The 72,089-nt window shown below is 45.5% G+C and overlaps 2 protein-coding genes across 2 annotated transcripts; one reads left to right on the plus strand and one right to left on the minus strand.

The window, feature by feature from the left end:
• Nucleotides 1-31,462: 31,462 nt before the first annotated feature.
• LOC136513971 (protein NEN4-like) lies at nucleotides 31,463-33,355 on the plus strand. The gene is made up of 2 exons (XM_066507949.1): nucleotides 31,463-32,132; nucleotides 32,234-33,355. The coding sequence occupies exons 1-2, from the start codon at nucleotides 31,874-31,876 to the stop codon at nucleotides 32,944-32,946; spliced, it is 972 nt and encodes a 323-aa protein (XP_066364046.1). The 5' UTR covers nucleotides 31,463-31,873; the 3' UTR covers nucleotides 32,947-33,355.
• A 516-nt stretch (nucleotides 33,356-33,871) lies between these two features.
• LOC136513573 (uncharacterized) lies at nucleotides 33,872-36,530 on the minus strand. The gene is made up of 4 exons (XM_066507547.1): nucleotides 36,419-36,530; nucleotides 35,538-35,759; nucleotides 34,604-34,664; nucleotides 33,872-34,495 (listed from the first exon to the last, which is right to left on the minus strand). The coding sequence occupies exons 2-4, from the start codon at nucleotides 35,726-35,728 to the stop codon at nucleotides 34,223-34,225; spliced, it is 525 nt and encodes a 174-aa protein (XP_066363644.1). The 5' UTR covers nucleotides 35,729-35,759; nucleotides 36,419-36,530; the 3' UTR covers nucleotides 33,872-34,222.
• Between the last annotated feature and the right edge of the window lie 35,559 nt (nucleotides 36,531-72,089).

Here is a 72,089-nt window from a genome sequence, read left to right on the forward strand (position 1 = left end):
CCCTTGATGATACAATCCTAGGAGCTTCTGGATCCCTGTGACTCTCCTTCCAAATTTTGGTGTAAACACAAGAATAGGGATTGGCAGGCCAGTTAGAGTGGTATACCTCCTTGATGAATTCAGCTGCCAGGAGTTTGGCAACCTCCTCGCCTATGGCCCTGTGCCTCTTGTCGCCAAAGCGATGCAGGCGTTGCTTGGTGGGCTTCAAGCCCAGGACAAGGTGTAATGCGTGCTCGGTGACCTCCTACGGTATGCCCGGCATGTCAGAAGGTTTCCATGCGAAGACATCGCGATTGGCGCATAGAAAGTCAGCAAGCTCGCATTCCTATTTGGCCAAGAGCTAGGTCCTGATCCACACCATCTTAGTTGGGGTACTGGGGTCAATCCCCACCGCCTTAGTTTCCTCAAGTGGGTGGAAGGTAGTCGAGGAGGTTGGCTTGTTGCAGTCTAGGACTGCTGGGGTCGATGACTCTCTCAGCTGAGTTGATCATGGTAGTGGTGAGCTCATAATGCTCATGGTCACACGTGTAGGCATGTGAAAAGGTGCTACCCATATTGATGACGTCGTTCGGTCCCGACATCTTCAACTTCAGGTAGGTGTAGATGGGGATCGCCATGAACTTGGCGTAGCATGGCCACCCCAAGATGGTGTGGTAAGACCCCGGGAAGTCCACCACCTCGAAGGTAAGCACCTTCGAGCGGAAGTTGGCTCAGTCACCAAATGTGATGGGCAGATTGATCTGCCCTAGTGGGTATGCCTGCGTTCCTAGGATCACGCTATGGAAGGGAGAGCTCACTGGGTGGAGCTCCAACCAAGGAATGCGCATGGCATTGAGGGTGTCGATGTAGAGGATGTTGAGGCCACTGCCTCCATCCATCAGCACCTTGGTGAGGCGCTTCTTGGCAGACAATGGGGTCAACGATGAGCGGGTAATGACCTGGTCTAGTGATGTAGGAAGGATGGTCTCTCTGATCAAAGGTGATCGGTGATTTCAACTAGCTAAGGAAGGAGGAGATGGCCATTTCAGCGGCGCATGCCTCTCTGTAGTGCACTTTGTGCCGGCGCTTGGAGTAGATGGCATTGGACCCCTCAAAGATCATGAGGCATTCCTCAGGATCAGGAAAGCCAACCCCATCCTTGCTCGTCGTGCCTCCTTTCTTGGCTACTATCTCCTTGCCCTTTCCCTCTTTCAGCCCACCGGCCTACCTGTAGAAAGCGCTTGAGGAGCTCACAATCCTTGTGGAGGTGCTTGACGGGGTAGGCATAGTTGGTGCATGGGCTCTCCATGAGCTTATCAAAGTGGTTTGGCTAGCCTAGCTGGGGCTGCTTGCCCATGTGATCAGCCGGGGTGACCAACGCAGAGTTGGTCGGTCGATGCTAATCCTTCTTGTTCTTTTTGCCCCTCTGTGTGGAGGGGCCCTCGTCTTGATCCTCGTGCTTGGCCTTGCCCTTGTCCCGGCCTCCGTTAAAGACCGCTCCAACTGCCTCCTCATCAGAGGCATGGTTTGTGGCGATGTCGAGTAGGTCACGGGTGGTCCGGGGCTTTAGACAGCCAAGCTTGTGAATCAAAGACTCACAGGTTGTTCTAGAGAGGAACACGCTGATGACGTCTGCGTCGACGACATCAGGAAGGGAGTTGCATCGTTTTGAGAACCTATGGATGTAATCCCATAGGGACTCATTGGGCTCCTACCGGTAGCTCTTGAGGTCCTAGGAATTCCTAGGACGGACATACGTCCCCTAGAAATTGCCGATGAAGATCATCTTGAGATCCCCCCAATCATGGATGCTATCATGCGGGAGGAATTTGAACCATGCTCGAACGTGTTCCCCCATGCAAATGGGGAGGCATTGAATGATGAAGTGGTCATCATCCACTCCTCTAGCTCGGTAGGCGAGCCAGAAGTCTTTGAGCCATATACTAGGATTCGTCTCCCGATATATTTGGTGATGTTGGTAGGCAGTCGGAAGCGCTGTGGGAACAACGCTCTCTAGATGCATTGGCCGAAGGCAAATGGTCCTAGGCCATCTGGGCTGGGACTCTAGTCATCGAGTCAACGACCATGCTTGGGGTGTGTTTCACCACTCCCCTTGATGGTATGGCTAGGGCCCATGCCCCCTTCTCTCACCACCCCTCGATGGACGTCATCATCATGCCGGGCCTAACGTCAGTTGTTGATGACGCTACGAGCATCTTAGTTTGCGCACAGGTGGTCAGTGTGGAGCGGGCGCCGGGTCAGTCCATGGTGTAGCTGTGGCCTCCTGTTTCGTGCCTGGCGACTGTAGTGGTGAGCGAATGGAGCGATTTGACTAGTGTGGCCCCATTCCCCCGGTGGGGAGAGAGGTCGTGAGTCAGTGTCGTGATGTGGAGCTCTCCGCCTATTGAACGACGATGGTTTCCACCAGCACTCGGAGGTTCTGGTGGATTGCCTACTCCTAGGGGTCGATAGGCTCTGGAAGGCCACGTAAAAGCATCGCTGTAGCGGCGATGTTCTGGCCAGCCCAAGCGAACTATGGGGGATCGTGCCCCCCATCCATGATGTCGTGCTGGACCTAGCGAGCACGACCTCGGGCGCTGCTCGCTAGGTTACACACATGCGACACACCATGCTGCACTGAGGGCACCAGCATAGGTGGCGGCTAGTTCTGCCGCCTTTGTCATAGCTCCTCGCCGTGCTCCTACGCACACGCGAGGGCCTCCACGCGAGGGTCCGAAGGGGTGTCGGTCTGTGGAGACTTCGCTACCACCGGCGGTTGTCCTAGAGCATCCGCCATAGCACACTCCTGGGATAGAGGGTGGCTAGGTGCCATGACAGTCACCGATGCTAGGGCCATCGCTCTCAACCTCGTCATCCATGAGGTCGTGGAAAGAGGTGGGAGCGTAGACCTGCCATCCCCACAAATTCATATGTGAGAGGGGGCGGCATCAGCATATTTTGGAGCCCCCTGTGCATACTGTGTCTAGTGGGGGACATGAGGCCATAGGGGAACCGATCACATGGCGGTCACAGGCAGGGACAACGGGGTCCCTCTAGAGAATCAGCGAAAGATAGTAAATAGTGAATAAATAATAGTATGTACGTTACTCATAGCGGGGTTTGAGCCCGGCAGTAGTCTCGGAGCAAAGTGTAGGCACCTTGTTGTTGAAGTTACTAGGTGTCCCTAGAGCCGATGGAGGGCGCTCCTCCTCCAACGGGCAGCTAGGACAAGTGCCTCCTTGCTGAGGTGAAGCACGTCGAGCCGATCGGTGACGAAGTCTAGGCTTCTAAAGAGGAAGGCCTGAGATGGCTTGAAGATAGGAGAAACCCACATCCCAATAGGTGGGAGCGTGGGAAACTCCAGCGAGCCAAAGCGAGTCAGTATCGCTTGAGCCTGCCATGCCGAAGATGGCGGAAAGGTGGGCCGTCCAATGACCAAAAGCGTGAACATACGGCATTCTCCCTACGGATGGCACCAACTGTCGATGTGAAAAGTGACCAACTAGTAAATATTTGTTGTTTTGTCGTATGTTGTGATCGGATGTGGCCTAGCACTCAATGACATAGGGTTTATACTGGTTCAGGCAATGTGCCCTACGTCCAGTTTGAGTTGATTGGTGACTTTATTCCTGAGCCTAGGTGCTCGAAGTTTGTTGTGGGGTTACAAACGAGTGGGAATAAGATGGGGGTATTAGAGGTCCGATCAGACCCTGGACCAAAGGGCCAAGAGTGACTGGGAGATCCTACATGCACTAAGTATTGGAACGTATGCTCTATGTAGCTTTAGAGTGTCTAAAGCTAGCAGAGAGTTAGTTGGAATGATCCATATGTTGTCTGTTGTTCGTCCAATCGATCCTCTCTTTGGGAGAGGGCACATCCCCTTTTATAGATGAAGGGGATGACCTTACAAGTGAGAGAGAGGGAGTGTGTGCTACCTAGTCTTGTTGCCCACTGCCAGTCGGGTACAAGACGGTTTGTTGGCGCCTACAATACTATTGACACCCTTGATGCATATGGTTGGTTCCATCGTGTTCTTCTAGTATGGCAAATGTTGGTGCCTACCATACTATAGGATGAATATTGGTGCCCACAACACTGTTTGTATCCTGACATGTCTAGAAGGTTGCAAAGTACCCCTCTGACATGGCCTAACAATATTATCTTGTGGGTGTGTAGGGTACGGTCCTCGGTATTGCGGTTGACTTGTGCGCCTTACCTTATCTGCTTCGCCTGATTTCTTGGGTCCTCACCGAGCGGGCGTCCCTATTCGATCGTTCCTAATCAGCTCTGACCGGGTCAGATCAGAGAAGAGTCATAGGTAGAGGTTTGGTGTGTTCCTGGTCAGAGAGGCGGGTCAGAGTCAGAAGCGAGCGTCGCCCCTCCTTGGCTAGGCCTTCCGGTCGGAGAGGTGGGTCGGAGTCGGAAGCAAGCATTGCCCTCCTTGGCCAGGCCCTCCTAGTCTGAGACACGGGTCAGAGTCGGAGGCCCTCCGATCAGAGACTGGATCACTCTTATGGCCTATCGTTAGGTATCTAGGCCGGCCCAAGAGTTGCGCAGTCGTTCGCAACTGTTGTCTGATGGGCCGAGCTTTTTGCTAGGAAGCATGCCCATTATGGACCCTAGGGTTTATGAACCCGACACCAAGTGTTTTGGGGGTGCCGATATTCAATTCCATGTGGGGAGGAAGAATGAGTATGTCCACTATACACTGGTTGATTCTGTAAAGAACTAGATGGATGAGTGGTTTTATGTAGGGAACATGTGGCCTCCTCTAGAGGTGCATAGCAACACCGCACCTATACCCAACAACCAGTTGGGATAAAGAGACGCTGAATACAATGGAACTTGAAGGGATTCATCCTTTCCTCAAGCAAATCTGAGCCATGAAGGACCAAGGCCTTAGTGGAGTTAGAGTGGTTGCAAAGCTTCATTAGGCGTCGAGTACAGCCTCTACAGGAGAGGCTACACTATGAGTTCGAGTACACTGGGCCAGAGGACCCTAACCGAGTAACCACTGATGTACTAACGAAGGACGAAGTTCTCGAAAGAATTCAGAATGTGCTTGGGTTGGTACAAGTGATACCATACCAGTATCTAGAGCGTGATCATCAAAATTCGCCAGCCTGCTATAAATATATTGACATTGTGATCTATAAATATCCTTAATACTATGAAAAACTGACTCCTGTGTGCTGATGCTAGAGTAGGGGAAAAATTTCAATGATTTGCCCATCCGTCCTTCACGTCTCGACTCTAGAGGAGTTGGCGAAACGAGAGTGGACTTTCCGGCAGAGCTGATGGAGGGAGCGCTGCCTCCGCCATCCTTATGGAGCAAAAGGGTGATAGCGACTCGAGGGAACCCTGAACGATTTCATAGTCTAGGTTAATCTGAGTGCAAGGAAGGCAGCTGCTAGCAGGGAAGCGGTCACTAGAGGTCGATGTCGCCATTAGCATGAGTGGGTCAGTACCAAAGAGGCCCCATCGATCTTGTACACTGAGACCAGGTAAGAGATGTCTTAACTACCTCTATGTAGTCTAATTTTTACCTTGTGCTAAATACAATTCTTGAACAACTACTGCACATGACTGCTGTGGAGGAACAGTCGGAAGAGGAGGAAGACACCTCAGTATTCTATCAAATAGTAAGTATTCTTTTTGAGTAAAATTCTGTTATTGAATTCTGACACAAATATACTTGTTGACGTTGAATTGCTCTTGGCAGGATGCCGCCACCAGACCTATTGAGCACCCGAGTGCCAACTCAGGGTGATGAGATTGCACTTGGACTAGGATGCTTGCACTATGAGTCATCAGGAGGATTTAGTACTGTCAGCATCAGTATCAAGCCTAGAGCTAGGTCGATCATTTAGTGGTATATCACTAGGAAAGCCCACCCTGAAGAAGAGATCCAGTGCCAAGTAAGTGTCGAAGTTTCCTCTGTATGTTACTTCATTCCTAGGACATCACTTGACTGCTACTCATTCTAGGGTACAAAAGACACTGAGTACCTAGGCGTAGAGTGAAGAGCCTAGGGTTGAAGAGAACTCATGTACTGATGGTGACCGGGTGGAAAAAGGCTAGGCAAGCGGGCCTATGTCTCCACCTAGGTCCACTGAAACGCCATGGGCGCAGGGTCCGACGTCCACTGATGGTGAAGCAGAGTAGCCTGCATAGCTGGGTACTACAGAGGGTGTGGAGGTGCCATGGCCACAGGTAGCGGTGCCTGTTGATGATGAAGCGCACTAGCCACCAGGGCCAAAGCCTGTGGAGGCTATTACTGATGAAGATGTGCGAAGCGCAAGGGCTGACCCAAGCGCCGCTACACCGAGTGCTCCTGCCCCAGATGTGCTGATGATAGGTGCCCAACAAGCAGAGGAGGATGACATAGTCCCAGTTACTAGACCGGGTACCCAGCTCCAGGCATATAGTTCGGAGTTCGCCGGGTTGATGAGGTCATGGTCCAGGTTGCTAAACCAAGCTTTTGTCTTCGACGGCTAGTTGAGGGTAAGTAAATGCATTTTGTCATTTCCTGCTATAAATATCTTCCAAGTTCTCATTCTAGAAATAGTTGTATGCTCAGGGTACGGAGCTGAAGGCCTCTGTCAAGGTCCCAAAAAATCCAAACAGAGCTTGCCAAGCTAAAGGAGGAGTAGGCCAAGAAGGAGGCTGAGTGGGAATCTGTGTAGAAGCACCATGAAGAGACCCTCTATATCCTCTATTCTCATATTAGTGAAGCCAAGCGTAAGAAAGTGGCTACTGAGAAGAGGAAGAGCGAGGCCTATGAATCTTTATTGAAGATGACAGAGAAGGCCGAGCTCTGTGACACCAAGTTGAAAGGTAAGAGAACTATATGGCTTCCCTATAACTCTTGAATGTAGTACTCGATGATCATGATAATGATCATAAGTGTTCCTCTTTGCAGATGAGTAGGTCAAAACCCAGTGATTGGAGGGCAAGGTGAAGGATTTTAATGAAGCCCTAAGGACTCAGCACAATCAGCATGAAGAGGTAATAGAATTAGCGAGTGAAGAACTCGCTCGAGCTAAGCTGATAAAGCGAGGAGCTGATCATGATCTAATGCACGCTCTGAAGTCGGTGACCAACATGAAGGCCCAGCTAGAGAGGGCATAGTCGGAGTGGAACACGCACTAGGAAGCTGTGAAGCCACTCACCCTCCCCTTCCATAGGGCAGAAGATGGTGAAAAAAGGTGGGTGGACATAGTGAAAGAAATCCCCAACTGCTTTGAGAGCTATGTTCATGGAGCCGCCAAGGTCTACGTCTGGAATGTACTCGGTACGCTTCGAGTGCTATACCCAACTGTGGATCTCCATCAGGTAGCCACAGACTATGATGATGAAGGTTGTTGGTATATTTAACGCTATATACATAAATCCACAAGCAGCATGGATACCACTATAGCTTTCACCCTAGAGGTATTTCAAGTATTGTATCCATAGGGAAACGTGTGAGACTAACTATGGTCTAACTTAACTAAGGGTAGCAACAAGGTTAGGAATAAATAGGAGCATAGAGAGGATAACTAAAGTTCTCTAATTCTAACTTGGATAAGCTTATGTCTTCTACTATTTAACTAGGGACACTACTAGGGAAAGACCCCAGTAGAGGATGCTTTCCTTCGCAACCGCATCCTACGTGCGCATATAGATGGGAGGTGGACTACAAAGGATCAATGAAGCTGTATAGTATAGGCTATATAGAACTTATGTCACTCACGTGATCTACCACCTTCTGGAATGCAGGGTGCATCCACTGATTAACAGTAAGTCTAAGCATGACGCTTTACACTTATGATTAATACTCTACTCCCCTAGGAAGAGAATAAAGCACTCAAAAGAGAGTCGTGAACCTGAAGAACAATATAAACAAGATGCTTACTTGAATCAGAAGTTGATTACCAGAGAAATCTTAGATGCAAGCTCAGATAGAACTTGAATCCGCCAAGGTACAAGCCGTAGAGAGAGCACCAATAGGCTGGCACCTCCTCCAAACTCTTCCCTCACTCTTTATCTCACTATTATTTATAAGACAAGATCCTATGGAGGACTAATATTCTCTTGATAGCTGGCTCTAATCCTCATGATATGAATTAGGGTTTCAGAATGGCTCTAGGGAGGGTGGCAGGGGCTTGGTATATCTAGGCTAGAGCATCCAACATGAGCCCTTGGATCAAACCAACTTAAAGGATTATGTAGATGCAACCTAGGAAGCAGTGGAGAAATGACATAATAATGGGAGGCTCACATGGGAGGCCCACAGGTCGGGCGGCCCCTATGTGGGTCCGGTCGGCGCCACATGTCAGAGACATGGGCCCTGCTTTGGTGATTCATCTTCTAGAGTCTTCTAGAGTCTTCCCGCATTGACTACGTAGAGGAAATCTATAATTTCCTTTGATGAATAGGTCCCCCTTGACGGTTTTCTAGATAAACCCTGCTAAAAACATAAATTCACCAAAACTCATAGAATTTATTAGTTTAAACCCCTATACCAATGTTTAGTGATAGAATCAAGTATAAATACAGGTTATATTGATGGTTTATAGTTGATGTTAGTGACCATCAACAAAGGCCATCTTGCTGCCATGGAAAGAGCTGAGGAGGAACTCGATGGACTCACAACCACCATAACAAATGAATTAGACCTTAGGATGGAGAAGCCTGATGAATAGGATGTGTAAGTTTGAAAAAAACTTGTTAAGCATATATGTCGGGTAGGCACGTTGTAAGAAACAATGTTCTTTTGCTTGCATAGACTATTAGTTGAATGAAAAACTTAGCCTGTAAGTTTCAAAAGTAATGCTGTCTTGTTGGGGTACTTAAATGCCGAAGACGGTTTATTCTAGCTAACTTGTTTGTGCAAAGTTAGCACCTTTTAGACTTGGTAATCTTTTGAGTAATATTGTAGTCTACTTAGGCTGTAAGTTTGTCTGGTGGAGTACTTTAGAAAGGCACATAAGAGTGAGTAGTCGAGTAAAAAGTGATCAACGTAGTCGCTATGATTTGAATCATGTTAGACCCTTCCATCGACGTTAAGTGCTCGAAGTCACTTGTTCAAGGAACCCTTATAATGATTGTTTGTTGTTAGGATCCCATCCCATAGCCAACAAATTAGGTTACTTGCTTCTAGGAATTGCCCAACCTAGGATGACATGCAATAGTTAAACTAAATGTCGATAATTAGGCTCCCGGCCAAGGAGATGTAAGCCATCCAAGTAGGAGGCGTATCTCGTATAATATAGCCCAGTACTTGGTATATAAAATAAGAACTATGAGTCAAGTAAATTTATCATATTGAGAGATGTGTAGCCCCAGTAATTAGTCAGTCGTATATCTCGTATATGATTAAACAAAGGCTACAACAAAGAGAGGCAACTAGAAAGTTGTGTATCTTGCACAAAAGTAAAAAGATAGATTCATCTAGCGAAGAACATTGACTCTATATTTAACAAAGAATCTTAAGTACAGACGCTAGAACACTGAATTTACTTAAACAGGAAAACTACTTAACAATATTAAGCACAAAATTTCTGTGGCTAATTGATGTTTTAGGAGTTAGGCACTGAGATCGCCGTCCTCAGTGATTAACTCAAAGGAGCCTAGCCGAGTAACTTTGGAGATGATGAAGGGGCCTTCCTAGGGGCTGGGTAGCTTGTGTCATCCTAAGGTATTCTAGTTACTGCTTGAGGACTAGATCTCCGACTTGAAAGGTACAGGGGCACACATTCTTATCATAGTGACATCAGTAGGCCTTGTAGGTACCTGGCAGACTAGAAGAGTGCGTTAAGCTTGATTTCTTTGGCAATGTTAATTTCTAGCCACCGGGTTTCATCTATTTCGCCTTCATTGTACTGTTCAACCCTAGGAGAGTTCCATATCAAATCCACTAGCAAGATGGCTTCTGATGCCATAAACCAGGAAAAGGTGAGAGGACCCTATCACTCTGCTTTGCTGAGTGCGCAGTCCCCAAACTACCTTGGATAACTCAGTATATCCACCGCCGCCGTAGTCTTTAAGCTCGTCGAATAGCCTAGGCTTTAGTCTGGCTAGAAGTAGCCCATTAGCCCGCTCTACTTGGTCGTTCGCTTAAGGATGAGCTACAAAAGCATAGTCAATGCTGATGCCATAATCTTGAGCCCAACTTCTGAACTCGATAGCTGTAAAGGGTGAGGCTGAGATCTGTAATGATCCGATTGGGCATACCGAGCCGGTACATAATGTCTTGCATGAACCCGACTGCCTTTGTGGCATTGAACTTGATGAGTGGCTTATATAATATCCACTTAGTGAACTTGTCAATAGCCACATAGATGTACCTAAAACCACCCGATGCTCATTTGAGAGGTCTAACCATGTCGAGTCCCCAGCATGAAAAAGGCCATGATGGAGGGATGCAGATAAGGTTGTGAGCTAGGGATGTGGGCTTGCTTGGCGAAGAACTGACTCTTTTGTGTCTTTCAGTGCTGTAGGCGAATAATACCTGGATCTAAAAGCCTTGCCGACTAAGGTCCTAGAGGTTGCATGATTGCCACAACACCCAAAGTGAATTTCCTCCAAGATTTTCTACCCTTCTTCAGGTGTAATGCAATTGAGGAGAACACTAGATGATGTGCCCCATCGATAGAGCCTATCCCCAACTAAGATCTAATTCTTGCTTCTGCGCGTGATCTGCTCTGCTTCTACCCTATCATCGAGCAACTTATGGTCTCAAATGTAATCAATAAATACTTGCGTCCATGCTGGGTTGACCACTAGTACCTAACATCAGGAGTCAAAGTACTGGTGGATGTGGATGCTTCTTATTTGATTAAAGGGACTTGGAGTTCTTGAACAAACACATCAGGGGGTACCTGGGCTCTATCTGATCCCAATTTGGCCAAAACATCAGCCGCGACGTTGAGATCTCGCATAACATGGAGGATTTCTAGACCTTGAAAGTGTTTCTCAAGTTTGCGGACTTCTACGCAGTAAGCGTCCATGGTCTCCTTGGTGTAGTCCCAATCCTTGTTGACCTAGTTGATGACCACCGAGGAGTCACCATAGATGAGCAAACGCTTGATGCCAAGTGAGACTGCTACTCGGAGGCCATGAAGGAGGGCCTCATACTCGGCTTCATTGTTGGTAGCAGGACAAAGTATATGTAGGACATATTTAAGCTACTTTCCATCTAGAGATATGAAGAGAACGCCAGTGCCTACGCCTCCTAGCTTGAGGGAACCATCAAAATACATCTTCCAATGGTCGAGGATAACTATCGAAGTAGGCTGCTGGGCTTTGGTCCATTCAGTCTATGAAATCAGCCATGACTTGAGATTTGATAGCCTTGCGGGAGACAAACTCAATGTTCTGAGCTCTGAGTTTGACTGACCACTTGTATATGCATCCTGTTGCAGCCCGATTGCATAGGACGTCGCCAAGTGGGAAGTCAGATACCACTGTTACCTTGTGTTCATCAAAGTAGTGGCATAGCTTGCGTGAAGTGATCAAGAGGGCATAGAGGAGCTTTTGCATATGTGGGTACTTGGCCTTGGATTCTGATAGCACCTTGCTAATATAATAGACAGGTCATTGTACCTTATATACGTGCCCTTCTTTAGCCCGCTCCATGACTATTGCCATGCTGACTACCATAGTAGTAGCTACAATGTAGAGTAGGAGTGGTTCGTGCTTCTTAGGTGGAGTAAGTATTGGAGAGGTGGATAGGTACTCTTTGAGCTTCTAGAAGGCTTCGTCAGCTGTAGCTGTCCACTCAAACTTGCCCAACTTTTTCAACAACTTGAAGAAGGGCAAACCTTTCTCCCCGAGTCATGAGATGAAATGATTGAGGGCAGCCATGCACCCTATCAGTTTCTGAACATCTTTGATGCAGTGAGATCAAGTCATCTGAGTGATTGCTTGAATCTATTTTGTGCTAGCTTCGATACTCTGATGGCTCACGAGGAAACCCAATAGCTATCCGAAAGGAACTCAAAACACACACTTTGTTGGGTTAAGCTTCCACTTGTACTCATGAAGACTATCAAAGGTTTGCTTCAAGTCTACTATCAGAGTAGAAGGGTCCTTGGTCTTGATGACAACATCATCCATGTAGGCTTCTACATTATGACCGATCTATTCGCTTAGGCATGCCTGGATAGCCCATTGTTAGGTTGCACCAGTGTTTTTTAACCCAAAGGACATGGTCATGTAGCAGAGGCACCAAACAGAGTGATGAAGGATGTCTTGCTCTGATCTTCTTTATGGAGGGCAATCTAATGGTAACCCGAGTAACAATCAAGGAAGGATAAAAGAGCTGACCTAGCCATAGAGTCTACGATCTGATCAATGCGAGGTAAGCCGAAGGGATCCTTCGGGCAGTGTTTGTTGAGATCTATGTAGTCAATGCACATGCACCACTCTTCTGGATGAGTACAAGATTAGCTAGCTAGTCAGGGTGAAGGATTTCCCAAATGAACCCTGACCGCCAATAGCTTAGAGATTTCCTTCTTGATTGTTGCTTTCTTATCTAGTGAGAACTATCGTAGACATTGCTTGACTGGCTTTGACCTAGGGTTTAAATCCAATTTGTGCTCAGCCAACTCTCTCAGAACACCCGGCATATCAGCTGGCTTCCATGCGAAGATATTCTTGTTTTCCCTGAGAAAGTTGGTGAGCGCGAGTTCCTATTCTTTGAAAAGGTGGGCGCTAATGATAGCCATCTTAGAGGGATCACCAGTACCCTAGATCAATCTCAATGGTATCCATCTTAGAGGGTAGTGCAGTGATTCCCACCTTCTTAGTCAGAATCTCCATGTCTTCTGGCTTAGTCTACTTTGCAATGTTGGCAATCTCCTATGCTTCATAGGCTTGCTGCATTCTGGCTGCAATCTAGATGGCTTTCGTGTTGCAGTCATATGAGCATTTGAGGTCACCTCAAAAGGAGAGTATGCCATTGGGACCCGACATCTTGAGCAAGAGGTATGGGTAATGTGGTATGACCATGAACTTGGCCAAAGCAGGTTGACTAAAGATAGCATGGTATGATGATTTGAAGTCAGCCATCTCAAACTTGATGAACTCCGTTCAAAAATTGTTTGGGTTGCCAAATGTTACTAGGAGCATGATCTGTCTGAGTGGCATGGTAGCCTTGTCGGGTACTATCCCATAGAAAGGGACGTTAGTGGGGGTGAGTAGGCTAGTAAAGTCCAGGCCTATATTCTTCAACATATCTGCAAATATTATATTCAATCCTGTGCCACCATCGATCAGGACCTTGGGGACTGTCATGCCGGCTATTGTTGGACCCAAGATGAGTGGATAGTGACTGACATTAGTCACGCTAGTCCATTGATCTTTTCTAGAAAACTGGATTGGGTACTCAGACCAATTAAGGTACTTTGGTGTTGAGGGCTCTCCTGCCATGATGTGGCAGAACCACCCAAAATAACACATTTTTAGAGGCGCTCATCTTCAACTAGACACTAAGCACCTTGAAAGTGAGCTACATTGGTTAGTTCCATTGAGCACACCCCAAGGGAGAACTCAAAACAATCCATGTTTTACATCTAGAATCCAATAATGAGTACGAGCTTACAATACTTAGTCCATTTCATACAACAAGAGTTCTTAGAAATTATTTATTACAATACTAGAGTTTAGAGTGCGATAATTAAATAGTGGAATGAAAATAAACATCTAGCAGAAACGATACAAGGATCCGTCTGTGCCCACCAGAAGAATCCTCCACACAAGAGCTACTCCTCAAGTTGCACCTGCAACATGGGTAAAATAAACCCTGAGCGCACAATGTACTCGCAAGACTTACCTGACTAGTGGGAATAGTTTCCCGACTCTCAAGGATATGATAGGCAATACGGGTTTGATGTTTTCTTTTTATTTGCGGAAAGCCTTACTAATAGTTCATCCTTATAGTCAAGTTTTATTAGCAGTCATGATTACTTCATTAGCTAACCATTCTAGGTAAGCACCTGTTCTACTTTCAAGTAAGGGTGAAGCAATCAGAACCACTTCACCATCTTTCATCTTCCAGTTCTTACTACTAGTGCTAGACCATAGCCAAGTCATACCGTCTCACAAAAACGGTGATTCATGAACCAATGTATCCTAGCTGGGTACCCCAAAACACACACCCCGCTTGCGCCCTAGGCATAAGCAAGACTAACCCATTCCACTCTATCATAGGGTCCAGGTCCCTGTCCAAACTTAGACTCCAAGCCCCCACACTTGAGACCCGGTCTCAACATGGTGCTTAGACCTCCACCTTTCCCTGTCTCCAATCAGTCGGTTCGAAAAGAGCCAAAACCCATGACAAGAGTGTAACGAGCCTTCCCGCTCCCATAAGCAAGTATGTGCTCAGGATAATAAGTCTATGACCTAACTACCATCCACAGCAATGGACTGGTCCTTAATCAACACGAACAAGGAAAACAGTGTAACCAAGCTAAGCCCTATTAGCCATAGGACACAACCGGTTACACCCACCAATATCCATACCATATCCCTGTCTGGTCTCTATTTTCTTTTCATCATTTTATTATGAGAGTAATAATAATAATCACCTATTGTGAGTAATGGTAGGTTACTCACGCTATCGAAAATCCTAAGCATAGCAGCTACTCGAACCTACACTAGTAAGACTCTTAGGATAGGTATATCTATGCATGTAGTTTCCATAAAATTTCTGTGACGTAAATGCACATAACATATATAAATAGTGATTATAAAAAAATAAGGGGTTATGCACCTGAGGCTTGCCTTGGGCAGGCGCGGTGTAAGCTGAGTCAGTTAGTGGTAGCTCTGGGATCTCCTCCTACATGAGAATCTCCTCCTCGTACTCCTCGATGATCTCCTCAAACTCGTGATCACCAGTGGTCACGATCTCCGCCAACTCATTCTCTACATGCATACGATGATGGTGCAACACTTAGCATTTAGGCAACAGCAACTCTTAGACTAAGAATAAGCATAATAAGCTACTTATCTAGCTCTAATGACCAAGGTACTAAGCTAACTATCATCTTTATGAAGCAAAGTATTGGGTTCAACTAACAAACACCTAGCTTTACAAATGAAGGATATATCTATTTCTATTGATGATTTAATGTATATTGAAACAAAGAGCATTTAACTACCCTAATGCTTAGTCTATTCTAAGGCTAAAAAATTACAAGTGAGCACATAATAATACAATCAAGCTACTATAAAAATTTTAGGACCAAAGCTATCACCAATTTACCACAAAAATTCCTACAATAATTAACTTAATAATATTAAGCATCCTTAATTGATTTAATAGCCCCTAATGTCAACACATATAAACAAGAACTAAATACACCAACTAGATAGCATAATTTTAGGAACCTAACAAAATTTGTTTCATAATTTTTGGATACCTACATGATTTTATATTAATTACCAAAGATTAGCTCAGAAATTAAATTAGAAAACTATTTCTAATTCCTTATGAAAACGAAAAACGAATCTCTCCGTGTGGCCCACTGTGACCCATCGCGCGTGCATACGTGGCCTGCTGCCTCGGCCCACACAACACAAGCCAGGCCTATGATAGAGAGAGAGAGGGCCACGCACGAGGCACTTTTGTGGCTAGCACCTTGGATTCTTCCCAAACTACACCGAAGTCCTATCACTATTCCTATCACTCACAACTACTCTCGCTTAACCCCCCGGAATTCTAGAAAATTTTCCCACGCACACCCCCGGTGACCCCGCACATGGCGATGCGGTGAGCGGCGGCATGGAGAAGCTACGCCGACCACCAGAGGTCCACTCCGGCCCGTCAGTCAGGCCGACACTCATCTAGGGTTCCACTACCTACACCTAGCATCGATGCGGGTCTATGGGACGAGCTAGAGATGGCTACAGTGGTGCGTGGCCAGCCACGACGGTGGTGTAACTGCCCCTGACTGAACTAGAGCTACTATAGTCCCAACCTAGCTACCAGTGAGAGCATCAAGGGACTACCATAAACCAAGCCATAGTGAGGGTTGGAGTGGAGAGCAACGGAGGGAGGCCTATCGCGTGCGGCCGAACCGTGCCACAGGCGTACCGCAGTGGCACTGGTCACGTCAGCAGTGGAGTAGAGGCGGTAGCGACTGGACTGGGGTGCAAGGGGCTAAGAGGAGAGCAAGGTGAATGTAGTGGCACAAGTAATTGGGCTCGGAGTGGAGGAATGGAGGTCTGCCCTCGGTCATGGCTGAGGCACGGCCTTAACAGCACGCCAGTGGAAAGGAGCCAAATTGGCGCTTGGCCGGGGCATCATCATGGCTATGCGGGGTTAGGTGATGAGAAGATGGGAAGGTGAAGGTGTAGACGGGCAGAATTGAGTAGAGGTGACCGCTCTCTGGCTCGCACATGGGCGCAGCTTGATGATGGCAAAGAGATGAGAAACAGAGAGAGGGCAATGGGGTATGGCCAATGGCTTGGCATGTGCGTGCCTTGGCTGGATGTGGTTGGCGTGACCATGGAGACCCATGTCTAGGCACTAGCAGACAGGCGTGCACATTCATGACTAGCCTAGCCAACGTGCCGCAGTGCCATCAATGGCATGGTGACGGCAAGCACGGCCACATGTGCGTGGCAACTAATCGGGCCAGAGGCGCAGCACAAGGATGACGCAATGGCAGTGGTAGTGGCTGTGTCACAACGCACGATGGGCTAGTAGCATGGCAGCACGTGGGATAGGGGCAGCGCCGGATGATCACATGAGCAGCGGCAGCGGCCCCACACCGTAGCGCCTCCGATAGACCGAATGGTTGGCAAGGCTAACCAAGCATAGACAGTGCGTGGGCATGCTCAAGATGCACCGACATGATGATGTCGTGCCCCTAAGGCGCGACCGTGCCCACTTAGGGAAACAGGCCTGAGGACGTGTTGTCCACGGTTTTTAAAGCTCCCACCATGACTAAACCGCTGTTACAAAACCTAAACGGTCTTATCTACACTCAAGATGGTATATGAGACTACCAAATCGAGCTATAACACTACACCACTCCTTAACCTAATCTCTCAAAATTATTTGCTAAACATAGCAATCTCTAGCTGTTGACAAACTTGGAAATTTTTCTATTTTTGAGCTGAACTTGATTTCAATTTGCAATTTCTAGGCTAGTAGAAATATTAGTTAGTAATATCATTTTTCAATAGCAAGTATTTCACTGTCATCTACAAAGTTCATATTTCAAACTTTATTTAAGTGTCACATGTGTGTTCTATAGTGTTTTTGTTCAATAAAAAGTGGTTTACAACCCTACTTGTTAACTATATGAGTTATGGAGTAACTTTTTGTTTAACACTTTATTGATCATTTTAATTGCAATGCTTCATCTATGCACTCCATCACATGCACTAACACATAAATATGATGCTCATGACGTGTCTTAGTAAATGATTTAGGGTGTAACATCGAGGGTGTTACACATGATGTCCCAAAGAGCCAACTTCCCTAAGCCCTTGTTTGATGAAGTTGGTAGCCCTACAAAGATTGCTGCAATTTGGCCCTTAGACTGTTGAAAGCCAGGGTCAGCATTGTCGTCTACATCTTTGTTGTTACCAGCTTTACCCTAGCCCTTATTACTTTTGTCGTAGAAACCTAGTTCTTAGAGTTGTCTGCACTCGGCCGCCATGTGCTTAGCGTTCTTGTGGAAAGGGTAGGGTAAATTCTTGAGGTCTTTGAACTTCTTGTTATTTTTGTTAGACTTCTTGGACCTCTCCATGGAAGCAAATGTGTTGTCGGTCCTCTCTTTCTGCCAAACTATCCACCCTGATTGCTTCTGGGGTCATAACCTTTGTCTTATTGGCCGCATGGGAATCATTCATGAGTATGCTCTTTAGATGCAATCATCTTTTGTACTATATGCTTAAATTCCTCAGCGGTCTCTGGATTATCGACGCAGAATTTTTCAAACTGCCACTTGAATTTGATCCCGTTGGCGAAGTGATGTATCACCTCCCTATCTATGATATCATAGACTTGGGCTCATAACTCAGCAAAGCGGCCATAATATTGCTGGAAGGTTTCATTTGGTTTCTGCTTGCAAGTTCTAAGCTCATTAGGAGTACTTGGATGGGTGAGAACGCCGCAAAAATTTTCACAGAATTTACGCTGAAGTTGTCCCCAAGTATCAATGGAGTTGGCTTGTAGCTTATCAAACCAGGCGAGAGGCACACTGTCGAGTGCCATGGGAAAATATAACACTTTGATGTCATTATTGCCGCCTGCTAACTCGATGGACTGAGAGTAGATATGTAACCATTGGTTAGGTTCTGTCTTCCCATTGTACTTGGTATGGTTGGACGGCTTGAACTTGTAGGCAAGCCAGACAGAGAGTAGTCTATCAGAGAAACATGGGAACCTATCTAGTGAGATGCCAGCCTATCTATACTCAAACTCACCTCTTCCTTCCCTATTGCTATACTGGTGCCCATGATAGGCCAACTGTGCAGCACTCTGATTCCTATTCTGGTTACAATATGGCCCTAGATAGGAGTGGGCTGGTACTCATTGTCCTCCTCCTTGGTTACCCTATGGTCCTAGATGAGAGTGGGCTGGTGCCCATGCCTCTGGTCCTTGGGAAGGGTTAGCTTGGGATGTCACTTTTGCAGCCTACATCTAAAGGGATGTGGATTCTAGAATGACTTTGAGTCGTTGCTGATCTAGAGTAGGGTTTTCTATGGCCGCCATCGCTTCTACCAGGGCGTAGACATTGGCATAGGGTGTAGGGAAGACCCTATGGCCAGCTACTTCCATGAACTTAGGCTCAAGGTTGCGTGATGCAGAGGCTCTGATGGCATCATGGTCTTGGCGCTATCGTTCTACCTCTTAATCCTATAGACGTTGTTCATATGCTGCCTTTGCAGCCAAGCGCTGTCGTTCAATGTCTCAACAAGCCAACTGATGCCACTACCACTCTTCTTTGCGGTGTTGGGCGCAGTTGCGCTAAGCCTATCGAGCTCTGTTCTTCCTTTCCCTAGCCATCTTCTGCTCATCTATCTCTCCATTGGGTGGTGTAGTGTCCTGAGGAGATGTCAGACAAGGCTTCCTCTCCATCTTGGATATCTGGTGGGTTAGGCATAGGGATCTGAGGTGGTTCCTCAGCCATAAAGACTTCTCTAGAGTGCCTTGTGGCTGAGTGAGTTCCAGATTCTACAATCGTCGTGATGTCTAAGATCTCTGTAGAACCATGATTGTTGTTGTCCTGCTGGAAGAGTTCTATCATCCTGATAAGGCAAGAGTTCTATAACACCCTTGGTGTTACACCATAAATCATCCACTAAAACATGCCATGAGCATCATGTTTATGTGTTGATGCATGTAATATAGAGTGTAGATCAAGTCCCGTAACTCAAAACGATCAACGAAAGTGCGAAATGAAAGTAATTCAATAGTCGTGTTGTATCACTTAGGGTTTAAAACCAATTTTTATTAAGCAAAAATGCTATTGAACATGTATGTGATACTTCAATAAAGTTTGAAGTACAAACTTAGTAGATGACGATGAAATAACCACGGTCGAAAAATGATATCACTAGCTAACATTTCTAATAGCTTGGAAATCGAATTTGAAGCGAATGCAACCCAGGACAGTCGATTTCTTAAGTCAGAAAATAGGTTGACAAAGCTAGGTTTGGTAATTTTTGTAGAGGAATTGGGTTAACGAGTGGTGTTGCATTATGGCTTGTTTTAGTAGCCTCATATGCCCTCTTAGGTATAGCAACGCTGGTTTGGATGTTGGGTCAACCGAATGAGTGAATTGGATGCTGTAAAAAGCGTGCATGGCACGTTCTTGGTCGAGTTCCTCGTGTAGGTGCGGTCACCGTGCTCCTGAGCCATTGTCGGCATGCCAGTCATGCGTGCACTGCGTGTCTGGTCGAGCTCGGCTAGCCACTATGGCCGGTAGCCCTAGCTTGCAGCTGTCCCTCCTCACTATCGCGATGCGCGCTGCCAGCTGATGCCGTTGTTGGTGCCTCTAGGGCCGCCTGCGTCGCTCTATTGCTCGGCTCTACTTCGGCTAGACGCCATTGTCATTTTCGCTCAGGGTGTAGTGGCATCGCATGGCCGTCGCCTCTGTTGCCAACATGTGCATGTTCCCTCTACTGATGTGTCATCACATCGAGTGTACTATGCGCATAGGGCCGTGACACCCCCATGTGCACCTGCTCCGCCTAGCATCCACATCCCGCCAAGGCGGCATAGTGCCCCTTGCTCACCATCCCACTACCACTACCACCCTTGCTCTGCCCAAGCATGTAGCCATCCTCAGTCATGCCTTTGTCCTCTTCCATTAAGTGGCAAGCACCATGTTGTGCATCCCAACCACCGCCGCCTTGAACGGCGTCGCACCGACCCAACCGAGTCCGTGCCAAAGCAAATCGCAGCAATTGGTCATCTCTGGGGTAATTGCGCTCGCCTGAGGCTCAATTGGGAACCTAGCTATGCCCCAAGCCTGCCCGCTACCATAGTTGTGCGATGCTAAGCTCCAATTTGGAGTTTTCCCCATCGCTGGTCATCTTATGGACGATTTCAAGCCTCTCCGGAGCACCCCCTTCACAGAGCTTTAGCATCTAATTCCATAGCACCATTGTCTTCGCCTTGATTCCCTCTATCCCTTGCGCACCCCACTTGTATCGTCACTGCTTTCCCAGCGCCGCTAATGTGGCCACGCCACCATAGTCCATCGCTGGGCTTGCCATGTGCACATGGCCAGACACGCTCGGTCCGTCCTCGGTCAAGCCACCTCCATAGGTAGCTACGGGGTGAGTTGTTGATGCCCACCGATTGGTTCTATCATCTCGATTGTACCTAGGCTCACTAGAACATGGCTACCGCCGCTGTAGGGTGTCTGCCACCATGGAGGGAGCTCTTGACAGCGTCCCTGCTCATCTCTTCACCACCCATCGATTCGCGTCTGCATCTAGGTGAGCATCGGCCCTTTAGAGGGGGCAGGGAGGGGCCTAGATGGTCGGCGTCATGGTCCAGTGCCATCGCCGACATGCTGGTGCGCATGGGGGTGGCCGAAGGACCGGTCCATGGTGAAGAAGTGAATGGGGAGGGGCTTATTTGTAAAATAGCAGTCTATAGGAATAGTGTTGCGAACCTCGGGGTGAATCACCGGTAGCTCAAGGGGGTTTTGCGAAGTTGCCGACGCGCTGCCTCCCCGTCACAGGCCGTTTCCGCGTGGATGAGCCATGTCCCACGTGTGGGCCATGCCAGTGGGTCGTGCATGCACGCGCGTTATGTGTGTGTGGGCCGCGCCACTCGCTAGTGGGCCACGCGGGTTGAATTCATTTTTCATTTTTATAGAAGATAGAAATAGCTTTATATTTTACATTCTAAGTTGAACTTTGGAAATTAATATCAATTCATATAAGTATCCAAAATTGTAAAATAAATTCTATTAAGTTCCTAAAAATGTTGTCTATCTAATAGTATGGTTAGTTTATACATGTCTATGTTAATGCTAAGGTCTATTAAATCATTTGAAAGTGTTAATGTTATTTAGATTAATAATTATAGGAATTTTTGTGGCAAATTGGTAATAGCTTTGGCCATAAAAATATTATAGGAGGTTCATTAGATTATTATGTGCTCATTGTAATTTTTGTAGCCTTACAATAGGTTGAGAAATATGGTGGCTAAGTACTCCTTGTTGTAGTGTATATATTAAATCGGTGATAAGAATAAGGGTGCCTTTAGTGTTAAGATAATACGTGAAATGTTTTATACCTATTTAGTGGGAATAATAGGTAACTTAGCATCTTAGTCATTAGAGTTAGCTTAGTAGCTTGGTAGAGGTATTCTTATTTTAAGAGTTGTTGTTGTCGTATTACTAAGTGTTGCATCATCACTTCATGCATATAGATAACGAGTTGGTAGAGTTCGTGACGGTGGGCGAGCAGGAGTATGAGGAGATAATCGAGGAGTATGAGGAGGAGATCCTCATCTAGGAAGGAGCCTTGGAGCCATCAGTTATTGACCTTGCTAACACCCCTGCCTGCCCAAGGTAAGCCCCGGTGCATAACCCTTATTTTTTAATGATCACTGGATATATATATGTGTAATGTGCATTTATGTTATAGGCATTTTATGGAAACTACATGCATAGATATACCTACCTATGAGTCCTACTAGCATAGGTTGAGTAGCTGTTATGCTTAGGATTTTCGGTAGCGTGAGTAACCTGCCGTTACTCACAATAGGTGATCATTAGTATCACTCATGAAAAAATGGTGAAAGGAAAAATAGAGACCGAGCAGGGATGTGGTATGGGTATTGGTGGGTGTAAGAGGTTGTGTCCTATGGCCAACGGGGCATAGCTTGGTTACACTATTTTCCCCTGTCCGTGTTGATTAAGGACCGGCCGTTGCATTGGGTTCTAGGCAAGTCATAGACTTATTATCCTGAACACATACTTATGTATGGGCGCGGGAAGGCTCATTGTTCTCTTGTCATGGGTTCTGGCTCTTTTTGGACCGACTGATTGGAGGTGGAGATGGTGGAGGTCTAAGCACCACACTGAATCCAGGACTCAGGAGCGAGGGCTTAGAGTCCAAGTTTGGACGGGGACCTAGGCCCCGTGATAGGAGGGTAGTGGGTTGGTCTTGTTTGTGCCTAGGGTATAAGCGGGGCATGTGTTTCAGGGTACCTAACTGGGCACATTGATTCATGAATCACCGAGTGATTCGGTACAGCTTGTCTACAGTCTAGCACTGGAAGATGAAAGGTGGTGAAATAGAATTGTTTGCTCAACTCTTGCTTGAAGGTAGAACATGTGCTTACATAGCATGGTTAGATAAGGAACTAATCATGACTACCAATAATAAACATACATAAGGATTCACTATTAGTATTGCTTTCCGCAAAAAGGAAACCTAGCAAACCATAAAGCTCATCATATCCTTTGGAGTCGGGAAATTATTCCCACTAGTCGAATAAGTCTTGCGAGTACATTGTGTACTCAGTGTTTATTTATCCCTGTTGTAGGTGTGGCTTGAGGAGTAGCTGTTGTGTGAAGGATTCTTCTGGTGGGCACAGACGGATCCTTGTTTATTATCGATAGATGTTTATTTTAATTCCGCTTGTTTAAATTCCGCACTCTGAATATGGTTCTATAATAATGTATTTCTAAGAACTCTGGTTGTATGAGATGGACTAAGTATTGTAAACTCGTTCTCATTATTAGATTCTAGAGACAAAACATGGATTATTCGAGTTCTTCCTTAGGGTGTGCTCGATGGAATCTGCTCGATGTAGCTGGCTTTCGGGGTGCTTAGTGTCTGGTGGAAGACGAGCGCCTCCGAAGGTGTGTTATTTTGGGCGGTTCTGCCACAAGTTCCACCATGTCAACCAGACAAGATGGATATGTTAAAGAAGTGTTGGGTCAAGCACCCAACCAATGGATGATGCCTCCTTCGAGTGTGATGGATAGAACCAAACCTCTCTGAGCACCCGTAAGAGGGATCTCTTGCTTAGACTACACGAGGTAATTGATCGTATCTTGATAGATTGAAGCTGAATTCTTGAGTCTAAGTGGAAAATGAACTAGGGTCTTTGTGTTGGACTTCAGAAGGGATCCTCGGCCTAAACAAAGGTGACGTGTATGAGTGGGAGTCATGGTTGATGGTGACCTCCTGAGTTTGAGTTGGATCAGAGATTGAGAGGTGCCAAAACTTCTCGGTGAGTTGATCGAGCACGGTTGTCGAGATGTCTGGTGAAGCTTGAGGCACTAGGATCTCCGTGAGATGACTTTAGAGCTTGTCATTGTCGTTTGACTTGCAGATCTAGGAGCCAAAGATGAAGGTGATACTGAAAGGTCCTAATGGCTAGAGGGGGCGTGAATAGCCTAATAAAAAATTCTACAACAACACTTACCAAAATGGTTAGACAATTATGAGGCGAAGCAAGTGTTGTGCTAGCCTACTCAAAATGCAAGCCACCTACCACAATTCTAGTTTAGATAGTATCTATTCACTCAATAGCTATGACACTACCCTATGTTAGTGTGCTCTCATAGGCTAACTAAAGAGCCACACTAACCAAGCAAGCAAGCTCTCACAACTAGCTACACTAAAGAGCTTGACAACTAGTTTGTGGTAAAGTAAAGAGAGTGATCAAGAAGGTTATACCGCCGTGTAGATGAATGAACCAATCAATCACAAGGATGAATAACAATGAAGACCAATCACCTCAGAATCAATGATGAACACAATGATTTTTTACCGAGGTTCACTTGCTTGCCGACAAGCTAGTCCTCGTTGTGGCGATTCACTCACTTGGAGGTTCACGCGCTAATCGGCTTCACACGCCAAACCCTCAATAGGGTGCCACACAACCAACACAAGATGAGGATCACACAAGCCACGAGCAATCCACTAGAGTACCTTTTTGGCTCTCCGCTGAGGAAAGATCAAGAACCCCTCACAATCACCACGATCGGAGCTAGAGACAATCACCACCCTCCGCTCAATGATCCTCGCTGCTCTAAGCCGTCTAGGTGGCGGCAACCACCAAGAGTAACAAGCAAATCCCGCAGCGAAACACGAACACCAAGTGCCTCTAGATGCAATCACTTAAGCAATGCACTTGGATTCACTCCCAATCTCACTATGATGATGAATCAATGATGGAGATGAGTGGGAAAGCTTTGGTTAAGCTCACAAGGTTGCTATGTCAATGTAAATGGCCAAGAGTGTAAGCTTCAACTGGCCATGGGGCTTAAATAGAAGCCCCTACGAAATAGAGCTGTTGTACCCCTTCACTGGGTACTGATCGGGGTGACCGGATGCTCCAGTCCTACTGATCGGACGCTGAGGACGCCCGATGGCGGCCACGTGTCATCTGCGTTCAACGATGATCGTTTGATCTCAATGGTCAAAATGTTGACCGGATGCTCCGACAGAGCTGACCGGATGCTGGACCCTCAGCGTCCGGTCGTTTATAGTAAGGGTCCAAAACGTGTTTTTACCGACCGGACGTGTTCGGTCATGCTTGACCGGACCCTGCCAGCGTCCGATCACACTGTGACTTCTTACTGTGCTGACCGACAACACGACCAGACGCGGCCCTTTAGCATCCGGTCGTAGAACGACCCAGCATCCGGTCGTTTGACTGACGCCAGCGTCTTCGCTGCTACACCTGACCGGACGCGCCGGTCCAACCGAGGCCAGCGTCCGGTCACTTCCAGTGACCTCCGTCTTTTCTGTCTAGGGCGCCGGTGGAGTTACTTACCCTTGCACCTAAACTTCACCACCCTTGATCAAATGTGCCAACCACCAAGTGTATCACCTTGTGCACATGTGTTAGCGTATTTTCACAAACATTTTCAAGGGTGTTAGCACTCCACTAGATCCTAAATGCATATGCAATGAGTTAGAGCATCTAGTGGCACTTTGATAACCGCATTCTGATACGAGTTTCACCCTTCTTAATAGTACGGCTATCAAACCTAAATGTGATCACACTCTCTAAGTGTCTTGATCACCAAAACAAAATAGCTCCTATGGTTTATACCTTTGCCTTGAGCTTTTTTTTTCTCTTTCTTCTTTCCAAGTCCAAGCACTTGATCATCATCATGGTATCATCATCATGTTATGATCTTCATTTGCTTCACCACTTGGAATGTGCTACCTATCTCATGATCACTTGATAAACTAGGTTAGCACTTAGGGTTTTATCAATTCACCAAAACCAAACTAGAGCTTTCAGATACCCACCAAGAAAATCATATCGTCGAGGTCCGCCGAGCTCTCGATCGTGAAGTCATCGAGAGCCCCTACCTAGCACGCCAACTACCGGTGTTTGATGATCGACAACCCATCACGGGGGTACCTAGGATGGTGTTCGAAGGGCTTCGGCGTACGCAGAACTCAACAGTAAACGCAAAGAGATGAACGATTTATACCGGTTCGGGCCCTCTTATTGAGTAATAACCTTTACGTCCAGTCGACGTGTAGCCTTTTGCGTTGGATTGATTATATGATTGTTAGGGTTACAAGGGGGTACACCGTACCTCTCTTTATATAGGAAAGATGGTAAGGGCACATATCTAGTTCTACTCAGTTACAAGAGAAGAGTTCTAATCCTATTATAGAATCTAACTTTCATAGTAAGCTGACTAAGTCAATCTAGAATAGCTTGAAGTCCATGCCACCTTGTCTCGTGTCCTTCAACAGATCATGGGCCATCCCAGGGGCCATCCAAGTAGTACCCCCGTGGGGAACTCCTAGGACCCTGGTCCATCAGTAATCAAAAGAGTAAATTTTATTAGAGGGTCTTTAAACTATTCTCAGCATTCTCATCTAGTTTATGGCACTATTAAAATACATTTTTGGCCCCTAAACTTACTAATTGTACCATAGGAGGTCCTAATCCACCTTTGTTAGTCCTATTCCCTAATTGAGTTTGGTTTGCCTTAGGAGATCTTTTGAGGGAACCAAGCCACCCCGCAACTCGTGTACCGAACCCTTTTCTACTAAAGCTTCTCTGTCAAGAGTCATTATCTCCTCATCGTCGCTTAACCCACCTTGGTCATTTCTAAGTCATGTTGTTTTTGTCTGGCCTGATCTTCGTAACAAGTTTATCTCTACTCTTACCACCTCGTCGAGTGAGCCTCTTGTTTCTAACTTTTCTATAACACTAGTCAAACCTCTATCATGTCCCCTCTGTGGTTCCATCAATTAAATCTCTCCTTTCATACACCTATTTTGTCATTGTATCTACTACCTTCCTAAGTAGGTTCGTTTTCCTATATTTGGACAATAAGCCAATCCTGCCAACCACGATGGTTATTGGATCTTACAAGTTGCTAGCTTTTAATCTAACCTCATTGTCTTCTTTGCTTGTGTGGTAGAACCGCCTAATCTAATGCCTCCCAGGAGTACTTGTCTTCCATTAGACACTAAGTACTCAAGGGAGGACACTAAATTACACAGTTCCGTCAGGCACACCTCAGGGGAGAACCCAAAAATCCACATTTTTCCATCAGGATGGTTTGGAGTACACCTTAAGCTCGTCCTCACAATATGTGATCGACCTATATATAGTCCCATCCTGGCACCACATATGCCATAGGCCAAGCGCTGCCCAAGAAACCTTTGGAGGTGAAGAATCGTGGAATTCTTGTCTATTATCCTTCTTTCAATTCTTGAATGTCCATTCTTGTCTTGGTTTTATGCTTTACTTTTGTTTGGGTGCAAGTGTGGCAACTAAATTCCTTACTTTTTGCTAGTGTGTGCTTAATTGTATGTTTTTATATATACCGTTTGTAAGGACGCCTTTTCTTAATGTGATGATGAGCTTCCCTTTAGTTGCTTACCTCATAGGTTGTGTCAATCATTGGGTGAACCTCTCGGTAGACTTGCTTATCATGTTCCTCTAATGCTCTTCTATGTTTTCATCTAAGGACATGTGTAGCATGATGGCCCAAAAGACTCAATCTTAGTGTGTTTTTCTAGTTCTAGGCTTAATCCATCCAACGGGCGAGTAGAATTACACACAAGTTAAGATTATTGATTTAAGTTTTTAGAGCCTAGTTCACCCCTTTCCCTATTGGGGCATTCAATCCTTTCATCATAACATGGAGACGAGAGAAGAACATCACATGGGGTGAAGAAGTAGGGTTTAATAAGGAATAAAAGGGTGAAAGATAAAAGGTAGCTTGATTTGGTATGACTAAATCCCCTCAAGGCCTCAATCGACCATGGCCCTTGATATTTATAGGTTCAGGAGGTCGTGCCCCATAAAGAGTCGAATCTCTTACAAATATCATGTCAAAATACGACTCCTTACTCGAAATTGGTCGTCAAAATTGTCATGTTTTGGAAATTGGCCTAAACAGTTTCCTCGGGGGTGGATCTTCAAATGGACATTGCTACTTCATCCAGAATCCAAATTTGGCTTTCCACATATGTATTTTTCTCATCTCAAGAGAGTTATGCGATTGGATAAAGTTTCCAAAACCATCTTGGCCATTTTTCTAAGGAATAAACCTCAGGTCTTGTTAATTTCAAGTGCGAACAACATCAATCTTAGTGGCGTTGGATCAAATCAAAGAGAAACAACTTGCTCTTGGTTGAAACATAGGAGGAACAAAATATGGATTGAAACAAGCTAGCTCCAATAATCCCATGGTAGCATGAGCCATGGGGCATCCTTATAGGCGATGTGCTAGGTCTCCAACATCTTTATGACCTGATCATGGTGTTGTCACAGAGCATGATGAATGGAGTTGACGTTGGATGGGTCGAGGTTTCCCAAGCCATTAATGTGTGCTACTCATGCTCCATCACAGTGGTCTATTAATGCTTGTTGGCGATCTAGCATGAAGGGACTGGTTAGTCAATGGATGTGGCACATGCGAGACAGAAGAACTCACTAGAGTTCCTGGGCATGTAGGAGATCATACATGAAGCGCCTTGTGGAATGGTGGAAGGTGCCAAGGAAGCAACACTTCCTCCACGGCTTTTTGGATAGCCTCACTAGACTAGGTCGTCTTCTTCCACCCCCATGTTGTTATCAGAGATATGACATGACGCGTCCTCCTCCTGTCGCCGCCGTCGGGATCATCTAAATATGTTCCCTTGAGTCCGAGCGAGGCATCAAATTCCGAAGCATTCTTCGCCACTCTCGGTGGTGAGGTAAGAGGCATCGAGAGTAGGAGGCGACGACAAAGGCAGCGGCGACGAAAGGCAAGAGTGAGCCAAGATCGCGGTGCGCGCCCTAGCTAGGTAACGGGGAGGAGGCAAAGCAGGTGACAATGGAGGCATACAACGTGGCATGGATCCAATTTTATGCATATGACTATTGTGATATATAACAAGGTGACAAAAAGTTGCAGCGGACTTTCAACCCGGAGAAATTGTAATGGCATCCGCCTATTATACTGTGTGTGTTTCCACGGCTCTAGCTTTATTTATTTAAATAAAACTAGCAAACATGTCTGTGCGTTGCAATGAAAGAAAAAAAGTCTATGTAATAGGAGGAAACGAGAATGAAAATGCTACATATCTATTTATTTTTTACACTTATATCATAAAATTAAAAGGCTATAATGTATTTTATGAGGTTCATGACATCAATAATATAATAAGTTAATATTATCAATTAATATTCTCCTATTAAGTATGTTTCGAATTAAAATAGTTGGTAGATCTTTTTTATTCCTTTGTAAGCCACAAAATTATTTAGTCATAATAACTTTAATTTTCATACTATTCTTGTCTTGGTTGAGTTGGATATCGAGTTTCATGATTTCTTTTGAGGACCCAAAAAAATATGTGATTCTCATATATGATAAAGTTGATATGGAATTAGTTATCATCGTGTGAAGGACTGGTCTATGTATTCATGATTACAGTGGAGATCTCTCTTGATTTTCACATAGCAACCCTCATCGAGGATTACATTGGTATATGTACAACTTGGAGATATGTTTATTTTGATTATATTTGATAACAAACTATTTAAAATTTTAGTTCTCGCTTTAATTAGTTATTATTTTGATTAGATTGGATAACAAACTATTTAAAATTTTAGTTCTCGGTTTGATTAGTTTGACCATCGGCTGATCCAAGTTCTAACGATAACAATAAGTTTCGTTCCTTAAGAAACTACTTTAAAAATTTAGTGTCCGAAATATTTTTTTATTAAGAAAAAATTAAGGCTTCAACGATATATATTGATTATGTATTTATTTATATTTGTATAAGAACAAATAAGATACTCTAGAAAAGGAAAAACAAAACAAAAAGAAGTATGGAACGGGGATGAAACGGAATGGAGAACAGAGACATGGACGTTCATTCACGGAAAAGGCAAACCAGAAAAGAGGACGGAAGAGGGAAAACAAATACGCTGTCCAGAGAACGAAACATAAAACGCGGTTACAATGCGGCGAACCTTTGTTACTAATACATCCGAATATGAAAACAAATCGGAAAAAAAAATATGTAACCGGTGAGGACTCAGCTTTGGTTCGTAACGTCGGAAAAAGTAAAAGTCCGAACGCTATCAGGAAAAACAGGAAAAAAAATAAAAAAGACCAAAAATAAGAAATTCTTGATAGTTTAATATCAGAAGTAGATTTCTACTCTTATCCTCATGTATTTGGATTAGGATTAGGATTTGTATTCAGGCTACTCAGGTCGGAGGAATATATTTAGATTAGGATTCCTAACTATCCACGTTGTCTAAAGAAGCCCGGCATACGTCACGTATAAAATAGGAGTGTTGTCATGTAGATAGTCGAATAGATATATATAGCTTCCAAATTCTATAGTTAGTTAGGGGAGTGTGGACGAAAAAGATGACTAGAAATTTTGTCACTTTATTATTAGGGATGACTCTATGGAGCTAGCTAATTAAGGACGATGACCGAATCTTGGAGGTGGTGGATCGAAGGTATTAGGGGTGTGGCAAATAAAGTGCAGCCACGCAAATAATTAGGATATAATTAAGCAGAGCAGAAGAACAAATATAGCAACGAAACTAGTATAACGCGGATGGGAAGGTAAGCTAGCTAGCTAGCTTGGAGCGAGAATATTCTATCTCTGTTTGTGGCAGTTAAGTTAGTTGGTGCGTGTGTAGAATGGCGACCCATGCACGCACGGAAGCACTAATCTGAAAAGTTAGCCGGCCAGGTGACGACGCTTGCGTTACACATTTAATTTGCTGTGCTTTGCATGGAGAGAAGAGAGGGGCATGGAAGGAATATATATAGAATAGGGTCGTCCACAAAGTAACCAAATCAAGAGAGTAGAGGTACTCGTAGCTATTCGTCCCTCCGTCCTGTAATATAGCGCATTCTAGCATTCGAAATTTATCCTCAAATATAAGGCATTTTAGAAGATAGAAACTCATTTTGCATTAAATATTTTTCATTTATCAGCCAATCGTCACTAATCGTATTGATAATAGCATCTTATTAAGAAATAAAGTGAGGACATGTACGTTTTCTATGTTCTCTCTTAATCTATCCTAAAATTTCTAGAACGCAGGAGGAGGGAGTAGGTAGTACTAATAATATTGAAAATAATAATGGTACGTAACAGCAAACAAACGGACTGCATTTCGAATCGTGTAGTATAGTAATTTGCATGCTCAAACATGTTAGTAGTAAATTTGCAGGTGGATGCTATGCCTCCGATGCGATGCGATTCGGATTATCCTTTCCTTAAAGGACTTGGCTGCCCATGAATAATGCAGCAATTGCCGGCCGGCCTGCTACAGCTTTTGCGTTTGCTTCCTCCCCCCGTTGCTTGCATTGCATTTGCACTGGTTGCGTTGCGTGCACTGTTATATTTGTTATTTATTAATAATCGGCCGGGTTGAATAACGGGGAGAGGAGTCCGCCGGCGATGCATCACACGCCGTTGTCCTTCGTTCTTCCCAACATATGAAGCCATCGAGATTGATCGAGCAATTCCGATCGGCCCCGCAAGGAATAAACGACATACATATATATATATAGCTTGTAGCTTTGTTCTATCTATGTGTCTATCTGTGTCCGTCCATTAACGGCAACTACTCATGAACATGATCGATCTGCTTTGCCGCCAGAGCATCAGACATTGTACAGCTTTATGAGCTTCTTCTTCCTCTCTTCTTCTTAGCTTGCACCGTTTGCATTCCTCGTCCTCTAGCTAGAGGAAAACGTGCGCAAACAAAGCACTTGTTGCTTGATTGCGTCCCAAACTCGATCGATCCACCCGAGATATATAGGTAGCCAGGCCAGACCAGCAGGGGGAGGAAGAAGAAGAAGAGAAAGATCATTCATTCCTTCATTCATCGAGAATAAGATCGATCGAGAGAAGAAGATCGAGCTAAGAAGAAGCATCTAGCACGTAGCCAGCCAATCAATCCATCGACATGACGACGGCGATGAGAGAGATCGTCTTCTTCGACGTGGAGACGACGGCTCCGACGTCGGCGGGGCGGTGGTGGCTGCTGGAGTTCGGCGCCATCCTGGTGTGCCCCAGGAAGCTGGTGGAGGTGGGCAGCTACGACACCCTCATCCGCCCGGGCGACCTCTCCGTCGCCGTCACCAGGCGATTCACGGACGTCGAGGCCATCTCGTCGGCGCCGCCCTTCAAGGACGTGGCCGACAAGATATTCCAAATCCTGGACGGTAAGCAGCTAGCGTCGTTGTTTCTTGTTTGTTGCTGCTATGGGTTGCATCCAGCGTGTGTGGCAGATCCATGACTGAAGAATGCAAATACATACGTCCAGGCCGCGTGTGGGCTGGGCACAACATCCAGCGCTTCGACTGCCCTCGCATCCGCGAGGCGTTCGCCGACATCGGGCGCCCCGCACCGGAGCCCGCCGGCGTCATCGACTCCCTCAACGTCCTGGCCGCGGACTTCGGCCGCCGCGCCGGGGACCTCAAGATGGCCACACTCGCCACCTACTTCGGCATCGGCAAGCAGAAGCACAGGAGCCTGGACGACGCGCGCATGAACCTCGAGGTGCTCAAGCACTGCGCCACCGTCCTGCTGCTCGAGTCCAGCCTGCCCGACGTCCTACGCACACAGCAGGCTCGCCAAGCCGACGGCGCCGCGGTCACCAGGAAGATGGCGGCGCAGGCGCAGACCATCACAACGGCGCCTGCGACGACGACCATCACTTCCCCCTCATCTTCCACGACGCCGCCACCTAAACATGCTGTACACCACCACCGGCCCGACGTCTTGACGCAGACCAAGCTGCCGTTTACCCCTGTGCGCCACCAAGCGCCGCCACGCCCGGCGGGACCAGCAACTAAACCTGCACCTACGGCACCCCCCACCCCCTGCGGCAAGCGGAATAGCCTGGGCAAGGTGGTGGCAAGGGCCGTCGCCCAGCAAGCTGCTGCTGCTCCAAGCGCAAGCAGGCGCCCGGTGACGGCGACAGCGACGACGCCCTTCCACATGATCCTCAGGCACTCCAGGGCCATCCTCAGATGATCCATCTTTCTTTCTTCTTTGGATGATCAATGATGATGGATGCTTATTAGCTAGCTACGGAGAAGAAGAAGAAGATGGAGTTGCCAAATTATTATTATTTCGGCTGAAATCTGCTTTCTCCTATAGCTCAGCGAGAATGCACACTATTACTACTACCAGACTGAAGATTCATCGACTAGCTAGCTAATTGGATTCATTCCTAGCTAATTGGATTTCATTCCATTCAATTGTACAGTTCATCGATTTGATTTCATCCACGCACCTTAGTTTAACTGACTCCGTCAGATTTAGTTGTTCTACTTGTACATAGTTTGGTGTTGTATAGTTAACATAACATGTCATTCGACCACTTCATTTGTGCAAGAATAATTGATTCATCTGTATAAATTACTCTGAATAATTCTTTCAAGTGCTCTGTTCTCGGTCTGCATAATTGTTTCGAATGCTCTGTTCTCGGTTGCACATACGTGAAGGATTCCAGTTTGGGATTAATTGTTGCAAATGCTCTGTTCCCGGTTGCACATACGTGAAGGATTCCAATTTGAACCGGCTGATATTCCTCTCTCCAAGAGTGTCATCTAATACAAACATGATCCGTCGACAGTACCAATAACCAACAGATTATTCCATCTCAAAGCCTACGGCATCACCAGTCAGATATATAAACCGCACATATGCAGTTGTGCATATCACCAGTCAAAAATGTGCGGCACCGACAGAAAACGACTAATAAGAAGACCACCCGCTTTCAAGCTGCTCTCATCCTCTTTGAGAACAACTCCCTCCGTTCCAACTTACAAGCCCTTCTGGCTTTTCTAGGTGTCTAGAGAAGTCAGAACTTGTAATTTAGAACAGAGGGAGTACCATTCTTGCAGCATCCTCAGAAGCCTCGCAAGTGAAATAACAATGAGAAGCATGGTAACATAACTGAAGATGCATTTCAATTCACATCCAAATGCATGACGGTATTTACAGACACCCACATATGGACCCATCCAACCTTACTACATTTAGCAGACACATACAACATCTAGTACATACACCGGACACCTCGATCTATATTTACATCCGAGAGCTATGCTCCCTTCGATCATGCAGTTTCAAAAGCCACAATCACAAGGGGCACCAAACGCTCTGACTCGACTCCGACTTGACTCTTCAATGAGCAGCTAGCAGCTTATATAACGAAAGAAACTAGTTATATCCTCAGCTGGGCAGCGAAAATGTACAGGTTGCGGGGTAGCAAAACAGGGTTAGGTAGGGTCAATGCGGATCATCAGGCAAATGTAACTGCACAGTGAGGGGGCTCTTTGTTCCCGCAAGCAAAACCTTCGATTCTTACTTTCGGGCTGCTGGCCCCGCAGGTCGGAGAACCTACCTCAACTCTTCCAGCTGCCATTTTTCCAAAAGAACTTCCTAAAGGAGAAAAGGATGGTGTTTTCTTTCCAAACTGTGGGTCATTGATAACAGGGTTGTTAGTGCGTGCAGGAGGTGAGCCACAGAAAAAGGCCACCTGGCTGCTTGAATCAGTATCCACATCAGGGTCATTCTGAAAGAAGAGACAAAGCTGGGCATCATAATCCAGAAGAACAACATGCTGCAATACAGCACGTACAGCCTACTTAAATACCAAAAAAACATTGATATGGCAGCATACCTTGCTAAGGATGAGATCAACGATATCACAAGTGAGGTCTGCTCTATACAATGGGAGTGCCCTGCAATCGCAGAACACAAACAGTGTCAGCAAAAGGACCAGTCATATGCTTGGCTACAGCAATTATCGAGAAATTCTAGCATTCCCAGAAAAAACATTATGAAGTGATCTGAAATGTGGCAGGCAAAACACTTAATCTTATCCAACTAGTACATGTAACCGCATTCGACGTTTCTGTTTGGCTAATAAATGTGGACGAGTGCGATTGCAACGGATATCTGTCTATCAACAAATTTATGGAACAGCACATGTAACACTAAGTAACGTCTATTGCCTTTTTTTTTGCTGCTATATGCACATGTTGCTGACGGAAGCTTGTAAATGTCATGCGCAAAATCCTTGCCCCCATAAGTACTTCTGTTTTGTCGCCACATGTAACACTATCTGCTTTGTCCGTTAATGCTCAGCTTGTGGCCCCCAAGCTTATGTGAACGGATCTCTTGAAACATATAATGTTACATTGCATGAAAAATTTGGCGCGAAACAATAATACTATATCTGCTGCCCTTACTTGGAGCATACGCAAGAGACGGACTACCGATTGGCCTTCCAGATCTAGCAAGTATGCAGGCATTCAAAAATACGCAAACCTAAGCCCTAGCAATTGGCGCTCAAAACCTAGCAAGGATGAAAGTACATACAAACATGCAACATATGGCCTACCAGTTGGCGCTCAAAATCTAGCAAGTATGCAGGCATACAAAAATATGCAAACCTATGGCCTACCAGCTGACGCTGAAAATGTAGCAAGTATGCAGGCAGCAGGCATACATGAATATGCAAACTATGAGGCAGGTTCAACAAATTTTTATTCAACGTCAGTATGGTGCATGTAAGTCCGTGGTGGATAGAGGAGAGTGAAGAAAGAACTAACCCGTTAGACTTGGGGCTGGGCCAATTGAGGAGCTGTGGGCGGGAAGGGCGGCAAGGAAGAGGGCAGATGATGTCTATACGAGGCGCAGGCTGCACATCCGTCTGCCAAAACCTTGACCTTCGGTCAGGCATTGGTTCAGCCCTGGAGATCTGGTGGGCGGCTCCGGCGCCAAGCCTCATCATGTGGTCCATGCCCTCGGCAGAGGTGATTGTTGAGCAGCGGCTGGATTGACAACAAATTTTCAGGGAGGAACAGAAGAAAGCACAGATGAGGTATAAATTCAACCGACAGAACAAAGGTCAAATTACAGAAATTAACAGACTTGTGCTAGCCTAGCTCTACAGATTTATTAAACTTCCAGGGTGTGGCCCCAAAACAACAGGTCGTGTCCAACAAAACACATGTCTTCCTCTTTGATTCGATGGAAGCAGCACTTAAAAGCAGAACGCCTAGCTACCTCTTACTGATCCTCGTTTCCACAATTCATCAGCTTGCAATGAACTAATATGCAGAATACATCTATGAGAAAATCTTCCAACACAAACTTAATACCGGTTCCACAATCCATACATGCACATATGATGAGATTACAAGCTAAAAATATTTGATAACACAAGATCAGATAGGCAGACATTCATCGGTGGTCGGTGGTCATGTAACAAGATGCACACTGCGCAGGGGCACGTCCGATAATTTTTGCAAAAGAAGTCGAAGTTAATAGTAGGCATGACGCTAGATGTATGCTGCATAGAGTTGCGATTGGATCAGATCCGAATAGGAATAGGCAGATAGCTTAAGTTAGGGTTTGGGAGCTCGGTTTCGCACAGCAGGAAGCGAAGCGAAGCGAAGCGAACAGAAGGGGTGGGTGGGCATACGCATACCTGGTGGCTGCTCGGCGCCGGCGAAGAAGACCTGGGCGCCTGGTGTAGGGCGGCGACGGTCGCCCAGGCAGGCGTCGCAACGAGAGAGAGAGAGAGAAGAGATGAAGGGAAGAAGGCCTGAAGGGGAAAAAGCAAGGCGAGAAGAAACGGAAGGCAGGTGCAAGGGTGAACCTGGGCTGGGCTGGGCTGGGCTGCCTTTTCGTAACTGGGCCGCAAGTTTGTTTTGGGCATATACAAGCCATCAATCCCTTCCTCCCTGCTCATGGTTGATTGGTGACGTGGCAAAAAATTTGTCACCCGTCATGACGAGGTGGGTGCCCTCTACCACCATTGTTAACCGTCAGCACCCTGCGATCGACAATTGCCTCGCCTTGTCCTCTTCCTATGATCCATGCCGCACCACCGCTCTTCTTCCTTCTCTATCGTCATCTTAATTTCCATCTTCCTACGCCTTGGACCCATCCTTCCAGTGTCGTGTCTTGCTCTACGGCTTTATCTTCAACTCACAGCACCAGCAACAGCCACCGAGATGCTAAATACGACGTGTCGTCTCCAATCAATGCATTGATCTCATGTTGCCAGGAGTTGAGATCACAAACAATTGACGGATGTGTCTCATATGTCAGTCATAAGTACGAGACATTTTGAGTTTTTACTATAATTGGAAGCATTTTTAGGACGATTGGGAACAAGGCAACCCTTGTCTGGCCTTTAAGGATCTACACTTAGAACTATTGAGGGGTTGCCCTTATAGGTACAAATATTCATGTCCATAAACAAAAGTGCTTAGGGTTAATTTTAGAATATCTGATTCATCCTCCCAGTAGGATCTACAGAAAGATAAAGAAGGCCTAGAGGGGGGTGAATAGGCCTGTAAAAATTCAATTCAAAACTCTATTAGAACAGAGGGCGGCATTGCCGCTCTACGAAAAATAATCTAACACAGTTGAGATTTAACAGGGATGAACCTGACCCCACTAGCTGCTTAATCCTGCAATATAACTTCAAAATCCAGTTCGAAGACAGGATACCACAGAAACTTCACACAAATGTGAATCGAGCAACTAAACCCTAACAACAGCTAGCAATAAGATAAACAGCATGTATAGTAAAGATGAAGCACGCAAAACATAAGATTTATCCCGTGGTTCAGCTCACCACTAAGGTTTGCCTAAGTCCACGTTGTTGAGGAAGCCACAAAATGCTTGAGCTTGTCACAAAGGCTTGCCTTACCCTCGTTCTCAAATCAAGAGAGTGAACTCTTAAAGTGAGAGGTAATTTCTTAGCTTTCGAATGAGGTTGCAAACCTCCCAATGTTGCCACACAAGTTGGCAAGCACAAGGGCGACGCCTAGCCGACTAGGAGCAAGCTCCAAGAGTAACAAACCTTAGAACCGTCGGTCAAACGTGAACCAAGTGCTCTTAGACTTTGAGAATCAGTGGATCTTCTCTCCAATCGAATTTTGCTACCTTTTCTCTCAAGTGTTGATGGTTGGAATCAAGGATTAGCTTGAGGGATGGAGGAGCAACAATGGAGGAGAGAGGTGAGCTTTTGGTTCTGTCTTGTTTCGAGCAGAATGATTCAGTGGAGAAGATGACCGTTGTGGGCCGGGCCTGGAGGGTATAAATACCCCCGAGCCCAACGGTCAGTTAAGGGCGGCACTGCCACTCTTAACAGGGCGGCACTGCCGCCCTAGCCAAAACATGTAATATGATATCAAATTTGGCTGGCTGTTTTAACTAGGTGGGAGAATGTAAATCTATGAATTTGAGCATCTGATTCAACAGTTGACCAACTGTCTTAAAATTCCTCTTAATAGTACGGCTTTTCCTAAACTCAATTTCAAAACATAAAAGAATTTAAACTTCCTTTGAGCTAGGTCTGGCCACCTTTTATAATTAGGACACCTGCAACCTGTACATCATCCTCATTTTTTGATTCCATGCTTGTCATCTCGATAAATCTCATTAGTCCTCTAATTTAGTGGTCATCAATACCAAAACCCACAATAGGGCTTAATTGCACTTACAATCTCCCTATTTTTGATAATTGATGACAACCCAATTTAGAGCTTACAAATGATATAAAATATAGACTGAGATTTTTGAATCATGGGTGTAGGAGCCTCCCCCTAAATATGTGAATGGAGATTTGAATTCTCAATTTGGCATAAGAGGCCATGATTCATATTTTAGGTGTGATGGGAACCTCCCCCTACATCCATGCCTGCTGTGGGGTGCTGAACAAAGTGTTACAGGAATAAACTTGATGCACATGACAGGTTTTATCAGTTCAAGCACATAAGATACTGGCTGAAACAGCATAGGGCGGCACTGCCGGCCCCAGAGGGCGGCACTGCCGTCCTGACTATATTAGTCAGGTAGCAATCAAATTTCTACAGCATATCATGTGAATATAAAACAATCTAAAATCAGAATATGACAAGCTAAAACAGTAACCATGAATACATGTCCATATCCGAAGCAAATTAAGTCACAAAGTAGCATAATTTCATAAAATAGAGTTTTAAGCGACTCTCAAACTCACAACCTAACTACTCTCATCGGATCTGAACATCAAGCGCAGCAGCGAAGAACATATGGCATCGAAAAACTGTTGACCCCTCTTATTTTCTCCTCCTTTGGCATCAAGTACCAAAAAGAAAAGAAAAAGAAGAGAAATCACTCATCACTGTCGGAGTCGACGCGGGCACGTCCAGCGACATGGGTGTGTGAAGTGAAGCGTGCTAAACATTGCGGAGGTGCTGCCCCAGCTAAAGTAGAAGTTCCTGGCTGATCCGTCGAAGGACGCGGTCTCCTGGAATATGTGCGAAACAAAGCTGCTTGAACCTGTGGATCAGCCTATGTAGGGTGGATCTCTGCACCAAGGTCCTGCTGACTTGGGGGCTCCTCAAAATGTTGTCCCTATGTGTACCCGTAGTACTGACTAAATGGCTCATATGAGTGTCCATGCTGCCGGTCATCTGGCTGTTAATCATGGTGCTCATCTGCCTGATCCTGCTCCTCATCAGAAGAAGAAAGGCAAGGCAAGTTAGGAAACTGAGGTGGTGGCTGCACTGGTGGAAGTGGTGGTAGCCTTGCCATCTCCCTAGCATGCCTCACTGCTTCCCTGTTCTCCATTCAATCCTCATAAGCAGTCTATGAAGTATATGCACAATGAGTAAAGATTGCCTTCATCCATGTACTCATCTTTCCCCACTTTGACTTCTTTTGTTCCCTAGCCCTAGACGGCTTAGGAATATCTCTCTATGCAGCTCTAGAAGGGTGAAAGCCTGCTGCCCCACTATCTCCGGGTCCTCCAGAACTAGTTGCTGAGTAGCTGATCCAAGTCCCCCTAAACCACCATGGGTCTTCTTGATCTTGTAAACAGTGTGCTCACAATCCTTAGGGAACCACATGCCAGTCACTCTCTCAATCATAAACATAAGGTAAGGAGCATAGGGCAAAGATCTCCTCCCATCATCCATGGCATATGCTAGCTCAACTCAAATGAATCTTGGAACATTAAACTTTTCACTGCTAGAAAACCTAGACAGCACATTAATGATATAGCCATTCAAATCTGTTGCGTTGTCTTTAGGGTTGAGAGTGATCCTAAAAAGATTGTTCATGATATAATATAAACTCTTGAGCTTGGTCCTTGACCAATCAGGAACTGCAAGATTTTGATCCTCCCACATGAAGCTTACTTCCATTTGCTCAAGACGACGCTCATTATGAATCCTCTCATATTCCCTGTGGATGTGTCCAAAACCAAGAATACGATAGAAGGTGACAAAATCAATGCGATAATGTTGCCCATCAATCATCCAATGAAGCTCATCCACTTCCCTGTTCCAATAGTAAGTAGCATGGAACTGAGCAAGAATCTCCCTATTCCAATCATACCTAAAACTCATGATGTCTATCATCTCAAAGCGGTCACAGGTCTTGATTGCTGTAGCAAACTGATGATCATCCCTGCTCTCCAAGTCACCAAAGTCAATGTACTGCATCTTGCTAATCTTGCCCTTTGACTTAGACAGAATGGCTATAGCATAAAAATCAGATTGGAAAGCATTCCAAAATCTATAATCAATGTTATTTGATCTGTCAGAGGAGTAGGGATCAATCTCTCTGGCTTCACCTGTCTTCTTCCAACTCATGGAATAATCAACAACTCTATGATCATCACTATTTTGGGGAGGAATGAGATCGAACCTATCAGTGTTATCTCTCATGTAGCTGCTATCAAACTCTAAAATGTGCAAAGGAGAATTAGGCCACACACGAATAGTTCTTCCCATCCTTTGAATGTTTTCCTCTTCAGTAAGGTCTTCATCAAGATTTTTGTCTCTAGGAGTATAGCTCGCTTGTCCCCTGCCTCTCTTGACCTTTTGCTTGGTTGTCAACACCTTCCTTTTACCTCGGTCCATCTATGCAATTTAAATGAGACTTGATAAAAAAATTGTATAAGATAATGAGTAAGACACAGCTGCAAGTAGGTTTTAACAAGAAAAAGAATTTTGAAAATGACATAGGAAGCTTTGCTGGATTTGGATTCAGCATGGTAGGGCGGCACTGCTGCCCCCTGAGGTCGGCACTGCCGCCCTCAGTTGCTTCACTATTTCATTTTCAACTTTTTTGTTCTGGTTAAATCCTATTTCCAACAGTGTCTATTCGTCATCACAATTTCAGAATCACAGTCTAAGCAAGGAATACATGAAACCCTAGCCATGAATTTTGAAAGACTGAGTATGAAAAACTTTAGAAACAATTTTTGATAAATGAATCCAATCCATTCTGAAATTCATCGGATTTATGAGCTTGAGTATAGCAGTTAGAATCTGCTAGGGGTGCCATTAATGGTCCCAAGGGCGGCATTGCCACTCTCCCTAAAATAATCCAACTGGTGAAATCCAAAATCAACTCGATTCAACCATCAAAAACCTTTCTAAACCCTTCATACTCCCCCTAGAAACTAGAATCCATGACTAAAAGCTTCACATTGTATAGATCGAAAGGGGTTAGGATTTCACCTTGCTTCCAAACCATTGGAGTGGAGGGATAAGAGAAGAAACAGCTCGGCCAGGAGCCTCCTACAGTGACCAGCGATGAAGAGACTTGGCTGGCAGCAGGGGCGGCACTGCTGGGGTGGCAGGTCGCAAGAAACGGCGACGGCGCATGCTTGAGAGAGAGGAAGGAAGGAGCACGGGCGTCGACATCAGTTGGGAGAGAAGGAGAGAGTTGGGTCGGGGGCCAGAGAAGGAATAAATAAAAGAAAACGGGCCCCGCAACCTAGCCAAAATTGGCTAAAAATGGCTCAGTTTTCATAGAGCGACACTGCCGGCCATAATGGGCGGCACTGCCACCCTGCCAATCTTGCAGGGATTACACTGAAACTTTTTGACCTCCTTCACCTCAGATATGGATATATATACTCTAAATATCATGACCAGTAAGCAATCAACAATACAGACAATGGTCATGACACTTAGTTAGCCTTTTGAAATGATTTTGAAACACGTTATAATATCTTTTTAAATCATTTTCCTATTTCACTAGGTAGTCAAACAGAGGTGTGCCATATTTCAAACCACGTTATGAGAATCAAGTATATTTAGCTCACTACGTAAAGCACAAAACCTTGACTCATCGAGAGGCTTAGTGAAGATATCGGCTAGTTGTTTTTTGGTGCTCACATGACGAATTTTGATATCTCCTTTGGTTTCGTGGTCTCTTAAGAAATGATGTCGGATGTCTATATGTTTGGTTCTTGAGTGGCTTATGGGATTGTTTGCAAGCTTTATGGCACTTTCATTGTCACACAAGAGTGAGATTTTGGTAAATTGACATCCAAAATCACGAAGGGTTTGCCTCATCCAAAGTAGTTGAGCACAACATGCACCGGCTGCAATATACTCGGCCTCGGCGGTGGAAAGAGCTACACAATTTTGCTTCTTAGAACTCCAAGACACTAGGGACCGTCCAAGGAATTGACATGTCCCCGAAGTGCTTTTTCTATCTACCTTGCAACCGGCATAATCAGAATCCGAATAGCCAAGTAGATTGAACTTGGAGCCCTTGGGATACCACAAGCCAAGGTTAGGAGTGTATACTAAATATCTCAAGATTCTTTTAACAGCCACTAAATGGCACTCTTTCGGGTTGGCTTGAAATCTAGCACACATGCACACACTAAGCATTATGTCCGGCCTAGATGCACATAAGTAAAGTAGAGAGCCAATCATGGAGCGATATACCTTGATGTCCACGGCTTTCCCATCTTCATTTAGATCAAGATGTCCATTGGTTGGCATGGAAGTTTTGATAGGCTTGGCATTCACCATGTTGAACTTTTTAAGCATATCATGGGTGTACTTGGTTTGGCTAATGAATGTCCCTTCCTTCATTTGCTTGATTTGAAATCCAAGGAAGAACTTCAGCTCACCCATCATGGTCATCTCAAATCTCTTAGTCATGATCCTACTAAACTCATCACAATACACATGGTTAGTACTACCAAATAGTATGTCATCGACATATATTTGGCACACAAATATATCATTTCCAACTTTGTGAGTAAAGAGTGTAGGATTAGCTTTGTCTATTTCAAAGCCTTGTTTGAGCAAGAATTCCTTAAGGCATTCATACCATGCTCTTGGTGCTTGCTTAAGCCCATAGAGCGCCTTTTGCAGTTTGTAGACATGGTTGGGGAACTTGGGATCTTCAAATCCCGGTGGCTGCTCCACATACACCAACTCTTGTATTGGGCCATCGAGGAATGCACCCTTGACATCCATTTAGTACAACTTGAAGTCATGATGGGCAGCAAAGGCTAGAAGCATTCGGATTGCTTCAAGTCTTGCCACCGGTGCATATGTTTCTTCAAAGTCCAAGCCCTCTACTTGAGTGAAGCCTTGGGCCACCAATCTTGCCTTGTTCCTAGTTACCATGCCATTTTCATCTTGCTTGTTACGGAAGACCCACTTGGTACCAATGACATTAGTGTTGGGTCTTTCCACCAATTTCCACACTTGATTTCTCTCAAAGTTGTTGAGCTCTTCTTGCATGGCCATGACCCAATCCGGATCTTTAAGTGCTTGTTCTACCTTGAGAGGTTCCAAAGAGGAAACAAATGAGTAATATTGACAAAAATTTGCTAAATGTGAATGAGTTGTTACCCCCTTTCGAATGCTCCCAAGAATGTTGTCAACGGGGTGATCTCGTTGTATAGTTTGACGTAGCCTTGGGTGCTCAACACCTCCTTGTCCCTCTTCTAGACCTTCAGCCTCTTCTTGTTCAAAGATAGGCTCCAAGTTGAGTCCTTGAGGTGGTGGAGTAGGAGTTGAAGGAACTGCTGCTGAGGTAGATGGGGCGGCACTGCCGCCCTCATGAGCGGCACTACCGCCCTACTGATGTTCAGCAGGTGAGTGCTGCCCTTGTCGATGGAGTATGTCAGTGGAAATTTGTGCAGCAACAGCCTGGGGATCCTCATCATCAGTGGCTTGATCTTCTTGTGGCCTAATGTCGCCTATAGCCATTTGCTTGATTACCTCACATGGTGGATCCTCCTTCCCTACAACACTTGAATCAACTTGCTCCACTTGAGAGCCATTAGATTTATCAAATGTCACATCTACCGTGACTTCAACTCTACCCATGGTTTTGTTGAAGACACGATAGTCATGCTCATTTGATCCATAACTAAGAAGAATGCCTTCATCAAATTTAGGTGCGAATTTAGAGGTTTTGGGTCTTTTATTAAGAATAAAATACTTGCACCCAAACACTCTAAAGTATGACACCTTTGGTTTGTTACCGGTTAAAAGCTCATATGAAGTCTTCTTGAGTTTCTTGTGTAAGTAGAGACGGTTGATGGTATGGCAAGCGGTGTTGACGGCGTCACTCCAAAAGAGGTCCGACGTCTTATACTCATCTAGCATTGTCCTTGCCATATCAAGAAGTGTATGGTTCTTCCTCTCTACTACACCATTTTGTTGAGGGGTGTAAGGAGTTGAAAACTCATGCTTGATGCCCTCATCATTAAGAAACTCTTCAACTAGAGTGTTCTTGAATTCGGTCCCATTGTCACTTCTTATCTTCTTGATAGGAAGACCGAACTCCCTTTGTGCCCTTCTCACAAATATCTTGACTTTCTCTTGCACCTGGGACTTATCATAAACAAAGAATACCTAAGTGAAATGGGAATAATCATCAACAATAACTAGACCATATTTGTTACCCCCGATGCTTAGGTAGGCGACCGGTCCAAAGAGATCCATGTGAATCAACTCCAACGGTTGTGTGGTGGTCATGATGCTCTTTGGTGGGTGAGGTACACCTACTTGCTTTTCGGCTTGGCAAGAACTACAAATCTTGTCTTTCTCAAATTGAACACTGGTTAGTCCAAGGATGTGGTTGTCTTTTAGGAGTTTGGCCAAGTTCCTCATCCCAACATGAGCTAGTCGGTGATGCCATAGCCAACCCATGCTAGATTTTGCCACTAAATAGGTCTCAAGCTTAGCTTTCCCTTTGCTGAAATCAACTAGATAAAGCTTGTTCTTGAGGCGACCCGTAAAGACAATAGAGGAATCCTCCCTCTTAGAGACTTCCACACCCTTATCCGTGAAGAGACAATTGTAACCCATCTCACACAATTGAGAGACGGACAGCAGATTGTACTTCAAGGAATCAACATGTAAGACATTTGTAATTGAATGATCAAGGGTAATAGCTACTTTACCAAGTCCAATCACACCCCCTTTTGAATTGTCACCAAATATGATATTCTCATCTGAATTTGTAGTTGGGGAGTACGATGAGAACATACTCCTTTCTCCGGTCATATGATTTATACAGCCGCTGTCAAGCACCCAACTGACCCACCGGAGGAGTATGCCTGCAACATAAGTTTAGTTCCTAGTTTTAGGTCCCCAAATATTCTGGGGGCCCTTGCATGTTAGTCACAATAACTTTAGAAACCCAAATAAAAGCATTATGATAAACATTTCGACCATTGCCAACAAACTTGGCAAACACCTCCCCCTTGCTGTTGTGCTACAAAACAAAGTTAGAATCCAAACATTGTGAAGGTGTTTTTGCTTTTGGTTGGTAAGCATATCTATTTGGAGTGACTTAGATAGATTTCTTTGGTTTTTGGACAACCTGCTCTGGATGAGACACCTTCTTCTTGGGCTTAACATGAGCAGATGAGTAGGAGGTGGTCTTTCCTTTTCTGTGGGGGCGGCACTACCGCCCATAGGCCGCAGTGCTGCTCTAGGCTGACCTTGTGCCACCATCTGTGCAGACCTATCTGTACCTTCCTGCCCTTTGCTCACGAACTGAACACACTCATATCCATTGATTACCTTTCTCCCATTGGTTTTACCTCTATGAGTGTGCCCAAGCCCATCTTTGATACGTAGATTTCTTCCATCTTTGTATTGTGGCCTCTTTGGTTTTTCACCTTTGCCGCCAGCAGGTTTCTTGCCTTCCATGCACCTTTTTCCTAACATAGCATTAAGCCTAGCAATCTCCTTTTTCATAACCTCCAAGTTTGCAAGGTTAGTGGAATGAACATTTAAGTCAAGATTATGGCAATTTCCACATCCTTGGCTAGTGGAGGGAATAGAAGTGTCATTTGTGTTGGAGGGAAGTGGGGTGCTCTCACATAGAAGGTTATATTGCTTCTCAAGTTTGTTGTGCTTTTCAACTAAGACACAATACTTGTCATTGAGTGCAATATTTGCCTTCTTTGTGAGAGCATGTTCTCTTTGTTCTTCGGCCAAGGCCTTATTCAAAGAGTCCACCTCACTTCTCTCTAACTCAAGAGCTTCCTTACAGCCAATATACATCTTTTCGGTTTCCTCAAGATAATCATCTCTATCGGCTAGCTCGGCTTTGACACTTTCTAATTCCTCCATTAGATTCATGATAAAGAGCTTGGTCTTAGAATCTAACTTTTTAGTCAATTTAGCATATTTCTCAACATCACTAGTATCATCATCACTAGAATCACTAAGTTCACTACTAGAGATGTCACTAGGAGGTGGAGGAGATTTGGCTCTTCGTTTTACCTTCTCACCCTTTGCCATAAGACAAACGTGAGTGGAGCGGTGGTCATCATCATCGGACATGTTGTTGAAGAGCCTTGATATAGAGGATGGCTTTTGAATAGCCACGGTTGCAACTTTCACATCCTCTTCACTTGACTCCTTAGTTGAGTCCCACTCATGCCCAATGTGTGCCTCTCCCATTTGTTTGTATCTCTTTTTGTGTTCGTGCTTGCCTTCATTGTTGTCCCTCTTGTATTTGTTTTCTTTCTTGTCATAGGGACACTTAGCAATGAAGTGCTCCATGTTGCCACAATTGTAGCAAGTCCTCTTCTTCTTGTTGGGAAACCTTCTTTGCACTATTTTATACCCATTCTTTTTCAACCCCTTGTGATAGCTCTTCATGAACAAAGCCATGTCATCAATCTTCATATAATCAGCCCCATCATCTTCATCTTCACTTGAGGATGAACTTGGATCATCATTTTGTGGAGTTGACTTGATTTCCTTGGGTTGACTTGTTGATGCTTGCTTGCTGCCCTTTGCCTTGTTGGAGATGCCTTGATTGCTTGATTTATTGGCCTTGAGAGCTACTTCCTTGATTTTCATGCCTTCTAGCTTGGCTTGCAACTCACCAAGTCTTCTCCTCTCATTAGCTTCTTCTCTTTGCATGTCAAATGTCAACAATCTTCCAAGCACATCATTAGGTGTGAAGTGCTCAAACTTCTTCTTATCCCTAATCAAGGTGACTACGGTCTCATTTCTTGGTGAGTAGGCTTCCAACATAACCTTCACCATTTTGTGATCATCAAGCTCATCACATCCATAGCCTCTAATCTTGCCCACCAAGGTCATCAATCTATCAAACATCTCTTATGGCCCCTCTCCATCTACAATCATGAACCTATTGAGCTTGGCCATCAACAAATCAATCTTTGCCTTCCTTACTTTATCAACACCTTCATGTGCTAGATGCAAAGTGTCCCAAATCTATTTTGCAACATTGACATTCATCACTCAGTTGTACTCATTTCCATCCAAGGCACTAAGAAGAATACTTATGGCTTGGCCATTAAGATGGACAGCAGCTAGTTCTTCATTTGTTGGTGCTTCGGGATCTTCTGGTGGCTGCAATCCATTCACCACAATCTCCCAAAGACTAGGGTGAAGACCTATAATATAGGCACTCATCAAGTGCTTTCACTTGGCAAAATTTGTCCCATCAAAATGAGGCTACTTGCCCGCAGGCACATTGACAAAAGACCTTTTGTTATGGTTAGACAAATAAGAATAATTAAAGGATACGGTGGCATATTTGTTCTTGTTGTTGTTGCTACCCTTATCCTTGCCATCCTTCTTTTTGTCCTTGCTCTTCACCTCCTTGCCATCTTTTGAAGTACGGTATGACACATCATCATCTCCATCATCCGAGCTACTAGAGAGCTCACTAGATGATGCATCATACTCATTCTTCTCTTGCTCTTGAGCTCTTGCTGCCCTTCTCTTAGCTCTTGCCTCTCTTGTGATTCTTCTAGCTTCTTTTCTCTTCTTCTTGTCTTTGAGCCGCTGCTCTTCCTTCTTCTTTTCTCTAGCTTCTCATGTTGCGATCTTTGCGGCTTTTCTTTCTTTTCTTGCCTTTCTTCTTTCGGCATCAGTGGTCTTGGGTTCTTTGATGGTGGCATCACTTGCTATGGACATGGACAGCTCGCTACTGCTGCCAACATCCTCGACGTGCACACCACTTGCGTCCGCAACACGAACGGTCTTCGAACCTTCTCCTTCTTTCATACTTCACGCGGTGAAGCGTATACGAAGCAACCTCGCTCTGATACCACTTGTAGGATCTATAGGAAGATAAAGAAGGCCTAGAGGGGGGTGAATAGGCCTGTAAAAAATCAACTCAAAACTCTATTAGAACAGAGGGCGGCACTACCGGCCTTATAGGGCGGCACTGCTGCTCTAAGAAAAATAATCTAACACAGTTGAGATTTAACAGAGATAAACCTGACCCCACTAGCTACTTAATCCTGCAATATAACTTCAAAATCCAGTTCGAAGACTGGATACCACAGAAACTTCACACAAATGTGAATCGAGCAACTAAACCCTAACAACAGCTAGCAATAAGATAAACAGCATGTATAGTAAAGATGAAGCATGCAAGACACAAGATTGATCTCGTGGTTTAGCTCACCACTAAGGTTTGCCTAAGTCCACGTTGTTGAGGAAGCCACAAAATGCTTGAGCTTGCCACAAAGGCTTGCCTTACCCTCATTCTCAAATCAAGAGAGTGAACTCTTAAAGTGAGAGGTGATTTCTTAACTTTCGAATGAGGTTATAAACCTCTCAAGACTGCCACACAAGTTGGCAAGCACAAGGGCGACGCCTAGCCGGCTAGGAGTAAGCTCCAAGAGTAACAAACCCTAGAACCACTGGCCAAACGTGAACCAAATGTTCTTAGACTTTGAGAATCAGTGGATCTTCTCTCCAATCGAGTTTTGCTGCCTTTTCTCTCAAGTTTTGATGGTTGGAATCAATGATTAGCTTGAGGAGCAACAATGGAGGAGAGAGGTGAGCTTTTGGTTCTATCTTGTTTCGACCAGAATGATTCAGTGGAGAAGATGACTGTTGTGGGCTGAGCTTAGAGGGTATAAATACCCCCCGAGCCCAACGGTCAGCTAAGGGCAGCACTGCCGCTCTTAACAGGGCGGCACTACCGCCCTAGCCAAAATAGGTAATATGATATCAAATTTGGCTAGCTATTTTGACTAGGTGGGAGGATGTAAATCTATGAATTTAAGCATCTGATTCAATAGTTGACCAACTGTCCTAAATCCCTCTTAATAGTACAGCTTTTCCTAAACTCAATTTCAAAACATAAAAGACTTTAAACTTCCTTTGAGCTAGGTCTAGCCACCTTTTATAATTAGGACACCTGCAACCTATACATCATCCTCATTTTTCGATTCCCTGCTTATTATCTCGATAAATCTCATTAGTCCTCTAATTTGGTGGTCATCAATACCAAAACCCATAATAGGGCTTGATTGCACTTACACTCCCCCTCATGCCAAATAGCCCCCTAAGCCTCGGTCACTCGCATTCCTTTCTGCGCCGTCATCGTGGTGGTTGTTGTCACAATGGCATAATGCCAAACTTAGTATGAGTTTCATATGTATTTAATAGGTTGTCATATAAGCATTTCTAATAGCATGATAACGTTTTAAGACGAGAGAAAATAAGTGAGATTCATAGAGATGAGACTCTCTTGTCTACATTTCAAACTCTAAAATAAGTCATAGAATTAAATGTTTGTAAAATATTAGAACGAAGGTATGCATTGAGGGTGGTTATTTCATTAACGTTTTATTGCATTCTATCAGATGTGGCATTCTTGAAAAAACTACAAACAACTCCCGAGAAAAGATCTGTTGGGGAGATGCACCTAGGATTGTTTTATGGTCGGTAAGGACACCTAAAAGATCTACAAATCTCAATGGGAAACTTGTAGAATATCAAGATATGGGCCTTGTTATTAAGGGTCGCCTAGGCGTCTGGGTGGTTTTCAAACCGAGGCATTGGGCATGCCATGACTTTGCCATGTACGACGTCACCTCAGGCACCAAGGCATCGGCCGGCCACCGCATGCTTGGGAGAAGGTAGTGCGCGTGTGAAAGAGAGGGAGTCGCACGCGGGAGGGAAATGTGCATGTCGAAAAGACAACGTGGGAGGGAATCACACGGGGGAAAGAGGCGTGGGAGGGAATAGCATGGCACACCTATACCTCTCCCACAAGCGCCACATCAAGATTCCATGTGATTTGAGAGAGGTGAGGGGGAGAGAAACCGGTTAGTGGGGGAGAGAAGAGGGCAGCGGGAGAACCTGGAACCCCCTGCCGCCAGCTCGCCTCAATCTGCGCCCCCGCCTCTCTACTCTTCGATTTGTGACTACTCCAACGTCCACCCATTATCCGTCCTCAACTCCTTCCTCTGCTCTGCCTCTCGGCCAGCGGTTCATAGCATAAGTACATCTTTCCAATCCACCCCCTCGTTCCTCTGTTCTTTGTTCCTCCTCGTTCCTCTGTTATGCGTTGCCCTCCGTCCCTCTGTTCTTTGTTGTGGTCTGCTCCTTCCTTTGCTTGGATAATTAGATCTGTGCGTATATACTAGATTCCTTGGTAGCTTGCTGCTTTGTTATGTCATTAGAGTCTAATCGGTTGCTATTGAGATGATAGATTGTAGATTTGCTATTTTGCCACTTTTATGTTGTGCACCAGTACTCAGCACTACTTATTATGGTATTACATGCTAAGAAATTGTGGTATTAAAGTTTAATTTGCTTCTAAATTCTATTGACATTATATACTAAGGTGTTTGTATGGTGTCATCTTGCCTCATGCCTTAAACGCCTAGGTGTTTGGAAGGGGTAGCTCGCCACACCTCACCTTACTGTCTTAGTGGGCACTTTGAACCAAAAACAAACCCATACAGAACCCCAAATGACCTGAATTATTATTTTTATTTGGGTTTAAAGTTCAGTCCTGATTATATTTTAGTTTGGGATACAGATGGGTTCTCTCTTTGGCCTCTAAAATCTGAATAACAGATCATGCTTGTATTTATTGAGCTTAGTGCCAAGGTATAAACTTTGAGACCACACTCAAAATTGTTATCTTTTATAGATGTTTGAAACAAACCGGACCGAATGATTTCAAAATTTTGGATATCACTAGGATCATGACCGTGTGTTGCAACGAGAACAAAATAATATCATAGTAATTTTAAGTTTAATCATGCATATTAGCCTGTGGGTGTTATTTCTTTATGTGATTGCATCATTTCACCGGATTTCTCAGCTTTTCTTCAACAGTCTCCATAAGGGAACCATCAATCACCTTAAGAAAACACCTTAAACCACTAGTACAGTGCCCGTGCTAACACTACGACTTTATTTCAGAGATGTACATGGAAACAATCAAACAATGATTTTTGTTTCCAGAGTTCAACTTTCACATAATTGTATATGACCATATATATACAATCCAAGAAACACTTACACGTAACAAGGCATAATAAAGTTCTTTCTCGCATTAACCATATAATTTACGATCTGCCTAAGTCCTTAAACATGTCTTGGAGATCTTCATGGCCACTTCATGCAAACTTCATCTCAAATAATCAAAGATGTCGTACCAAGCTTCTTAAAGTAGATATAGCTTCTTAAAGTAACTCTATAATTCACTTTTGATAAATGAAAGAAAAAAATGTATTTGATCTTTTTTAAAATTAAATAGTAGATATAGTCGTAAATATATGTGTGCAACCGCGATGGATACTTATCTGGTTGTTCCTCGATTTCTCCCTCTCTCCCATCTTGTTTTTCTTTCTTTAGATGATTTTCGGGTATTAGAAAACTAACTAATGAAAATTATTGGACAAAAGAAAAAAGCATTTCTTCTTGGCATAATCAATTGATTTATCAAGTAAGTTTTAAGTACTCCATCTGTTTTAAATTATAAGTCGTTTCAGCTTTTCTAGATACATACTCCCTCTATTCCAAATTATAAGTCATTTTGACTTTTTTTGTTCATCCATTTTGCTATGTATTTAGACATATTATTATATCTAGATGCATAACAAAATGGATGCACCAAAAAAATCAAAGCAACTTATAATTTAGAATGGAGGAAGTAGTTTTTACTATGTATATAGACATAATGTATATTTAGGTGCATAGCAAAAGCTATATATCTAAAAATTAGAACAAAACTAATTGTCTCTAGCTTGCGTGTTCTATTTCATAATAACCTTTTATTTTCATAATCACGTGTCAAGTCGATTTGTTTATTTTGTAAACTCGGTCGGGGCGTGTAGTGTGTTACTTTTATAACATAGTGGTTTAACTCCTCTCTTTGGAGGATGAAACCGGATATTTCTTCTATTTTTTTAAAAATAGGCAAAACCAAATATGCTAAACCTCTTCATCGATCTCCTCTCTGTGGGCCCAGACCGTAAGTGACTCGTTTTGCTTCCTTATCCGCCGTTGGTATTTTATGAGAAGAAAGGGGTAGACCTTTCTAGGTTTAGCCACGCTGTCTCACGTGTTCTTGACAGAAACATGCGAGTGAGTATGTTGGCAGGTCTATCGCCATTCCTTATTAACGTAATACTAGAACGACACGGAGAGTTTTGGAAGAGGCGCGTCAGATGGGGCTGGGCTCAGCATGTGTTTTTCCATTATAATGATAATTCTAGAAATTGCCTTGATCGGAGTCACGGATCCCTCCTTCCTATTTGCCTTGACTGACTTCCATATTTGCCTTGATTGACTTTCATTGGTTTCCATTTTATCGTAGACTATGGGATGTGCTAGAAATTGCCTTGATCGGAGTCACGGATCCCTCCTTCCTATTTGCCTTGACTGACTTCCATATTTGCCTTGATTGACTTCCATTGGTTTCCATTTTACCATAGACTGCGGGATGTGTGAGGCGTGCGTTGAAGCCTGGGTGGGGGAGATCCAAATAACGTTGACCATCGGATCAAGTTGAAGCTTGTGAAAAAGGATTAGGAGCCATAGATTTTAATGATACGGTAATCCTAGGTACAATTTCGTTGGTGCACAATGGTTGTAGTCTCTCAGCGGGAGACTTTTTTTAGGAGACCTAGTATAGTTGTTATTGGTCCCTTATAGTAGAGATGACAATTCTAGAAATTACCTTGATCGGAGTCACGGATCCCTCCTTCCTATTTGCCTTGATTGACTTCCATATTTGCCTTGATTGACTTCAATTGGTTTTCATTTTACCGTAGACTGCGGGATGTGCTGGAAATTGCCTTGATCGGAGTCATGGATCCCTCCTTCCTATTTGCCTTGACTGACTTCCATATTTGCCTTGATTAACTTCCATTGGTTTCCATTTTACCATAGACTGCGAGATGTGTGTGGCGTGCGTTGAAGCCTGGGTGGAGGAGATCCAAATAACGTTGGCCATCGGATAAAGTTGAAGCATGTGAGAAATGATTAGGAGCTATAAATTTTAATGATACGGTAATCCTAGGTACAATTTCGTTGGTGCACAATGGTTGTAGTCGCTCAGCGGGGGACTTTTTTTGGGAGACTGTCGATGTTTCACCACCGATAGCCTGCCACGGGGGTCCCTGGGGCAGTTTGTTCGGGCTTCAGTGTATGCAGAACTCAACGGTAAACGCAAGAGATAGTCGATTTATCCTGGTTCTGGCCCTCGATCTTTGATCGAGTAATAGCCCTACGTCCAGTCGGCGTTTAGCCTTTGCGTTGGATTGATTATCAAGTGTTGTGTCATACAATTGTTCTCTAAACTCCCAATCTAAGGAGCCCTGCCCTCCTTTATATAGTCAGGAGGCCAGAGTCCTAGTCGGTTTACAATGAGAGTTCCTAGTAGGATTACAGAATAATACTACTACTAAGATTATAGGGGAAGAATCCTAGTTAGACTAGTTCTTCTCCCTTCCCTGTAGGGTATCTCATGGGTCCCGCACTAACAAGCCCCCGAGCACTTTATGGTTGAGTTCTAGAAGCCTCGTCTTGTTCCTTCAAGTCTTGTCGAGCAGGAACAAGCGTCGTCTGAGTGTTTTCTTGAGCGAAACTATGTAGCGCTTCATGAGATCTTCACGTTGTGTGTACCTTTTTGATGAAAAAAGTACTCCCATTTGGATGTAGCCCCTGAGCCTCTTGCTGTTTAGCACAAGGAGCTTGAGGGTCTTTTCTTGAAATCGCCCTGATTCTTCATCGAAGGGTTCCTGAGCATATACCCGGGTTCTTTGTCGAAAAGAGCTCAGATTTAGCTATGTTCGGGTTATTTTTGTCGAAAAGAGCTCGGATATAGCTATGATGGGGTTCTTTTTATCGTGTGGCCCTGAAGTCATCTGTCATGAAGAAGTCTTCTAAGTGACGTGCACTTTTTTAAAGGAAAAAGTGCACTCACTGAGTGTAGCCCCCGAGCCTCTTGCTATTTGGAACAAAAAGTTGGAGGGTCTTGAATCTGAGTTGTTTGAAAGAACTGTATACCTCTCCTATTGCAGCCCTCGAGCATATATCCGGGTTGTTTTGTTCAGGAAGAACTCTGATGCAGGGTCTTGGCATATTCTCTGGTAGTGTGCTGTTGTCAGATGTAGTTGTATGGTGGTGGTTGAGTGTGAATGTTGTTTGTTCATGAGTTGTACAGTGTTGGTATATCCTTTCGAATATGCTTGTCCTTGGGTACTGTTCCTTCATGCCTAAGTCCTCTTTCATTGAATTCTGTCTTTTCACTGTGTCCTTTGTTAGGCTTATTTCGTTGGTGCTCCTGGTCCATGTGCACTGCTCCTTCGGTCTATAAATACCCTCCTAGAGTGCTGTTTTGATTCATTGAGCGTTTTGTTGCTTGTTCTGAAGTCTCTGTAGTCATGAATATGGTAGTTTGTGAAGTAGAGTAGCCCCCAGGCGTATTTTGCAGTTCTTGTGTGTCTTGCTGTAGCTAGAGGGAGTCTTGTGATAGAGATTAGAGGTAGGCTAATTCCACAGCAGCATCATACTTGGAAGTACGTGGCGGTAGTTGGAGGGAGTCTTGTAACGTGGGATGCGATCCTTCATCAGGCAGTTATGGGTTAATCCTCATCGCCTGCCCTGAGACTGTTCGGTGTAGATCAGCATCATATCCAGCATCACATCGGACTTGGGTAGACAGATGCCTACCGGCCTTCTCTGCTCCATGTTGTCCTGTCGTGCTGTTGATTTCTGCCTTGGATGCGATGTGCCCGTCCTTTGAAGAAAACAGTGTAGCCGAGGGCAGTTTGTCCTGCCGAGTAGCAATTTGGAACATGTAGTCATTCCAGAGCCTAGCCATATCCGGGTTCCTCTTTGCAACTTTGCTTTTTGTGGTACCGAGTTCATTGGGTCTTATAAGATGTGTAATCTTCTGTTTTTGAAACTAGTTATAATGGAAAGAATCTTGTCTTCTGAGTTGTAATTCTTTATTTTCCTGGTGTCCCGATTGTTGATGAGATTTCTGAGTTCTTTCTATAAGGATCGGGTCGTTGCGCTCCTTGTGAGATAACCCTTCTTCGCTTTATTGTTGATGAGTTCTTTTTGTGGTGATATGATAATTCTGCCGTGGTGCTAGATGGATAAGTCTGAAATCTGCCCGTTGAACTGTACCGTTATGTGGATTTGAGTCGTCCGTCATTTTTGCTGCATCGGTAAATGGACCGTTGCGTCCTCATGCTATGTTAAAACGGGCCTTGTGGGCCGTGTTTTTACCGGTGTAAAATCTATTTAAAGGCCTTTCTCCTCCTTTTCTTTGGTACCCTGCCTTTGCCTTGAAAACCCTAGCCTTCGCAACTCCGCCGTCGCCATTGCCGCCATCATCTGAGCGCCTCCGTCTTAGCCTCGTCTTTCCCTAGTGCCTTTTTGTTTCTACTAGTACATGGGTAGGAAGAAAGCCACGAGCAAGTCCTAGGCAACCTTCGTGGACGAGGAGTCATAACTTTCCATGATCGAGAACCAAGAGTTCGTGGCCATGAGGGCTGCCCAGAAGGCTTGGCCGGCTCCGACAACGACTAAAGACCAATGTCGCGAGCTTGTTAGCGATGGTCTAATCCAGAGCAAGGACATTGTTGAATGGAGAGCTCTAGGTGAGCATCGGATCCCTGCTCCAGGTCCTGGTGAGATTATTCTTTTCGTCTCCTTTATCTGTGCTGGACTTTGCCTTCCTGCTTCTGCCTTCCTTCATCAATTTGTCAGTTATTTTGGGGTTAGTCTTAACCATCTAACTCCCAATGTTGTCCTCCATCTTTCTATTTTTGTTCATCTTTGTGAAACTTTCCTTAGAATTCCTCCTCTTTCTCTCTTCCGTCACTTCTTTCGTCTGAAGCCTCAACCCCGCCGTGAAGACACCAATGTTCTTAGCGGCTGTGGGATTCAGTTTTGCCACGGTTTCAAAAGCAAATTCTTTGACTATGACCTAGTTGATTCTATGAGGGATTGGCGTGCCGACTGGTTTTACGCCGCCAATCTGGTTCCCCCTCTCACTGTTCATTCTGGATCTAGTCCCTTGGTTAATGACTGTTGGGAAAAGATCCCTCTAACATCGGACGAGCTCCAAGCGATCCAGCCATTTCTTGAGAGGATAAGTACTCTGAAACAGCAGGGCTTGACCAGCTTCGGTATCATCTTGAGTTTTCTTCGCCATCATGTTCAGCCTCTGAATGAGCGAGAGAACTTTAGTTTTGAGTACTCTGGGGCTGAGGATCCTTCTCGCATGGTCCCTGCCCTTGAGTTGACTGACGAGGAGGTACTCGAGCGTCTTCAGAAGATGCTGAAAGGAGCAAGCGTTGTCCCGCTTATTGTCTCTGAGTACCGTGCAAACAACCCGCCTCCAGCTATAAGTTGTTTTTTCTTTGTGCGGGTACTTTTTGTATTTCTTTTGTTGTACCCATTTTTTTCTTAATCTTCCTTGTCTTGTTGTTTTACTCTTTTATAGGAATTGGGGCGTAATTTCGCTGATCCAATTCCCCTTGATGATCTCCCTACAAATGTGGATGCTGGGGGTAGTCTTGCTGGGGCGTCCTTGACCAGTAAGTTTCAAACTGCTATTATGCTTCCTGGTGTTTCTTCCGCTTTTTTTGACGTATATGAAGAGTATGTTCCTCGTCTAGTTCCTCGAGGCCCTCGCAGTGTCGGCAAGAGGGGTCGAGCTAAAAGTTCTTCTGGTTTGTCTTCTGCCAAGAAGTCTCGCTAGTCAAGTACTCGTCCAGGTACTCCAGTTGTAGCTAGCATGCTCTTAGGTGAGCATATTAATACGCTCTGTCCCTTTGTTTTTTTGTTTTTGTCTTAAACGAGTATTTTTGTCCTTTTTCAGCTAGTGCTATGGTGGCCTTGGTTGAGAGTGAGGAAGAAGAAGATGATGATGTTCCCCTCGTTGCTCGTCGGTGAGTTCTTTTCTTGTTTTCCTGTTGTTGAAACCCTCTTCTTGTTTTGACTTTGGTCTTGTTCTCTTGTAGTAGGTGGTCATCAGGTACCAGTTCTTCTGAGGCTTCGGCACCGAGTTCTTCTGTAGCTCCGGTACCGAGTTCTTCTGGTGCTCCGGTACCGGCTACGCCACTCCTACCACCGAGTGGCAGTGACGTTTTTGCTGCTGTGGTTCCCCCTGCGAGGTCTTCTTTTGGTTTTATGAAGAAGAAGATAGCTGAGTGAGTGAATTCTAGTTTTATTTCTCTGCTTCTGTTCTCCTTTTTTCTAATTCTTTTTGACGGGTTTCCTTGTCAACTTTCAGGCCTTCATCTTCCCCAAGCCTCCTATCGACTTCTTGTCAAACCTCTAGTGCGCCCTTGCGTACTGAGTCTCAAGACTTAGAACGCACGGGTGCCAAGGTGGCTGTGAGGGGGATAGAGTCCGTAGCTGCTGATTTGCTAGCTCCCGAAGTGACCGTGGCCATGGCAGCGGGTTCATCTGAGGGATTGGCCTTGGCTTCCTAGGAGATTGCCCTGGTCGTGCCTTCTTCGCCTCGGCCGGCTTCTCCTTCTCCTCTTCTTACCTCCAGTGGTCTGCCTTTTGCTGATGATGTGGTGCAGCAGTTTGATGCCACTCATCGACTGTCGGAGCTAACTACCGCCTGGGGAAGCTTATCGACCCTTGCAACTTCTTTTGGGGAAAAGCTCCAGGTAAATTTTTCTGCAGTTCTTTCTTTGGATGTTCGTTTTTCTTCTGTCCTTATGTCTTGTTTTTCTTTCTCTTTTTGCTCAGTCTTTTTCTCATGATCATACCAGCTTATTTTTCTCGTCTAAAAACAAGAAAAAGTTGTCCTCTGAGGTGAGTACCCTGAAGGCAGAGCTTGACCTCTATCGGGCTGAGCTGGAGACTGAGCGTCAGACGCATCAGAAGGAGGAGAAGGCTCTTCATGCCCAGGTGGTAGAGGCGAAGAAGCAAAAGGATGCTGCGGTGGAGTCCATGAAGAATGAGTGCAAAGGTATTGTAGGTTCCGCTTGTTTCCTTTTGTATTCTGGCTTCCCTTTCTACTGATTTGTTTTTATTGCTTTGCCTAGCTCTCCGAGTTGAAAAGTAGAAGCTCTCAGAGGGTATCAAAGAGATGAAGACACTCGTCTGCACTAACCACAACAAAGCTGAGGAGGTAATTACTCGAGCTAAAGAAGAACTCGTGCTTGCTAAGTTGATTAGGCGAGGAGCTGATAGGGATCTTATGCAGGCCTAAAAGACTGTTCAAGACTTGACTGGTAGGTTAGCAATGGCTACTGATAACTGGAATGCTTTGTGGAAGTCTTTTCGGTCAGTAGCCGACCTTCTCCGGACTCCAGCAGATGACGGTCAATCTTGGGCTCAATTTATTCCCCAAGTGCCGACTCGTTTCTAGGAGTTCGTGAAGAGGTGTGCCCATCTGTGTACCAGGAACGTCCTTGCCCAGGTCTAGGTTCTTTCTCTAGACTTTCCTTTGTCCAAGGTCGCCGATGAAGCCGAGAGCCAAGAGTACTTGGATGCTGTTGAGAGGTTGGAGCCTGAGGTCGATGACTTAGTAGGAAGATTGTAGATAATCTTAACATTGATGTTTCTTCTCCTGATGACAATGCCTGATGTAATCGACTCTTGTATTCTAGCTTCTGTAACAAAACACTATACTTGAAAACTGAATGGAGATTTTTTGTTCTTTGTTGATGTCTTCTTTGTTTGTATTTCTTTGTCTCATAAACAACCCAGGTTGGGTAAATCATTGTCTTGACAAACCCTATTGATCTATCGTGTTCTTCTCTAGCTTTAGTTTGTGCCTTGTAAGCAACTCGGTATATGTAGGTTGATATTTTGGCAGGCTTCCTTGATCTGTCGAGTGCTTGTCTGGCTTTTGTCTATGACTTGTAAACAACCTGGTATAGACCGTTGTCTCGATAAACTTTGTGTTCTTGTTAGTACTAAAAAGACTTAGGATATCTCCAGCTTCTTCTTCTCGGCTTGGCTCGTAGTGTGGTCAGCATCTGGTCCTATCTTTGGTTGCAAAAATATCCTAGGACCGGCAAGCCCCCGAGCACTTCATGGTAGAGCTCTAGAAGCCTCGTCTTGCTTTCTTCAAGTCTTGTTGAGTAGGAACAAGCGTTGTCCGAGTGCTTTCTTGAGCGAAACCGTGTAGCGCTTCTTGGGATCTTCTGAGTGTAGCCCCTGAGCCTCTTGCTCTTTGGCACAAGGAGTTGGAGGGTCTTGTCTTGAAATTGCTCTGATTTATGTTCAGGCTTAGTTTCTGTCGTTTTGCTTTTTAGTTTGGGTGTTAGCTTATTAGCTACCCTCATCGGTGGGCTCAAGCATCTTCTCAGCTCTTTTGCTCTCGGCCGGTATGCTCAGGCGTCTTTTCAGCCATTTTGCTTTTTGGTTTGGATGTTAGCTTATTAGCTACCCTCATCGGCGGGCTCAAGCATGTTTTCAGCTCTTTTGCTCTTGGCCGGTATGCTCAGGCGTCTTTTCAGCCATTTTGCTTTTTGGTTTGGGTGTTAGCTTATTAGCTACCCTCATCAGTGGGCTCAAGCATGTTTTCAGCTCTTTTGCTCTCGGCCGGAATGCTCAGGCGTCTTTTCAGCCATTTTGCTTTTTGGTTCGGGTGTTAGCTTATTAGCTACCCTCATCGGCGGGCTCAAGCATGTTTTCAGCTCTTTTGCTCTCGGCCGGAATGCTCAGGCGTCTTTTCAGCCATTTTGCTTTTTGGTTTAGGTGTTAGCTTATTAGCTACCCTCATCGGCGGGCTCAAGCATGTTTTCAGCTCTTTTGCTCTTGGCTGGAATGCTCAGGCGTCTTTTTAGCCATTTTGCTTTTTAGTTCGGGTGTTAGCTTATTAGCTACCCTCATCGGCAGGCTCAAGCATGTTTTCAGCTATTTTGCTCTCGGCCGGTATGCTCAGGCGTCTTTTCAGCCATTTTGCTTTTTAGTTCGGGTGTTAGCTTATTAGCTACCCTCATCGGCGGGCTCAAGCATGTTTTCAGCTCTTTTGCTCTCGGCCGGTATGCTCAGGCATCTTTTCAGCCATTTTGCTTTTTGTTCATATTGGAAACAACTTGGGGAAAGCCATAATGAGACATATGTTTATCGAGAAAGAACCATCTTTATTGATCATGAATATTGATAGGTCATAATAGTATATATGTTGTTGATGAGCACTATCTTTGTTGACCATGAACGTTGATCTCTTGTGTCTTGTATACATATTTTCCCTTGAGTTGTTTTCATGCGTAGAATCTTCATAGCTGACTGATGTGCCATGTATTGTTGACTTCTTTTCCGTCTTCGGTTATCAACTTATATGTGCCTGGTCCGATGACCTTTGTGATGATAAAAGGACCTTCCCATGGACTGAGTAGTTTATGGCGTCCGTCGGTTTTTTGTATTCTTCTTAGTACTAGGTCTCCAACTTGTAATGATCGAGACTAGGTATTCTTGTTGTAGTGGCGTCTTAGTCCTTGGAGGTATCTTGCTGATTGAAGGGTAGCGTTTACTCTAACTTCTTCTGTACCGTCGAGTTCTAATCTTTGGGTGTGTTCGCTTCTCCTTCGTCGTATTGTTCTATCCTTGGTGACGTCCAGATCAAGTCTGCAGGTAGTACGGCTTCTAATCTGTAAACCAAGAAGAAAGGTGAGTATCCGGTGGCTCTGCTTATTTGAGTCCGTAGCCTCCATATGACCTTGGGTAATTCTTCAATCCATTTTGATCCATAGTCTACTAGTTCTTCATATAATCTTGGTTTTAGTCCAGCTAGTATGAGTTCGTTTGCCCTTTCGACCTGTCCGTTGGCCTATGGATGTGCGACTAATGCGTAATCTATTTTGAAGCCACAGTCCTATGCCCAACCTTGGAATTCTGTGGCTATAAAGGGAGAACCCAAATCCATGATGATTCAATTGGGCATGCCGAAGCGGTGCATAATGTCTTGGATGAACTCGACTGCTTTGGCTGCGTTGTATTTTGCAAGTGGTTTGAATTCAATCCACTTGGTGAACTTGTCAATTGCTATGAAGATGTACTCGAAACCGCCTTTTGCTTTCTTGAGGGGTCCTACTTGATCCAGCCCCCAGCAGGAGAAAGGCCAAGCAGGTGGGATGCAGATGAGGTTGTGAGCTGGCACATGAGCCTATCTTGCGAACATTTGACAACCTTTGCATCTTCTGACGAGTTCTTCGACGTCTTTCAAAGTGGTTGGCTAGTAGTAACCGGTGCGGAATGCTTTTTCGACTAGTGTTCTTGAAGCGGCGTGATTTCCACAGCAACCTAAGTGTATTTCGTCTAGGATCTCTTTGCCCTCTTTAAATGAGACGCATTTTAGGAGTACTCCTAATGATGCGACTCTTCTGTAGAGCTTGTCTCCTACTAGGACGTAGTTCTTGCTTCTGCGAACAACTCGGGTAGCTTCTTTTTCCGCTGGCAACTTATTTTCTTTGATGTAATCAATAAAAACCTGGGTCCATGAAGTGGTGATTACCAAGATCTGGGTGTCTTTGGCTGAGATTTCAGGGGTTATCTCATCGGGTTGTTTGATAGAGGGAGCTGATAACTCCTCTATGAATACACCGGGTGGGACCTTCGCCCTGTCTGATCCTAGCTTGGTGAGGATGTCTGTCGCAATATTAGAATCGCACAGGACGTGTAGAATTTCTAATCCTTGAAAATGTTTTTTGAGCTTTCGTATTTCAGCACAGTAAGTGCCCATGTTTTCTTTGGTGTAGTCCCAATCTTTGTTGACTTGATTGATTACCACTACTAAATCACCGTAAACGAGTAAACGCTTAATTCTGAGGGTAATTGCCACTCGTAGCCTGTGGATGAGGGCTTCGTATTCTGCTTCATTGTTTGTAGCTTGCCATAGAATCTGAAGGACGTACTTGAGTTGCTTTCTATTTGGAGAAATTAGGAGGATGCCTGCACCGGCTCTGCCTAGCTTGAGTGATCCATCAAAGTACATCTTCCAATGATCAAGGATGGTACTTGATATAGGTTGTTGAATTTCTGTCCATTCGGTAATGAAATCAGCCAGGGCTTGAGATTTAATTGCCTTCCATGGGGTGAAATCGATATTGAGAGCACCAAGTTCAACTGCCCACTTAGATATGCGCCCTGTTGCGTCTCTGTTGTGTAGGATATCTCCTAGTGGGAAATCTGTTACTACGGTAATCTTGTGGCTTTCAAAATAATGGCAAAGCTTGCGTGAAGTGATCAGGAGGGCGTAGAGTAGTTTTTGCACATGCGGGTACTGGATTTTTTATTCTGATAGTACTTCGCTGATGTAGTATATGGGGTGTTGTACTTTATATACACGCCCTACTTCTTCTCTTTCTACGACAATTGCAGTGCTAATCACAGTAGAAGTTGCCGCAATGTACAGCATCATGTCTTCATATTTCTTTGGAGGTGTGAGAATGGCTGAGGATGTGAGATATGCCTTGAGTTTCTTGAAAGCTTTGTTGGCTTCTTCTGTCTACTCGAACTTGTCTGTCTTCTTTAGCAATTTAAAGAAAGGTAACCCTTTTTCGCCTAGTCTTAGTATGAAACGATTTAGTGCCGCCATGCAGCCTGTTAGCTTCTGCACATATTTGACACTTCGAGGAGGGCCCATCTCTGTTATGGCTCGAATTTGCTTAGTGCTTGCTTCGATTCTGTGATGACTGACCAGGAATCCGAGTAGTTGTCCTAAAGGAACTCCGAATACACATTTGTTTGGATTCAATTTCCACCTCCATCTTTTTAGGTTTTCGAAGGTTTGCTTTAGGTCTTCAATTAGTGTATCCAGGTTGATGAGGACATCACTACTTCATTGCATACAAGCCAAGTAGAGTAGGAGGTCCAGCATGGGCGTCCAACTCATCTTTTTCATGGTGGAAGCCCAGTCCAACTCAAGTTCGAGTCCGGTTCAGGCTCTAGGACCAGTCTGCCTTAAACTGGTCACCCAAGACGCATCCAGGGGGGTGACACCCAAGACTCTATAAATAGCAGCCGTCGCTCTCCTTAGGGTTTGGGTTTTGTTTAGTTCTTGATTTCCTCATGAAACAGACATCATTTTGCTACAACTGTCGCCGCTAAGGCCGCTTGCTATGAACTAGGGCCCCAATTCTTGATCTTGTTTGCCTATGGCGATTAGTCCTTTCGAATAAATACTTGAACTCCTTCTTGATTTCATAAGCCTCATATTTATTTGCAATTTGAGATTGCGTTCATCCTGTTCTTGCTTGTGTTCTCGATTCGCTTGCAGGAAGGCCTTCTCGACGAGGTCAATCGCGTTCGCGTGGTTGATAACCAATGGAGCAGTGGTGTAATGGTTGTGGGGGTCCGAATCAATCTTGGTTCGAAGCCTAGATAATGAACGTCAAGTCTCCACCAATGGATACTATCATACCTTTCGGAAGATCGGGCCTAATCTACATCATAGGTTCTTTGTCTTGACCACTACGTCATCCACGTATGCTTCTATGTTTTTGCCGATCTAATCACCAAGGCATGTTTGGATAGCTCTTTGGTAAGTCACACCAGCATTTTTTAGTCTAAATGACATAGTTTTGTAGCAGTAGGCATAGAATGGAGTGATAAAAGATGTCTTGCTCTGGTCTTTTTCCTTTAATGCAATCGGGTGATATCCTGAATAGCAATCAAGGAAGGATAATAGGGTAGATCCTGCTGTTGAATCTACTATCTGATCAATGTGTGGTAGTCCGAATAGATCTTTCGGGCAGTGTTTGTTGAGATCTGTGTAGTCGACACACATGCACCACCCGTCCATGTTCTTTTTCTGTACTAGAACTGGGTTTGCTAGCTAATCTGGATGGAGGATTTCTCTAATGAATCCGACTGCCATTAGTTTTGTAATTTCCTTTTTAATTGCTGCCTTCTTGTCTGGTGAGAATTATTGTAGTCGTTGCTTCACAGGCTTAGAGCCTTCATTGATATCAATTCTATGCTCAGCCAACTCTCTTGGGACCCCTGGCATGTCGGCCGGCTTCCAAGCGAAGATATCTTTCTTGTCCCAAAGAAAGTTGGTGAGCACGAGTTCCTATTTTGCCGATAGGTGGGCGCTGATGGTTGCCATTTTTGAGGGATCACTGGTGCCCAGGTCGATTTGCTTGACATCGGCTTCTTTTGGTGGTGCTAGGATGCTGGGTCTTTTAGCTGGTATCTCTAGCTCTTCAGGGCTCATTTCTGCTGCAACAGTGGTTATTTCTTTTCTTCCATCGTTGGCCTATGCTTTTTGCTGCAATTTGGATTGCCTGAACATCACAGTTAAATGCGTAGCTGTCAATGTTTCACCATCGATAGCCTGCCACGGGGGTCCTGGGGGTAGTTTGTTTGGGCTTCAGCGTATGCAGAACTCGACGGTAAACGCAAGAGACAGTCGATTTATCCTAGTTTAGGCCCTCGATCTTTGATCGAGTAATAGCCCTACGTCCAGTCGGCGTTTAGCCTTTGCGTTGGATTGATTGTCAAGTGTTGTGTCATACAATTGTTCTCTGAACTCCCGATCTAAGGAGCCCTGCCCTCCTTTATATAGTCAGGAGGCCAGAGTCCTAGTCGGTTTACAATGAGAGTTCCTAGTAGGATTACAGAATAATACGACTACTAAGATTACAGGGGAAGAATCCTAGTTAGACTAGTTTTTCTCCCTTCCTTGTGGGGTATCCCATGGGTCTCGCACTGACAAGCCCCTGAGCACTTCATGGTTGAGTTCTAGAAGCCTTGTCTTGTTCCTTTAAGTCTTGTCGAGTAGGAACAAGCGTCGTCCGAGTGCTTTCTTGAGCGAAACTATGTAGCGCTTCGTGAGATCTTCACGTGGTGTGTACCTTTTTGAAGAAAAAAGTACTCCCATTTGGATGTAGCCCCCCGAGCCTCTTGCTGTTTGGCACAAGGAGCTTGAGGGTCTTTTCTTGAAATCGCCCTGATTCTTCGTCGAAGGGTTCCCGGGCATATACCCGGGTTCTTTGTCGAAAAGAGCTCGGATTTAGCTATGTTCGGGTTCTTTTTGTCAAAAAGAGCTCGGATATAGCTATGTCTGGGTTCTTTTTATTGTGTGGCCCTGAAGTCGTCTGTCCTGAAGAAGTCTTCTAAGTGACTATGGGGGTATGGCCCCCGATATCCTCAAGACAAGACATGGGCCGCACCATCAGAGGTGGCCCGGCCCACAAGATCAAGGCGTGCACGGCGCTGCTCGGCATGCACCGCAAGATATTGTATAGTACCAAATAGGATACTTTACTTATAACCCTGTCCTTCCAGACTATATAAGGAGAGGCAGGGGTCCCCTAGCGGATCACAATCCATCTAGATACACATCCCTCATTGACATAAAGCAATACAATCAGATGCAGGACATAGGTATTACGCCTTCACGGCGGTCGAACCTGGATAAAACCTCGTGTCTGTCTTGCGTCACCATCTTGTTTGTAGCTTGCGCATCTATCTACCGATAATCTACTACCTTGGGCATACCCCTAGGTAGACTACTGACCATATTTTGTTGGCAGTGGCGCGCCAGGTAGGGGGTGTGCGTACTGCTCCCCAGACGAACAAGATGGTCATCATCCCCGGTTCCATGGCTATGCCGAATGGCCTCACGTTCACCATCGGCCGGATCACCTGGACCACTGGCTCTGACAACTTCATCGCCATGACCACGGAGGAGGCACAGATCCAATCTGCGTCAACCACTGCTTCACCAACATCAGCTATGGCTCCGACCACGTTGGATCTGGCTCCGGCCACACCAGCATCGTCTTCAGCCACGCCGACAACCCGTCGTTCGCTTCCTCGCTACAAAGGGAGGCAGATCGACAACACCGACCTGCTTGACTCCATCGATCAGGACAACGTCGCCCAGACTACTTACTCCGACCACCTGCCATGTCGCAATGATGATCGCCATGAAGAACGGCATCGTGACAACCACGACTGCCGCCATGATGACAGTTCGAAAAGCTCAAGCGCCGGGCAACTTCGTCAACGCTGACCATATTTCGTCGATAGTGGCACACCAGATAATGCCATACGCTGCCGACCAGACGTTCTATCTAAAGCTAAGTGATGCTTTAATATTTTTCTAAATATTCTCCAATCTTTGTATATCACCATAATGTTTCTCTGAGCTGTTTTCTCTATGTTTGCTCTCCAAACATTTTTCTTTCATGTATACCATCTTAAAGATGACATACAGCTAAGTCTAAGGTGAACCCTCGAATAGTCACGTTGATGCTCGGACACCTCTAGAGATGGCCCTGTCTCCGGCTCCTTCCTACACGTGCATGAGCATCTGCTCTCTGCATTATGGGTGGTCGGCAGCGGCTCCTTAGTCACGCCTGTTCCTCCTACACATGCATGGGCTCCGCGCTCGACGTTATGGACTATGGGCTAGCTAGGGCTAGAGACTCAGCTACACACTAACTGTTTGGGCAGTTTATATTAAACATAAATATATTTTCACACCAACTGATTGCTGAACTGCATACGCCGTTTCATCACCATTGCTGATTTTTCTCTAGAGTTCATTTATTTTTACATCATGTACTACTCGTTCTACATGTTTGTATTGCAGGATCAATGTCCACTTGGTGCTCGGACTTCTCCACCGATCAACTGGTCAGACCACTTGGCTCATGGACTCCGTCGCCGACCAGTTGATCGAACTGGTCGCCAGCTATGCGGTTACTCCTCGGCGCACGGATACTTCGTGCTCGAGGACTAAGTGAGCACACTTCACCACACGGACATCATCAGCTACGTCGGTGCTTAGACCTCGCCGCCTATGCCGAGGACTCCTCGGTGCTCAGACATCACCGCCTACGTCGGGGACTCCTTGGTGCTCGGACATCACCGCCTACGCGCGGGGACTCCTCGGTGCTCGGTCATCGCCAGCGACGCCGGGGACTCCTCGCTCCTCGATCCTCGGTCATCGCCAGTGACGCCGGGGACACCACGCTCCTCGGTACTTGGACATCACCAACGACGCCGGGGACTGCTCGCTCCTCGGTGCTCGGTCATCGCCAGCAACGTCGGGGACTCCTCGCTCCTCGATGCTCGGTCATCGCCAGCGACGCCGGAGACTCCTCGTTCCTCGGTGCTCGGAATCGCCAGCGACGCCAGGGACTCTACGCTCCTCGGTGCTCAGTCATCGCTAGCGACGCCGGGGACTCCTCTCTCCTCGGTGCTCAGACTTCGCCAGCGACACCGGGGACTCCTTGCTCCTCGGTGCTTGGTCATCACCAGCGACACCGGGGACTCCTCGTTCCTCGGTGCTCGGACATCACCAGCGATGCCGGGGACTCCACGCTTCTCGGTGCTCGGTCATTGCCAGCGACGTCGGGGACACCATGCTCCTCGGTACTCGGACATTGCCAGCAACACCGAGGACTCCTCGCTCCTTGGTGCTCGGTCATCGCCAGTGACACCGGGGACTCCTTGCTCCTCGGTGCTCAGTCATCGCCAGCAATGCCGGGGACTCCTCGTTCCTCGGTGCTCGGAATCACCAGCGACGCTGGGGACTCCACGCTCCTCGGTGCTCGGTCATCACCAGCGACGCCGGGGACTCCTTGCTCCTCGGTGCTCAGACTTCGCTAGTGATGCCGGGGACTCCTCGCTCCTCGGTGCTCGGTCATCGCCAGCAATGCCGGGGACTCCACGCTCCTCGGTGCTCGGACATCGCTAGCAGCACCGTGGACTCCTCGCTCCTCGGTGCTCGGACATCGCCAGCGACATGCCGGGGACTCCTCGCTCCTCGGTGCTCGGACATCACCAGTGACACCGGGGACTCCTCGTTCCTCGGTGCTCGGACATCGCTAGTGGCGCTGGGGACTCCATGCTCCTCAATGCTCGGTCATCGCCAGCAACACCAGGGACTCCTCGCTCATCGGTGCTCGGTCATCTCCGCCTACGCCGAGGACTCCTCGGTGCTCGGTCATCGCTAGCGATGCCGGGGACTCCTCGCTCCTCGGTGCTCGGTCATCGCCAGCGACGCCGGGGGCTCCTCGGTGCTTCCTTGGTGGTTGAATCTTGCTACGTCTCGTCGGTGTGCTATCAAGCTGCTCCATGCTGTTCGGATCAGGGTGCTGATCTTAGGCAGCATGTCTGGGGTCTTGATACGCACATGTCAGACGATGTGGACAAGCTTTCAGACTTCTTTTTCTTTGACCCTACTACAAGATTCATTCTTCATCTTCCAGCAGGCTCAAGGACTAAGTGGGCACACTTCACCTTGCGGCGAATGTGCTTGTTCTCATCTCGAGGCTATGCTCGGGGTCTGGCTGCCTGCTCGGCTAGTCTTCTACTTTCTGACCCTGGCACCACGCGACTACGTCACCTACTGTCAGGCTCGGGGACTAGCTGTGGGGGTATGGCCCCTGGTATCCTCAAGACAAGACATGGGCCGCACCATTAGAGGTGGCCCGGCCCACAAGATCAAGGCATGCACGGCGCTGCTCAGCGTGCATCGCAAGACATTGTATAGTATCAAATACGATACTTTACTTGTAACCCTGTCCTTCTAGACTATATAAGGAGAGGCAGGGGCCCCTAGTGGATCACGATCCATCTAGATACATATCTCTCATTAACATACAGCAATATAATCAGACGCAGGATGTAGGTATTACGCCTTCACGACGGCCGAACCTGGATAAAACCTCATGTCTGTCTTGCGTCACCATCTTGTTTGTAGCTTGCACATTTATCTGCCGATAATCTACTACCTTGGACATACCCCTAGGTAGACTGCCGACCATATTTCATCGACAGTGACATGCGCTTTTTTAAGGAAAAAGTGCACTCACTGAGTGTAGCCCCCGAGCCTCTTGCTATTTGGAACAAAAAGTTGGAGGGTCTTGAATCTGAGTTGTTTAAAAGAACTATATACCTCTCTTATTGTAGCCCCCGAGCATATATCCGGGTTGTTTTGTTCAGGAAGAACTCTGATGTAGGGTCTTGGCATATTCTCTGGTAGTCTGCTATTGTCAGATGTAGTTATATGATGGTGGTTGAGTGTGAATGCTGTTTGTTCACGAGTTGTACAGTGTTGGTATATCCTTTCGAATATGCTTGTCCTTAGGTACTGTTCCTTTACGCCTGAGTCCTCTTTCATTGAATTCTGTCTTTTCACTGTGTCCTTTGTTAGGCTTATTTCGTTGGTGCTCCTGGTCCATGTGCACCGCTCCTTCGGCCTATAAATACCCTCCTGGAGTGCTGTTTTGATTCATTGAGCGTTTTGTTGCTTGTTCTGAAGTCTCTGTAGTCATGAATATGGAAGTTTGTGAAGTAGAGCAGCCCCTGAGCGTATTTTGTAGTTCTTGTGTGTCTTGCTATAGCTAGAGGGAGTCTTGTGATAGGGATTAGAGGTAGGCTAATCCCGCAGCAGCATCATACTTAAAGTACGTGGCGGTAGTTGGAGGGAGTCTTGTGATGTGGGATGCGATCCTTCATCTGGTAGTTCTGGGTTGATCCTCGTCGCCTGCCTAGAGACTGCCCGATGTAGATCAGCATCATATCCAGCATCACATCAGACTTGGGTAGACAGATGCCTGCCAGCCTTCTCTACTCCATGTTGTCCTGTCGTGCTATTGATTTCCGTCTTGGATGCGCTGTGCCCGTCCTTTGAAGAAAATAGTGTAGCCGAGGGCAGTTTGTCCTGCCGAGTAGCAATTTGGAACACGTAGTTGTTCTAGAGCCTAGCCGTGTCCATGTTCCTCTTTGCTACTTTGCTTTTCGTGGTACCGAGTTCATTGGGTCTTGTAAGATGTGTAATCTTCTATTTTTGAAACTAGTTATAATAGAAAGAATCTTGTCTTCTGAGTTACAATTCTTTATTTTCCAGGTGTCTCGGTTGTTGATGAGATTTCCGAGTTCTTTCTGTAAGGACCGGGTCGTTGCGCTCCTTGTGAGATAACCCTTCTTTGCTTTATTGTTGATGAGTTCTTTTTGTGGTGATATGATAATTCTGCCATGGTGCTGGATGGATAAGTCTGAAATCTACCCGTTGAACTGTACCGTTGTGTGGATTTGAGCCATCCGTCATTTTCGCTACGTTGGTAAATGGACCATTGCGTCCTCATGCCATGTTAAAACAGGCCTTGTGGGCCACATTTTTACCGGTGTAAAATCTATTTAAAGGCATTTCTCCTCCTTTTCTTTGGTACCCTGCCTTTGCCTTGAAAACCCTAGCCTTCGCAACTCCGCCGTCGCCATTGAAACCATCATCTGAGCGCCGCCGTCTTAGCCTCATCTTTCCCTAGTGCCTTTTTGTTTCCACTAGTACTTGGGTAGGAAGAAAGCCATGAGCAAGTCCTAGGCAACCTTCATGGATGAGGAGTCATCACTTTCCGTGATCGAGAACCAAGAGTTCATGGCCATGAGGGCTGCCCAGAAGGCTTGGCCAGCTCCGACAACGGCTGAAGACCAGCTTCATGAGCTTGTTAGCGATGGTCTGATCCAAAGCAAGGACATTGTTGAATGGAGAGCTCCAGGCGAGCATCGGGTCCTGCTCCAGGTCCTGGTGAGATTATTCTTTTCATCTCCTTTATCCGTGCTGGACTTTGACTTCCTGCTTCTGCCTTCCTTCATCAATTTCTCGGTTATTTTGGGGTTAGTCTGAACCATCTAACTCCAAATGCCGTCCTCCATCTTTCTGTTTTTTATCATCTTTGTGAAACTTTCCTTGGAATTCCTCCTTCTCTTTCTCTCTTCCGTCACTTCTTTCGTCTGAAGCCTCAACCCCGCCGTGAACACACCAATGTTCTTGGCGGCTGCAGGATTCAGTTTCGCTAGGGTTTCAAAAGCAAATTCTTTGACTATGACCTGGTTGATTCTGTGAGGGATTGGCATGCTGACTGGTTTTACACCGCCAATCTAATTCCCCCTCTCGCTGTTCATTCTAGATCTGGTGCCTCGATTAATGACCGTTGGGAAAAGATCCCTTTGACATCGGGCTTGACTGGCTTCGGTATCGTCTTGAGTTTTCTTCGCCGTCATGTTCAGCCTCTGAAGGAGCGAGAGAACTTCGGTTTTGAGTACTCTAGGGCTGAGGATCCTTCTCACATGGTCCCTACCCTTGAGTTGACTGGCGAGGAGGTACTCAATCGTCTTCAGAAGATGTTGAAAGGAGCAAGCGTTGTCCCGCTTACTGTCTCTGAGTACTGTGCAAACAACCCGCCTCCAGCTGTAAGTTGTTTTTTCTTTGTGCGGGTACTTTTTGTATTTCTTTTGCTGTACCCATTTTTTGCTTAATCTTCCTTGTCTTGTTGTTTTACTCTTTTATAGGAATTGGGGCGTAATTTCGCTGATCCAATTCCCCATGATGATCTCCCTACAAATGTGGATGCTGGGGGTAGTCTTGCTAGGGCGTCCTTGACCAATAAGTTTCAAACTACTATTATGCTTCCTGGTGTTTCTTCCGCATTTTCTGACGTATATGCGGTCCTAGGATATTTTTGCAACTAGAGATAGGACCAGATGCTGACCACACTACGAGCCAAGCCGAGAAGAAGAAGCTGAAGATATCCTAAGTCTTTTCAGTACTAACAAGAACACAAAGTTTATCGAGACAACGGTCTATACCGGGTTGTTTACAAGTCACAGACAAAAGCCAGACAAGCA

This window comes from Miscanthus floridulus, chromosome 16, assembly GCF_019320115.1.
Source record: "Miscanthus floridulus cultivar M001 chromosome 16, ASM1932011v1, whole genome shotgun sequence".
Lineage (NCBI taxonomy): Eukaryota > Viridiplantae > Streptophyta > Magnoliopsida > Poales > Poaceae > Miscanthus > Miscanthus floridulus.

Bases quoted from the DNA above. Each gene is read 5' to 3' on its own strand.
- LOC136513971 (XM_066507949.1), top strand. From the start codon at position 31,874: ATGACGACGGCGATGAGAGAGATCGTCTTCTTCGACGTGGAGACGACG. The intron at 32,133-32,233 runs GTAAGCAGCTAG...ACATACGTCCAG, and splicing joins GATATTCCAAATCCTGGACG to GCCGCGTGTGGGCTGGGCAC.
- LOC136513573 (XM_066507547.1), bottom strand. From the start codon at position 35,728: ATGGACCACATGATGAGGCTTGGCGCCGGAGCCGCCCACCAGATCTCC. The intron at 34,665-35,537 runs GTTAGTTCTTTC...CTGCGATTGCAG, and splicing joins CCCAGCCCCAAGTCTAACGG to GGCACTCCCATTGTATAGAG. The intron at 34,496-34,603 runs GTATGCTGCCAT...CTCTTCTTTCAG, and splicing joins TTGATCTCATCCTTAGCAAG to AATGACCCTGATGTGGATAC.